Source organism: Pseudonaja textilis, chromosome Z (assembly GCF_049901715.1).
Source record: "Pseudonaja textilis isolate UNSWEBS1 chromosome Z, rPseTex1.2, whole genome shotgun sequence".
NCBI classification, from domain to species: domain Eukaryota; kingdom Metazoa; phylum Chordata; class Lepidosauria; order Squamata; family Elapidae; genus Pseudonaja; species Pseudonaja textilis.
In genome coordinates, this window is record NC_142008.1 from 1,764,553 (window position 1) to 1,836,016 (window position 71,464).

Consider the following 71,464-nt stretch of genomic DNA (forward strand, 5'->3'; position numbering starts at 1 on the left):
AATTTCTTCTTCTAATTCGACTTCTAATAAAGAATTATAAAATTTTGTTATTTTTTTTTTTGTCTGATCCTAATAAAATTTTATCTAATTGCTGGAGTTTATTGTTGAGTCCGAATTCTTTCTTGTCCTGTTTATATCTACTTTGAATTTGAAGGTATGCCCACTGATCAATTTTTTGTCCTTGAAGTTCTTGCCGCGATTTCAAATTTCCTTGTGTTGGATAGGTCCTTATATTTAATCATTTTAGTGATATCCAGATTATTTGGGTGGATCATCGCCTCCATTGTTGAAATCCAGATTGGTACTTTTAAATAGTGTTTTTTCCGTATTTTCTTCCAATTAGTTAATAATGAATCTCTGATAAGATGTCTGTGGAAATATTTCTGACTGGTTTTCCCTACATCCCATAAAAAAGCGTGCCACCCCCTCTGCGAATCGTGGCCTTCTAAAAATAATATTCTCTTGTTAGTTAAATTCACCCATTCCTTCAACCATACTAAAGAGGCAGCGATATAATACAACTCCCAATCTGGAAATGCCAGTCCTCCCCTGCTCTTCATATCCTGCATTGCCTTTAAATTTATTCTAGGTTTTTTCCCTTGCCAAATAAATTTAAGTTATTTCGTTGAGTTCTTCAAAAAAAATTTTTGTCTACTTTAATTGGGATCATCTGAAATAGATATAGAAATTTTGGAAGAATATTCATTTTAATGGCAGCGATCCTGCCTAATAATGAAAGTTGCAGCTTACCCCATGTTTCTAAATCCTTCTTTACCTGTTGCATCAATTTATCATAATTATTTTCCTTGGGTGTCTTACAATGTGCTGTCAACCATATTCCTAAGTATTTAGCTTTCTTTATCACTTTTATTTCCATAACTTCTTCTAACTCTATTTTCTGTTTTTTGTTTAAATTTTTAGTCATTAATTTAGTTTTCTTCTTATTAATTTTGAGTCCTGCTGCTGCTCCAAATTGTTCTAATTCATTCATCAATTTTTGTCCTCTTTCTATTGGTTCCTCAATGAAAAAAATCATATCATCCGCGAACGCTTGCAACTTATATTCTTCTTTCTTAACCTTTAATCCTTTTATATCTGGGTGCTGTCTAATTCGCATTAATAATGTTTCTAATGATAATATGAAGAGCAGGGGTGAGAGTGGGCAGCTCTGTCTGACTCCTTTTTCTATTTTTATTGGGCGGGTATATTATATTCCCCGTTTATTATAATATCAGCTTGTTGTATATCATAAATAGTTGTTATAATATTTTCAAATTTGGTGCCTAAATTCATATTATAAATTTTTTGGATTAAAAATTGCCAATTTAAATTGTCGAAGGCCTTCTCTGCGTCTAAAAACATAAGTGCAATTTGTTTTTTGGGGTGAACTTCATAAAATTCTAAGACATCTAGTACTATTCTTAAATTGTTCCTAATTTGTCTGGTCGGGAGAAATCCATTTTGGTCTTCATGTATATGCGCGTTTAGCATTCTTTTTAGTCTGCTTGCTATAATAGAAGTAAATATTTTGTAGTCGGTGTTTAACAGTGAAATCGGCCTATAATTGTTTATATATCGGGGATCCGAATCCTCCTTCGGGATCAGTGAAATCAATGCCCCCCCTCCATGAGTCCGGCATCCTGGCTGCCAATAAAACATCATTAAAAACTTCCACCATAATTCTGGGCTTGTGGATTCTGGGAGTTGAAGTCAACCCCTCTTAAAGCACGGCTGGCTGGGGGATTCTGGGAGTTGAAGTCAACCCCTCTTAAAGCACGGCTGGCTGGGGGATTCTGGGAATTGAAGTCAACCCCTCTTAAAGCATCCTGGCTGGGGGATTCTGGGAGTTGACATTCTCCCCTCTTCAAGTTTCCAAAATAGAGACACACTGATACAGACACTTCCAATATTCTTCAGATCAGTTTTGACAAATGTATGTCAACCTCCCTCTCTAAAGTTATATCCTCATATTGCTCTTTATTCTATAAACCGAAAAATTGCTGTAAAATTGGCAAATAACTCCCAATACATCAATTCCACCCCCTAATTTTCTGTACAGCCTCTCCGTTAATCATCAGAATACAGATTCAACATTGATGGATGGTGTCAGATTACACTTGCAGTGGTCTAGTTAATAATTATTAATTGTAAATAATATCGGTATTCATCTCACCTGCCTACCTTCCTTTAATACAGCCCACTTTTGTATATATGCAGTGCAGGTAGTCCTCGACTTACAACAGTTCATTTAGTGACCGTTCAAAGTTACAAAAGGGACTTACAACCATTTTTCACACTTACAACTGTTGCAGGATCTCCATAGTCATATGATCCAAATTCAGATGTTTGGCAATTGCCTCATATTTATGACGGTTGCAGTGTCCCAGGGACATGGGATCCCCTTTTGCAACCATCTGACAACAAAATTGATATGGAAACCAGATTCCCTTAACAATTGCACTGATTCATTTAATGACTATGGCAGGAAAGATTGTAAAATGGGGCAGAATTCACTGGACAACTGTTTTGCTTAGGAACAGAGGTTTTGGGCTGAATTGTGTTCATAAGTCAAGGACAACCTGTAAACATCATGTCTAGTTATCAAGGATGCCTGAATTTCCCCATTTCTATTTTTTTGGGGGGGGAATACACCAATTTAAGATGGTTTATTATGACTTTTATTTTTATTTTTTCTTCCAAAAAAGAAATGCTATTATACTATAAGGAAGGCACCTGGGTGTATGATACTTCTCAAGGCCCCATTTTCATTTCATTTTTATTTGCACACAAGAACTTTTTTTTTTTCCAGAAAAAATTGCTCTTAATATAAAGCCTGTTTATACAGAATTTCTATTTCTGTCTGAAATTTTCCTGGTATACATTTCTAATTGGTTAGCAAATGAGGAAACACGGAAAATTGTGTGTAATAACAACAACATTTCAGGTCTTTTGTAAGCAAGAAATGACAGAGATTTTTATTTATTTAAGAACTGTGGAAATTTACAGTCTCAAGCTATTTTAAAAATCTGGCTCGGTGTTCCTTAACCTTGAAAATCGAAGACTTCTGGACCTTAACACCCAGAATTCCCCAGCTAGCCTTTTGCTAGACGTTTTCTCGGGGTCTAGAAATTGGATACAAGCAGCCGTTGACTTAGAATCATCCGTCCAAAATTACGACTGGCCTGAGAAAAAAGTGAGTGGTCCTTGCACTTATGACCATTGCAGCATCTCCGTGGTCATGTGATCAAAATTCGGAAGCTTGGCAACTGACTCGTATTTATGACAGTTGCAGTCTCCCAGGGTCACGCGATTCCCTTTTGAGACATCCCCACCAGCTTTCCACAAGCAGAGTCAATGAGGAAAGCTGGATTCATTTAATGACCACATGGATCGTGATTTGCTTAACAACCATGGCAAAAAAGATCGTAAAATCAGTCGTAGCTCACTTCACTACCACCTTGTTTAGTGACGGAGGTTCAGGTCCCAGTTGTGCTCGTAAGTTGAGTACTACCTTTTATCTCCAGAACAGGTTTAATCACTGTGATGGCTGAATGCCAATCTTCTCTCTTACAGATTCTTTTTTAAGCCAAAAATGGAAAAGAGATGGCAAAATAATTTTCCCTAGCTCAATTCAGCCTCTGACTAAATTCATTAAATTTCTGGATGACCCACAGGAGAGAGAGAGAGAGAGAAGGAAGGAGGGAGGGAGAGAGAGAGAGAAAGAGTAAAAGAAAAAGAGGGTGAAAGAGAAATATATAGGGAGAGAGAGAAAGCAAAAGATAGAAACAAAGAAAGAGGAAGACAAAAAGAGAGAGAGAGACAGAGGAAGAGAGAGAGAGAGACAGACAGAGGAAGAGAAAAAAGGAAGAGATGACGAGAGAGACAGGAGAAAGAAAGAGAAACGAAATGGAACAGAGAGGAAAAGAGAGAATCACAGAAAGGGAGAGAGAGAGAGAAAAGAGATAGCAAGAGAGAGAGAAAGAAAGAGAGGAAGCAAAAGAGATAAAGGAAGGGACAATGAGAAAGAGAGAGAAGTAGCTAGAGAAAGAGAGAGAAAGAAAGAAAGGAAAGAGCAAGAGAGGCAGAGAGAAAAAGAGAGAGAGACAAAGAGAGAAAAAGAAAAGAGAATGAGAAAGAGAGAGAGAGAGGAAGCAAAAGAGAGAAAGAAAGGGAAAGAGAGAAAGAGAAGCAGATAGACAGAAAGAAAAAGAGAGGGAAAGAAAAGAGAGAATGAGAAAGAGAGAGAGAGAGAGAGAAAGAAAGAGAGGAAGCAAAAGAAAGAGAGATAAAGGAAGGGACAATGAGAAAGAGAGAGAAGGAGAGAGAGAGAGAGAGAGAGAGAGAGAGAAAAGAGAGATGGAAATGAGACAGAGAAAGAGAGAGAGAGAGAGAAAGTTGCTTCCAAATTCCCACCAATATTGTCTGAAACGGATTGCTGACTTTTTAATTTATTATTCCAAAATGCAGGCCAACACAAACGTTTCCTTCCTTTCAAGCGAGCTGAAAATCTGTAATATACCTCGGAATCCGATGCCGCTCGGACCACATCAATGAACGGCCCGAAAAATTACGCAAAGCTCCATCAAAAACCCACCATAATAAAATAAAAAGAGCAGCCCGCTTTGGCATTGCCATGGTGAACGACCTGGCAGGCAGGGAAGGAAATGGGAGCGTTGGATTTTCCCCTGGATGGATTCCAGAACGGCCTCCGCAGGTGAGCCATTCACAAAAAGGATCTTCTTTTTTTCCCGAAAAGCATTTTAATTCCTGGATGGCCATTTATGAAACCCTGGCAGAGTCCAAGGACGCCACACCCGACTTGGAAGCAACAGGTTGTGGTTTGGGTTAGATATTTTAATTGGAATAGGATCCCACACAGAGCCTCTGCCATTTAGCAAGTTGAAGACAGGAGGACTTCCATTCCCAGAATTCCATGCCGGCGGGGGGATTGTGGGAGTTGAAGTCCATTGATGCTGGCTGGAGGATTCTGGGAGTTGAGGGCCGAAATGCTGCCTGGGGAATTCATTCATTCCTTTAGGGACCATTCAAAGTTACAATGGCACTGAAAAGAGTGATGCATAACCGTTGTTCACACTTCTAGCATCAAAATTCATGATCAAAATTCATACGTTTGACAACTGACTCATACTTAGGACGGTTGCAGTGTCTCAGGGTTACATGGTCCCTTTTAGTGAACTTCTGAACTGCCGCCCTGCTTAACAACAATAATGCAGATCCCAATAGGGGTCGTAAAATGAGAACTACCCTGTGTGCCAGGAAATCAGAAACCACCGAAACTCAAAACTAATTTGAAAAGGAATTTTCCCCCTCGCCACTGAATCTGAATTACTGAAACTCAGAATCAGAGATCTGGAATTGCTGGATTCCAATTTCCAACTATCCTTTTAAAAAAATATATATTATTTTTTGCATCAATCTGTAGCAGGCTATTATTATTGTTGTTGTGGTTGTGGTTGTTGTTGTTATAGTTTTGAAGATGAAAAGGTGATCCAGCCATCCGATCTCCCTCGTTCTGGGCTTTCCAGATTTGTGGTGATCTCCTTGTGGTCCCCTTTCCTTTTCCATCCGAGATGCCCAAAAAGGGCCCAATTTTGGCAGTGCTTAAAGAGGGGGGGCGGGATCCCTGCCTCCCCAAAAAGGGGTTTTGGGGGCTGAATGCAAAATGAAAAGTCCACAAAAGGCAAAGGCTTTTCAGGGACCAAACTCTACAGGGGGTGAGGGGGGAAACATTTTAACCCAGAATACATGAATTCAGGAATGGGACGAACTCTTCTGCATTTCGGGGTGACGCCCGGTGGAAAAACGGGGTAGGTGGGGGGCGGGCAGGCTTCTAAATTGCAACCGGAGGTTGTTCTCCAGGGTTATTTTGACTGGGAAGTTTTGTCTGACACAGTTTTTTTTGGACCTCAATGATTCTCCCATAAATTGGGCTTATTTCTGGCACGGCCAGATGGTCTGGCTGCCTCTGTCAAAGGAACTGTCTGGCTTGGCGATCTGGGGGTGTGGTGGTGCCAAATCCTGCCGCGAAATTTTCTCTTCTCCGCTGCGACATTATTTAATTAAGTGGGGCCGCTTTGATTTTATGACCTTTCCGGGGCCAGAAGCATGGCGGACTTCGCTGCAGCTGTTAAGTGAATCATGCGGTCGTTAAGCAAATCCAGCTGGGAGGGTCCCCCAAGGGAGATCCTGTGATCCCACAGGACCCTGAAACTGTCGTAAAGACGTTCTGTTTCCCAAGGCAGGGATTTAGATCAAGCAAGGGTTGTAAATGCGAAGATCACAAATTCCCTTTTTTTCTGTGCTGTCGTCATGTCAAACCGGTCACTAAACCGAACGGTCGTAAGTCAAGCACAATGGGGATGGTTACTCTTGGTAGTGGTCAGCTCTCATTTAGCGACCGTTCAAAGTTACAATGGACCTGGGAAAAAAAGGGACTTGTGACTGTTTTTCACACTTATGACCGTTGCAGCCATCCCCAGGGTCATGTGGTCAAAATGCATATGCTTGGCAGCTGACTTGTACTTACAACGGTTGCAGTGTCACAGGGTCACGTGATTCTCCTTTTGCAGCCTTCTGACTAGCAAAGTCGATGGAGAAGCCGGATTCACTTAACAACTGTGTGACTAACTTAACAACTGCAGCGATTCCCTTAACAACAGTGGTAAGAAAGGTCGTAAAATGGGGCAAAACTCACTTAACAGATGTCTCACTTGGAAACGGAAATTTTGGGCTTAGTTGCGGTCGTAAGTCGAGGACTCCCTGCATAGAATCATAGGGCTGGGAGGGACCTAAGGGGTCTGCTAGTCCACCAATCCAACCCCCTGCTCAAGGCAGTAAACCTTGTGCCATCCTGGTTATTTCGATCCTGGTAGTCCTCAACTTACGGCCACCCTTGCTGTGAACCTCCATTGTGGTCGTTAAGTAAATCACGCACGATTTTACGACTTTTACTGCCACGCTTGCAAAACAAATCACAGCACCTACTAAGTGAATCATGCGGTCATTAAAGCGAATCCAATTTCCATGTGACTGCGGAGATGTGCGACGGTTGTAAATGCGAGGAGCCGGTTGCAAGCCCCCACTTCTTTTCCAGCACTCTTGCAACTTCAAACTGTCACTAAACCGACAGTCATAAGCCTGAGGACCCCTTGCAAGCCCCCTTTTTTTCCCCCGCTAAGGCGGCCGTCGTAAATCGAGGACTCCGTGGACAGCTGCTATTCCGATCGTTGAAGGGGGAAACAGTTGGAAGGAGTTTTCCTTCTCTGAATTTGCAAAAAATACCCCAAAGCATGCCTTGTTCCTCTCGAAGAGGGTTTTCCACACATGCACAATTAAAATGATTTGTTTTTTTAAAAAATAAATAAATAAAATTAATTTTAAAAAATTAAAATCGATTTTCACAGGTATCTGCTTTCCATTACTGGAACACGACCTCCCCCCGCACTTCTTGTGAAGTGGTACAATCCAAGCTGGGCTTAACCACTTCTTTTGATCTGCAGGGGTCGGTTGCGGGGGGGAGGGAGACACCAAGATGGCCCCAGCCTCGCAATCCAATCCCCGCCATCAATTGAACCCACAAGGGTGAATTATTCATTCAGTTTCCAAAAGTTTCCAAAATAGAACACAGTCCAGAAGAAAGAAAAAATAATAAAAAGGAGGAGGGGCGGGAAGGGATAGAAGGCAAGAAAAATGCATTTGGAAGCAGAAAAATCAGGCCAAGGGATCCTAGTCTATAATTATCCTCAAAGTGCTGAAATATCTTGGGGCTATTTTGAAAAAAAGCCTCAAATACACACTGTTTTTCCCCCCCCGCCCCCTCCAGAACGCCTAAAGGTTATAAAAATATAAAAGATGAAGCAGGAGTAAAAAACAGCAAATGGTCAGTTTGGGTGTGTTTAGTTTTCTTCTTTCCTGACACCCCCCCTCCCCCCACCATTCGGTATTCATTGTGGACTAGGAACCTTGACGAAACGCTGTGAATTAAAAACCTGGAGGCTTTAACGGAGACCTGTTTTTGTGACCTTCCCGGCTTCTGACAAGCCAAGTCAATGGGGAAGCCAGGTTGGCTGAATAACCATAGGATTTGCTTAACGTCATAAAATCAAAGGTGATTCATTTAACAACTACATTGCTTAGTTGGCACTGATGATGTTCCCTAGTTGGGTCATGAGACGCCTGAAAGGAAACCACCCAGCTCAGAGAGCACCAAGGAGCCCACAATCATTTTCCTTCTCTCCTCCTCCTCCTCCTCCGTTCTACAAACCCCACTCCCTTCTAGCACTGATTATGTTCCCTAGTTGGGTCATGAGACGTCTGCAAGGAAACCACCCAGCTCAGAGAGCACCAAGGAGCCCACAGACATTTTCCTTCTCTCCTCCTCCTCCTCCTCCGTTCTACAAACCCCACTCCCTTCTAGCTCTGATGATGTTCCCTAGTTGGGTCATGAGACGCCTGCAAGGAAACCACCCAGCTCAGAGAGCACCAAGGACCCCACAGTCATTTTCCTTCTCTCCTCCTCCTCCTCCTCCGTTCTACAAACCCCACTCCCTTCTAGCTCTGATGATGTTCCCTAGTTGGGTCATGAGACGCCTGCAAGGAAACCACCCAGCTCAGAGAGCACCAGGGACCCCACAGTCATTTCCCTCCTCCTCCTCCTCCTCCTCCCTCCTCTCCTCTTGGATGACCTATACAGAATTATTATTTGTTAAAATTTTGCCCAGTATTGTGTTATGTCTCTGCTGGTGAAGTTTCTCTCAATGCAGGCATATTTTCCTTACACAAAAAAAGGGGCTAATTCCTCCCCTGATGATATGCAGAGATTATGCTTGATGGGATTCCAATTAATTTGAGACTTCCTGCCTCATTTTTCTCCCATTGTCTGATCTATTTTTAAAGAATTCTTTGCAAGGGCCTTGGTCTTCCAGTCCTTGGCAGACTTGATGTCCGAAGGGTAATTTACATCTGGTGTGGAAGCCACAAGTTTTTGTTGTCTCGGCTGGTTTATGGGTGACACGAGGCAGCTTGCTGTTCATTTCAAATACGTGGCTGGTGGAGAATTTTCCAGGTTGCTGTTGGGACAGCTCAGGTCGACGCTCTAGGCTTTACTCTATGGTTTTGGATTTTTTAGGCTGGAGGAGGAATTGGACAACCTGTGGCCTGTTGGGCCATCCTTGCAGAGATCTTTTCTTCCCTAAAGAGAAAAACAAAATCCTAGATAGGCAAAAATGGAGGGCGAGTGGGAATCACTTTTGACTTCCTGCTGGCTTTCCCATTGACTTTCTGTGTAGGATGTTGGCCGGGAATTTCAGAAAGCTTCCTTCCTTCCTTCCTTCCTTCCTTCCTTCCTTCCTTCCTTCCTTCCTTCCTTCCTTCCTTCCTTCCCTCCCTCCTCCTTCCTTCCTTCCTCCCTCCTTCCCTCCCTCCTTTTGAGAATACAATATGCCTACGGAGATGGATTGGGGAAGATTTCTAGAATGAAACCAAGGAACTATAATCTGGTTATCCATATATTAGCCAGAAGTCCAGCCTGACTTGATGGCACCCACAAGATATGCAATGAAGCCATGAAAAGACATTGATGGGATCAAGAAATCTTAGGGCACAATTTGTTTATGGAGAAGGTTAGAAGGAAATCACGGAAAATAAGACCGAGGAACTGGTTGTCCATACTTGACCAGAATTCCAACAAGCAACACTATCATGAAAAGTCACTTATGGGACCAAGAAATTTTGAGGAGGAGGATGTTTACAGAGACGGATACGAGAAGAAATTAAGGAAGATAAGAAGAAGGAACTGTGATCTGGTTGTCCATATGTTAGTCAGAAGTCCAGCCGGACTTGATGTCACCCACAAGCTGTGCAATGAAAGATCACCTATTGAATCAAGAAACTTTAAGACACAGGATGTTTATGGAGATGGACACGAGAAAATCTCTGGAAAGAAGAGAAGGAAAATAACCACCAAGAAGAGAAGGTCCAACCACCAAGGAAGTGGTTGACCAGCATTTGACCAGAAGTTCAGCCTGACTTAATGATATCTACGAGATGTGCAACACAATCATGAAAAGTTACTTATGAGACCAAGAAATTTTAGGACACAAGATGTTTATAGCTATAGATAAGAGAAGATCTCCAGAAGGAAATTAAAGAAGATAAGACCAAGGAACTCTGATTTGGTTGTCCATATGTTAGTCAGAAGTCCAGCCTGGCTCGATAACATCCACAAGTAATCAAACAAAGTAATTAAAAGTCACTTATGAGACCAACAAAGTTTGTGACACAGGATGTTTATAGAGATGGATATGGGAAGATCTCCAGAAGGAAACCAGAGAAGATAAGACCAGGGAACTCTGATCTTTATCCCAGCTATTTAGAAGCTGGAGGAAAGGAATGCAGAGAAATTTGTTTTCTGCCCCATAAAAGTCAGATCCCCGAAGAAGAGGTCGTGGCCTTCACCGTTGACCGATTTCAGAGCTTCCAGGTTAGGATTAACTTGGCCAGATGAACTTCAGGAAGAATGGAGTGGTGAACCAAGAGGCAGAGGAATTGGCCCTGAAAGTCCACGCCGGATGTGTGGTCACCCCCTACGAGCTAATTCTTGACCATTTGGTGAGGAGGGAAGTTAACCATTGCAAAAGACCTCGGCTGAGTGCTTCCCGCCCTGGCGAAAGTCCAGAGGTTGTAGAGAAGGACAATATGAGAAGGCCATGCACGCTCAGCAGGACGTTGGGTGAACTGGCGGTCAAGCATCTCTGAGGCCCAGGGCTTTCTTCCCTGGTTGTTCTCATTTTTTTTCAGGGGACAGATCTGCAATTGTAGGTTGGGTGGAAGCCCCACCAGGGAGTTGGGTTGAGGAACAGGAGAAGGAGGGGCGTACAGGTCCATTTTAGGTAGGTATCCACGTTTCCTAGTGTTGTGTGCAATTCAACAGATGTAACAGAATAAGAGTTTTGGAAGGCCTTGTTGGTCTTCTGCCCAAGAGACTTCGTACTGTTGTCTCCAATTCGGGTCTGAGCCTGGTGCCCAAGCCAACGATGAACGCCAGACACGCGGTGCAGTTTTTCTGATTGCTTTTTATTGGAATATACTCCAAGGAAAAGGGCTCCTACTCAAAATGCCAAGAACCTAGAAAAAAAGGATTGAGCAAGTTTTATACATTTTTCACTAAAGGAAAATTGAATTGTGATTGTAGGTTGAGGATTAACCTTAGGGCATTAAGTAACGGGTGTAAGGTTTTTAAAAAGAAATAATTCGCAAAGGCCCAGGATAAAACATCTGGTTGTGATCCATGGCAGCAAATTGTTTCCAATGTGATATATAGAAAGAAAAACAAAGATGTATTCTCTGGGGGAGTTCTCCACTTACAACCGTTCATTTAGTGATTTTCCAAAGTTACAAGAAGACTGAAGAAAGTGACTTATGACTGGTACAGCCACTTACAACCATCGCGTTGTCCCTAGGTCGTGTGATCAAAATTCAGGCGCTTGTCTACTGGCATGTATTTAGAAATCACTCAGTCATAATCATAATATCAGGGAGTCAAAAACAGAACCATAAAATTAAATAAATCATAGATGCATAGAGTCATAGAAAAGACTTGCAGAATCATAGAATCAAAAAATTATAGAATCAGAAACAAAGAATCACAGAATCATAGAATCACAGAGTCAGAATCATAGAATCATAAAGTTACAGACTCATAAAGTTGTAGAGTCATTCTATGAATCGTAAAGAGCCATATAATCATCATATTCATAGAGTGATAAAATTATAGAATCATAAATAGGCTCACAGAATCATAGAATAAAATCACAAATCAGAATCACAGAATAATTAAGTAATTCTCTGCACTCAGCGAATCATAGTGAGAATCATGGAATCGCAGAATCATAAAATCATAAAATTGAAGAATCATAGAGTCGGATCATAAAATTATATAGACTTATAAGGCTGGAAAGGCCTAGTCCAACCCCGCTGCCCAAAGTGATCCACTCCAAAATTCGCACTTCCTGTACCTTTTTGATGTAAGGTTTTTTGGGGAGGGAGAACTACCACGAACGTCTGAATTTGGGCCCTTAAGGCAAGGACTTGCCCCTTTAATGCTGTTTCAGGCGATGCTGGCTCTCTATGGCCTCCAACTCCCTAAAAACTGAATATTATCCTTTGTGAAACTGATGTGCAAGATTTATATCCTTCCCCCGCCAAGGCTGCAATTTGTCTAACAACTACTCCATGGAAGTCCGCTGACAATCGCAGGGAAAAAGTACTTGAGAAACTTTCACCTTCATTACATGCAACAGCTGATCACAAAATCCTCATTTAAACCTCCCAGTTGGGTTGGATAATGCGGTTCGCTCGTCATTATCCAAAACAAGCAAAAACAAAAAAAAAACCAAAACCACCACGTTTTTACCCAATTTGGAGTAATTTATCCAGGTTTGGTAATTGCTGTACCAGGGCATTGTGTCTGCCTGAGATCTCTGATATTTTCGAGCAAATTGTAATAATGTTTTTCTTAACAGATTTGAAATTGAGCCCTGTAGGGGTTAGTCCTCGACATATGGCCATAATCCGGACCAGACTTTCCATTGCTAAGCCAGACAGTTGTTAAATGAGAGTTTTGCCCCACTTTATGACCTTTCTTGCCACCGTTGGTAAGCAAATCATTGCAGTTGTTAAGTGAGTCCCATAGTCGTAAAGTGAATCTGGATTCCCCATTGACTTTGCTCCTCGGAAGGTTGCAAAAGGGGATCATGTGACCTTGGGACATTGTAACTGTCATAAATGTGAGTCAGTGGCCAAGTGTATGGATATTGATCACATGACCTTGGGGATATCTGCAATGGTCGTTAAGTGTGAAAAATGGTCATGTTCCCCATTTCAGGGCTGTTGTAACTGTGAACAGCTGCTAAACAATTGGTCGTAACTCAAGGACGTGTTACAGGCATTTAGTCAACAAACCAGGATTCTGAATGTCCGAAACGGATCGAAGGGTGAAGAGGAGATTGTCTCAGCTACAAAATAAAGAACTAAAAGAAGAAGAAAAAAAACAGATCATGCCACACAAGGTGGCACTGCAACGTTGTCAGATGAAGTTTCAGCCTTACGGCCAGAGGCTAAAAATAGCTAGATGCCAGGAGATAAGCCGTAAATTGAATTTCCGTGCCTCCAGAATAGAAGGAGCAAAACTTCCTTGCATTCCCCAGCCAGCCATGCTTTGAGAGGGGAGGACTCCAACTCCCAGAATTCTCTAGGTGATCCACGCTGGCTGGGGAATTCTGGGAGTTGAAGTCTTCTCCTCATAAAGATCCCAAGTGTGATAAACACCGTTTTAGGCATCTTATTCAGAGAAAGGTCGGCACTCTTGGTCAAGCTCAGGGCCTTAGGTCCCCCAAGATCTGTCCACTTTCCTTTGATGAGAGACCCTCCAACTCTAAAACCCCCCCACCTCAAAAACTTTAGCGTGGCTAGAAGAGCGCATTTGGCTTTTTTCCTGAAATTTCCCCGAAAAGCGAAGTTCGAGTTCTGTTTCTGTTCTGCCACCGGACTTTCTCTTTAAGCCTCTCTTTATTTACAAGCAGTCTTCGACTTGCAAGAGTTCATTTAGTGACCGTTCAAGGTTACAAGGGCACTGAGAAAAGGGACTGACGACTGCTTTTCACACTTACGTCGGTGGCAGCCTCCCCTCCCCGTTTTGATCTTGGTCACAAGATCCAAATTCGGACACTCAGCTATTGACTCGCATTTACGACGGCCGCAATGTCTTGGGAGAGGTCACATGATCCCCTTAGGGGATCTTCTGAACAGCAGAATCAAACAGAACCCAGATTCACTTAATGACCCTGTGACTCATTTAACAGCTGCGATGACTTTGCTTAACCGCAGCAAAACGGTCGTAAAATGATGCAAAACACACTGAACAAGTGTTTCTCTTAGCGACGGAAATGTTGAGCTCAATTGTGGCCCTAGGTCAAAAAGGGTGCCTGTAGTCTTTCTTTCTTTCTTTCTTTCTTTCTTTCTTTCTTTCTTTCTTTCTTTCTTTCTTTCTTTCCTTCCTTCCTTCCTTCCTTCCTTCCTTCCTTTAAATTTAGTTTTCTTCCTTTTATTTGTTTATTTTTTTCTACTTGCTTTGGCTTTTCAGTTGTTTTCCCACTGAGGGCTCAGCAGAACCGTGAATTTATGTTTATAAATAGCTTCATCTGGCTGCAATCAGGGATCCATCCTGACCTCAGCCGGGCCTTGAAGCAATTAGGCTGCCACGGTTGGGGAGTGTCCCAGAGTTTGCCCCGTTCCCCCTCCTCCTTTGCTGTTCTCCTCCTCCCTTCCTTCTTTCTCTAGGTTCTCTTCTCTCCCCCCTCTTTCTTTCTTTCTTTCTTTCTTTCTTTCTTTCTTTCTTTCTTTCTTTCTTTCTTTCTTTCTTTCTTTCTCTCTTTCTTACTTTCTCTCTTTCTTACTTCTTTTTCTTCCCCCTCTCCCTCCCTCCTCTCCTTCCTTCCTTCTCTTTTCTTCTCTCCCTCCCCTTTCTCTCTTTCTTACTTCTATCTCTTCTTCCCATTCTCCATCCCTCCTTCTCTCCTTCCTTCTCTTTTCTTCTCTCCCCCTTTCTCTCTTTCTTACTTCTCTTTTCTTCCCATTCTCCCTCCCTCCTTCTCTTCTTCCTTCCTTCTCTTTTCTTCTCTCCCTCCCCTTTCTCTCTTTCTTACTTCTATCTCTTCTTCCCATTCTCCATCCCTCTTCTTCCTTCCTTCTTCCTCTTTTCCCTTTTCTCTTTATTTCCGTCCTCTTCTTCCTTCCTCCTTTTCTCTCTCTTTCTCTTTCTGCCCTTTTCCTCCCTCCTTCTCTCCTCTCCCTCCTTCTCCTTCTCCTCCGCCCCCCCACCGCAATGTGGCACAATCCCCCTGCATGCCAGATTTTTTGGAAAGGAAACGCCGAGCTGCACATTCTTCTCCTGCAGATCTCGAGTCTTCAATCCAAAACAGCCGGTGGAAAAGAAAAACATTACAAAAACAGCCCAGAAAGGGGCGTGGCTTGTTTGTTTCTCGTGTCTGTCATTACAGAATCCTTACTTACTGTGTGCAAGCTTGGAGCACGGATGCCTCCGAGGTGTATTATTTTTTGGCGTTTTGTTTCACAGCCGTCCCTCAGAGTTGGCTTCGCGCAACGTCACCAAAAGAAACCCAGCGCCGGCTCTGAGTAAGGGCACAAAAGCTACAAAATACGATATCAACGGAGGACAGAACTGGAGGATCAGATACTAGAGGTCTCTTTCTGCTGATCCAGCTGGTAACCTTGGTGCAAAGCTAAGATGCAGGCAGCCCTCTAGTTATGACCGCAATAGAGCCCAAAATTTATGCTGCTAAGAGAGACAGTTGTTAAGTGACATTTGCACCGTTTTACGACGTTTCTGGCCACGTTGTTAATCACCACAGTTGTTGAGTCACTGCAGTTGTTGAATTAGGACACAGTTGTTAAGGAAAACTGGCTTCCACCTTAACTTTGCTCAAGTCCCGACAGGTCATTTAGAACGGAGTGGGATGGAATAGAATAGAATAGAATAGAATAGAATAGAATAGAATAGAATAGAATAGAATAGAATAGAATAGAATAGAATAGAATAGAATAGAATGAAGAAGAGGAATGGAATGGTATGGAATAGAATAGAATAGAATAGAGTAGAATAGAATGAAGAAGAGGAATGGAATGGTATGGAATAGAATAGAATAGAATAGAATAGAATAGAATAGAATGAAGAAGAGGAATGGAATGGTATGGAATAGAATAGAATATAATAGAATGAAGAAGAGGAATGGTATGGAATAGAATAGAATAGAATAGAATAGAATAGAATAGAATAGAATAGAATAGAATAGAATGAAGAAGAGGAATAGAATGGTATGGAATAGAATAGAATAGAATAGAGTAGAATAGAATGAAGAAGAGGAATGGAATGGTATGGAATGGAATAGAATAGAATAGAATAGAATAGAATAGAATAGAATAGAATAGAACAGAATAGAATGAAGAAGAGGAATGGAATGGTATGGAATAGAATAGAATATAATAGAATGAAGAAGGAATGGTATGGAATAGAATAGAATAGAATAGAATAGAATAGAATAGAATAGAATAGAATAGAATAGAATAGAATAGAATAGAATAGAATGAAGAAGAGGAATGGAATGGTATGGAATAGAATAGAATAGAATAGAATGAAGAAGAGGAATGGTATGGAATAGAATAGAATAGAATAGAATAGAATAGAATAGAATAGAATAGAATGAAGAAGAGGAATGGAATGGTATGGAATAGAATAGAATAGAATAGAATAGAATGAAGAAGAGGAATGGTATGGAATAGAATAGAATAGAATAGAATAGAATAGAATAGAATGAAGAAGAGGAATGGAATGGAATAGAATAGAATAGAATAGAATGAAGAGGAATGGAATGGAATGGAATGGAATAGAGTAGAATAGAATAGAATAGAATAAGGAATAAGAATGGAATAGAATAGAATAGAATAGAATAGAATAGAATAGAATAGTTATTGGAATGAAAAATAAAATAGAAATTAGAATAGAATTTAAATGGAATAGAATGGGATAGAACAGAACTTGGAAGGGACCTTTGAGGTCTTCTAGTCTAACCCCAAAACCTACACCACTAAATGGTCACCACCAAATGATTATCCAGCCTCTTCTTAAAATCTTCCAGTGGTGGAACATTCAGGACTTCTGGAGGCAGACAGTTCCACTGACGAATTGTCAGGAAATTCCTCCTTAGTTCTAAGTTGCTTCTCTCCTGGATGAGTTTCCATCCGTTGCTTCTTCTCCCGCCTTCCAGTGCTTTGGAGCAGTGGCCGCCAACCAGTGGGCCAGGGACCACTGGTGATAAATGAGAAAATGTTGGTGGTCCACAGAGAAATGTCACCCCCAAAGCACCCCTCAAGGCAATTAATCCAGGCTGTGTGGGAACACAAGGCTTGCGTTGCTTGCATTGCGAATATCACGAGGTAGTGAGGGGAGGGGGGAAATGGCGGAGGAAGGGAACTTGCCCCACGCGCCCCACGCGCCTGGCCTGGTCACCGGGCTGCTGCTTTCCGCTTCTTTCTTCTTCTGCTTTTGGCTGCACACAAGGAAAGCAGCAGAAGTCTCTCTTTCTCTCCCGCAAACTCTGCCAGAAATGAATCTTGGGGACCCTGCGAGGCCTCCTGCTCCAAGAGGCTGAGCTGGCAAAGACTCATTTCTGGTGGAGTTTGGGGGAGAGAAAGAAAGACTTTTGCGGCTTCTGCTGCTTTCCTTGCATGAAGCCAAAAGTCTCTCTCTCTCTCTTTCTCTCCCCCTGAGAACGGAGCTGGAGACGGTATCCTGCGATCCCAAATAAAGAACGATCGATCGGTAGGAAAACGGGGTGGGGAATTCTCCTGCAGAATCTTTGGGGGATTTCCCCAGGGTCTCTGGTCCGCGGGATTTAAAATGATGGGTTTGGTGGTCCCTGAAGTCCAAAAGGTTGGTGAACCCTGGGCTGGAGAATAGCTTGATTCCATTGTCTTTGGGGCAGCCCCTCAGATATCGGAATGCTGCTATCATGTCCCCCCCATTTAGTGACTATTCGAAGTTATAATGGCACCGAAAAAAGTTACTTATGACCCTTTTTCGCACTTATGACCATTGCCGCATCCCCACAGTCACATGATCAAAATTCAGAGGCTTGGAAACTGACTCCTATTTATGACAGTTGCAGTGTCCCTCGGGGTCACGTATGCCCTTTTGCGACCTTCTGACAAGCCAAGTCTAATTGGGGAAGCCGGATTCACTTAATGACCATATGACTTCTATAAGAGTGCTGAAAGCCTGGACAAGTAGATTTAAACATAGCTTTTGCCCAAGTGCTGTGATCAGGTTAAATGCAGAGTTATGAATCTGGTGGTCTTAACATATAAATATATATATCCTGGTTGTACAGTTTTTAACTGTTATTTGTTTTAATTTGTTTTACATTGTTATTTGTATATGTCTTTGGTTGTTGTTCAGTTGTATGTTGTGAAAGAGCACCTTATTTCGTTGTTCTCAGGTTTCCGAGTACAATGACAATAAATTTATCTATCTATCTATAACAATAAGCCTGTCTAGTTAACAAACACAAAATCAAAGCTTTATATATGTGTGTGTGTATGAATATATTACATATATACATACACACACACACACACACACACACACACACACATACAGTATATATGCAAGCTCAAAACAATTGAGAAGCAATTTCAGAACAGAAACAAGGTTTGATATAAGAATCCATTTAGCCATCTCTGCTTCTCTTCGCTGTAGGGAGTTATTGTTTACAGAAACGGCTTGTACGCACTGTTATATAAAAGCAAAAAGTTGTGGTTGTAATGTTATTATCTTCTACTGTGCTAAAGAGAGCGGGAAGTTGGCGTCTTTTTTCTTTCCTTTTCTCTCTTCACACTATATTTCTTTTCTTCTCTCTCCCCCTCTTCTCAGTTTTCTTTTTTGTATTTTATATTTTGAAAAACCAATGAAAATCATTTTTAAAAACTGCTACTAATTTAACAACTGCGGTGATTCACTTAACAGCTGTGGCCAGAAAGTTCGTAAAATGGAGCAAAAAAACCCACCTTAACGGCCATCTTGCTCAGAGACAGAAATGTTGGGCTCATTTATGGTCGTAATTCTAGAAATACCTGTAGACTAAATAAAAAATATTTACTGAAAGCTAGGATTGTATTGCTGCAGTCTGAGATAGTACAAAGGCTATTCACGATTTCTCATCTCAGCCTAAATTGACCCAAAATATCCTTTTTTTTAAAAGCGAGAAACGCCCAGCTGTGAATTTTCTGCCACCTACGGTTTTCAAAAGCATGTTTATTTTCTGATCTCGGAATTTTTGTTCTTTTTAACAAAAAAAAGGCCCTGTTTTGCCTTCAATGTTGCTAAGACCCCCTGGGGATCTGCAATTGGGAGGCGGGGGGGGGGGAGGAAAAGGACCACAGACCCATTTTTTGATGGGAATGTTTGTTCCATCTGGAAATTGCAAATGAGATGCTTCTTTCCGCTTTTAGCAAAACTGAGAACAGGGTGGTTTATATTCCTAATAAAAAGGGAACATATTTTTAAAGAAATCAACATGATCGGAATGGTCCAAACAAATGTTCTTCTCTGAGCTACTATAACATTCCATTGTGCTTTAATTAGGCTGGACTATGATTTAATTAGTGCCTCTCCCCACCCCACTGAATGCAGCGGTAAATTATATATATATATATTCAAATCCAGCATGCCAACCAGAGCTGGATGGTTTCCTTTTGTTCTCCTTTTTTTTTAAATGAAACAAAAAAGAGTTTGAAAACTTATGATTTACTCATTTTATTATTCTGTCGATTTTATTTAGTGATTAATAGTTATTTCAAATAAACTATTGTGGAAAGGGAACTTCATGAGGACAGTGATGACACCCAAGCAGGAAAAGCCCAAAGGGAACACCAGGCCAGCCATAAAACAAACTTGCATAGGAAAAGAGATTTAATAAAAGATATTGAAAGAAGCCCCCTAGACAAAAGCCAAGTAATTAAGAAAGCTAGGGAAACAAGAAAAAGAAATCCCTTACAAACAAAAGGTCATGCCAAATCAGCAAAACAAATAGACAAAAGATACGAAATAAATTCCATAGAAGACAGGAGATTGCCACCAAACAAATATAAGAAAACATTAGGACGAAACTGATAATCCAATCAAACCACCCCGCAGAGTTTACCCTCTGGCGGAAATGAAGACAACCCCCTGACAGGATTTAAAACATTAAGAAATACAAACACAAGCACTCACACACAAAAGGAGAAAAGGTATAAAAATCAGGAGTTTAATATACAAAGTTGGCTAGCCCCAGGAATGCAGACTTCTTGCTATCTCTTGCCTTCCTGAAAATTAAAGGAACCTGCTTCCAAGTAGTTGTCTCTGTCTGTGTCCTTGTACTGGAGCACTCCCAGCAGGAAAACCGAATCCTCAAAAGAAAGGCATTTACCAGCCTTTCAACACTATTATTTTAATAAATTTGTTTATTTATTATTTATTATGCATGATCTTGCTACGGCACCAGTCCTTCTTCTCGTTGTAGCAGAGAGATTCCTCGACTTACTAACCACTTGTTTAGTGACCAAACTTACAACAGCATTGAAAAAAGTGACTTGTAACTAGTTTTCACACTTGGGACCGTTGCAGGATCCGCACAATAAAAATTCAGATGCTTGGCAACTGACTCATGCTTATGATTGTTGCAGTGTCCTGGGGTCACGTATTTCTCCTTTTGCAACCTCCTGACATGCAAAGTCGACGCAAAAGGCGGATTCGTTTAACGATTATTCTCCAAATTCTCCAAAGCGCCTGAAGGCAGGACAAGAAATAATGGATGGAAACCACCCAAGGAGAGAAGCAATCTGGAATTAAGGAGAAACTTCCTAATAGGGAGGACTGTTTGCCAGTGGAACAGCTGGCCACCAGAAATTGTGGGTGCTTCATATCGCTGGAGGTTTTGAAGAAGAGTCTGGACAGTCACTTACCTGAAATAGTATATAGGTTCCCCAAATCTCCAAGCTTCCAACTTCTATTTTATTCTATAATACATTACTAACTTAACAACTGCAGGGATTCACTTAACAACTGTGGCGAGAGATTGTAAAATGGGGCAAAACCCACTTAACAAATGTCTCGCTTAGCAACAGAAATTTTGGTGGTAAGTCGAGGGCAACCTGAATTGCAAAAATATTATAGAACGTTATAATTATAAACAGATAATCAATAATCAATGATTACCAATAGTAATAATAATAACGTTATGTAATATTCATACAGGCCTGGGAATTCTGGGAGCACAAGTCCATTCATGTTGGCTGGAGAATTCTGGGACTTGAAGTCCATTCATGTTGGCTGGAGAATTCTGGGACTTGAAGTCCATTCATGTTGGCTGGAGAATTCTGGGACTTGAAGTCCATTCATGTTGGCTGGAGAATTCTGGGACTTGAAGTCCATTGATGTTGGCTGGAGAATTCTGGGACTTGAAGTCCATTCATGCTGGCTGAAGAATTCTGGGACTTGAAGTCCATTCATGCAGACCTGGGAATGCTGGGAGTCAAAGTCCACCCTTATGAAAGCTGCCAAGCTTAAAAAACACTGTCTTTCAGGGGCTTAAATGCAATTTTGCAACCTGCCCGCCGTTTCCCAAGGATAAATATTTGCATTTTTCTGGACCGTGACGTCCTATTTCTTTTTTTTAAAAAAAAAGCTATTTCCTGCAATCTCATTAAGAACGGACTCTGCCTTCATTAAGGGTTTTATCTCTGCTCTCTGTAGCTCTTTATGCCTCCAACAGGCTCTGGGTGTGAATGGCGGCCTTGATTCCAGAATAATCTGGAAGCTAAATAAACAGTTGCGCCTTTGCCCAGCGGTGCCACCGATCTAATTAAACCTTGGCAGGGCGAACACTATGCGCTCTTCATTAGCCGCTGGTTTTATATTTTTATAAAACAACCCCGGACGATTGAAAGCTTCTATTTATGAGCGGCGTTTGCAATGAGGTCAAAATTCTCCACAGCCACTAAATGTGGCTTTACGCTATGTTTCTCAGCGCCCGGCCAAGAAAGTCAATGGGCGGGGTGGCGTTTTCTGAAATAAATTCCTCTTTCTGAAGATGCCTATCAGAGGGTCTCTCCCAAGGGTTTGTTTTGGCGTTTAAATGTAGTTTTCCAACAACAATTGCTCTCCCTCGCTCCCCGGGAGGGAGTGTGCAGCTGTTTCACTTGATTGTTGGGCAATTGGATAACCAAACCTTGGAGAGATTTTCAGCTTATTCTATTCTATTTTTTCAATTTATCCAGGTGGACGAAGAGTAGATTTTCTTTAAGATCTCAAATTTTATTTGAAGACAGTAGGAACTGAACAGAGTATTTATTACAAACTTGTATTACATTATCACCTTCCTTCTCTTCCTTCATTCCTCTCTCTGCCCCTCTTCCCTCCTTTTACTTCCTTCCTTCTCTCCCTGCCCTTCCTTCTTCCTTGTTCCACCTTCCCTACCCCCTTCCTTCCCTTCCCTTCCCCTCCCTTCCTCCCTTCCCTTCTCACCCTTTCCTTCGCTCCCTTCCTCTCCCTTCCCTTTGCTTCCAACTTGCAGGTAAGTGACTACTGCAGGGTGACAGACAGAGCAAGGCAGTGGTGGGATTCAAATTTTTTTTACTACTGGTTCTGTGGGTGTGGCTTGGTGGGTGTGGCATGGCTGGTGGGCGTGGCAGTGAAGGGATACTGCAAAATCCCCATTCCCTCCCCACCCCGCTAGCCTGCTTTCCAGCTCTTTTCTTCTATGCATGGCAACCAAAGAAGACCCAGCCAATCAGCTGGGACTCAGGAGGCAGAGAATAGATGGGGGTGGGGCCTGTCAGAGGTGGTATTTGCCGGTTCTCCAAACTACTCAAAATTTCCACTACCGGTTCTCCAGAACGGTTTAGAACCTGCTGAATACAACATCTAGAGCAAGGTATTGCTAGACTGCCTGGGAAACTGTCATTGAAAGTGAAGATCAAGTGATTACAACAGCAGCAAGCAATTGCCCTGAACCAGCTACAATTTTTCCAAATTCATTAGTTTAGGAGTCTTGGGTCCTGGATCTTGAGAACATTCCCTAAGTTGCTTCATTTGAAGTACGTTGGTTCAAATAATTTTGCTGTATGATCAGGGGTGGGATTCTACCAGTTCGCACCTATTCGCTAGAACCGGTTGTTAACATTCTAAGCAGTTTGGAGAACCAGTTGTTAGAAGGAATTACTGGCCTAATCCTGTAAGGAAGGCAGGAAGGAAACATTCTGGTGTTGCTTACACAAACTGCCGCTCCATTAACCCTTATTACATTCTTGGCAGGATTAGACTTCCTGTCTCAGGAACCTCTCTGGAGTTTTTTCCCCCTCCTTTGCTGGTACTTTGCTTGTGTGGAGTGACTATTCCAAGTTACAATGGTACTGAAAAAAGTGACTTATGGCCATTTTTCACACTTACGACTGTTGCAGCATCCCCACAGTCATGAGAGGCCAGGCGAGGAGATGCATGCCTCGATGTGAGTGATAGTGAGTTGGCCACGCCCAGCCAGTCACATGACCACCAAGCCACGCCCACCAACTTAGCCCTGCCCAGAGAACCGGTTGTTAAAAAATTTGAATCCCACCCCTGTGTATGATGCGCCACTTCCCCCAGTTAAACCTCATGAGAACAAGAGTTTTAAAAGTATCTAGATATAAACATTTCTACTAAAAACTATATTATGTACAAATTATAATGTAAGGCATGCGTGATATAAAAATCATTTTTCATTGCTTTCCTTTCCCTCGGCCGCGATCCTATTTGGATGAAAAGTGATTTTTCACCACTTTAAATATATAAACGCAGTGGCCCCCTTTGAATGAAACGTGGCATTGAAGCTACTTTAAATAGCCGATTCCTTAACCTGCAGTTCCCAGTCTGAAAGGCACCAGGTTATAAATCGCTAAATGTAAATAACGACACCGTGATCTCAGCTTGGAAAAAAGGAGAGGCTGCCAACTTTAAAAATTGATGCTACTCCCCAATGATCAGTTTTGAGATTCTGGACCTTGAACCTTTCAAGGAACTGAAGAAAATTTCAAATCCAGTCCTTGCACTGAGTTGTTGTTGTTTTTTTCAATACCTGCCTGGAAGCTTCAAAATTTGATTTTTAAATCAAATAGAAAGCTGCTTGTCCTTCTTTCCAGGAAAAATATAATAATTTCTTTTTTTAAAAGAAAAAAAAAATCTATTGAATAATAAGAATTATCCTTGGTGAGGTTCAAGATGGAAAGCTTGAGCACGGGGTTGGACTAGATGACCTCCAAGGTCCCTTCCAATTCTGTTATTCTTTTAGAATAGAATAGAATACTTTATTGGCCAAGTGTGACTTTAAATCAAAGCTTGGTTGGACAAACCAGAGCTTGCTCCAAATAAAAGTGAAAGGGAACTCAACTCATGTAGGTCATCTATTTTGGCCTCTTTGTAGTGATGTCCTCATTCCTTGTTTTCATTTTGTTCCAAGCAGGCCAAAGAGATTTGATTGAGTTTTAGCCTTCTTCTCACACTGATCCTTCCCACAAACCACAATTGATGATCACAAGCTGGCTGGGTGAATAAGCTGGGGAGAAATGACCCAAAATTAGCCAAGGGACCTCCATGAATCTTTCGTGTTCCTCCTCTCAACTAAAGAGAAGAGAAAAAGATTAAATGAACCAGTCGCTCTCTTGGAATCGAAGGCTTTTAATGGGGAAAGGGATCTAAGAGAGCAGTTAGTATAATCGTTCTCAAAATTGGAACCTTGAAGAGGTGTGGAGGTTGATTCCCAGAATTCCCCAGTCAACATGGTTTCATTTGGGTAGACTCCAATTCCCAGAATCCCCCAGACTGCACGTTTTAAGGTGGGTGGACTTCAATGCACTTCAGCTTCCAAAACTCCCTGACCAGCACGCTCAAACTTCAATTCCCAAAACTGGTCTTGCTGGCTCGGTAATTCTGGCAGTTGAAGTCCACATAACTTAAAGCATGCCGGCTGGGGAATTCTGGGAACTGAAGTCCATACATGCTAGCTGGGGAATTTTGAGAGCTGAAGTCCACTTTTCTTAAAGCATAAATAAAAAATACAAAAATAAAATAATTTTAAAAATATAAATAAATAAATAAATGATAATATAAAACTAAAATAAAAATAAAGAATTTAATGTAAATAAAAATAAACAAATAAAAAACAATAAAGTAAATATCTATCTATCTATCATCCATCTCTCTCTGTGTGTGTGTGTGTGTGTGTGTATGGCATTCAGGTTTGTTCGGGTATTTTCCCACGTCATTATAGTTGTGCTTTTAAAGTTGTAGCACAACTATAATGCACAACTACAAAGCACAACTATAATGACGTGGGGAAATACCCAAACAAAGCTGAATGCCATACATGTAAGTACCCGCGAAAACTTAAGAAAACAAATATCTATCTATCTATCTATCTATCTATCTATCTATCTATCTATCTATCTACACAAAAGCAAAATACTACTCACACATCATCACAAAATCTCCCGAACCGTAAAGCCTACAAACTTGAAATTAGGCCCAGATGTTCCTCTTGGCTTCTAGGTGCTCACTAAGAAAGGATTTTTCGAAATGACCACCAGAGCATTAGTATTTCAGTAGTATTTCTTCTACAGCAATTAACACGCTCTGATGCTAAGGAGTTCGACTCCCCCTCCACACCTGAAAAGAAATCTGTTCCAACTGCCAGTTGCCTCCCATTCCATTACCTTAGCAACTCCACAGCCATTTGCACCACTCAGGTGACCCGAGGACACAGACAAACCTCCAAGTTGCCTCAAACTAGAAGAGGAAGCTACTTTGCCATCAAAGGTTGTAGTATTTTTGATACACCATCCAGTCAGAGCTGAAGAAGCTCCTCGGATGAGAAGCAAAACATCTTCAACGAAAAACCAGGAAGTCCAGTTGTCTCTGAAAAAAAAACATCTTTGGACCAACAGTTGGAGGATTGTATTTTATAACACTTTTGCTGAATAGATAGATAGGGAGAGAGAGGGAGGGAGGGAGGGAGGGGGGAGAGAGAGAGAGAGAGAGAGGTGGGGGGGTATTCAGTAGGTTCTGACCTGTTCTGGAGAACCAGTAGTAGAAATTTTGAGTAGTTCAGAGAACCGGCAAATCCCACCTCTGACTGGAGATTTTACAGTATCTTTCTCCTGCCACGCCCACCAAGCCACACCCACAGAACCCGTAGTAAAAAAATTTGAATCCCACCACTGGATGGATGGATGGATAGATAGATGGTGGATAGATGGAAAGGAATGGAAAGGAGAAAGGAAAGGAAAGGAGGAAGGGAAAGGAGGAAAGAAGGAAAAGAAAGGAAGGGAAAGGAGGAAAGGAGGAAGAGAAGGGAAAGGAAAGGAAAGCCTTATGTGTTTCAGTCACCAACCACCACTGAGCCAAGAGTTAGTGAACCGAATTTCTCCTGCATAGCCCGACCACATGGATTTGTTGTGAAGCACGGGTATACAGCTAGTAATATTAAAATATATGAAATAAAAATAAAATAATAAAGTAAAAAATAGACAATAATAATAATGTCAATAATAAAAATAATGTAAATAATAAATAATAATAATGTACAACAATCGAATTAAATATAAAATAAAATAATAAAATAAAATAGAAATATCTCCACCCAGGCTGAGCCCTAAACCAACTCTGACCCTTTCTCAGTGGGAGTTGAACTCCAGGTAAGGGAAGCCAGGTGGAACTATTAAACAGGCAGAAAAAACTCACCACACCACCTCTCCAGTCCGTAGAAGCTTGCTAGGACCGAAATAGCCTCATATTTGTGTGTACGTGTGGTTTTTTTTTAAACCTTCTCCCACGGATCCAGCTGTGCAAACATCTGGGAGTCCTTGGGGAGTTTCAGGCAAGTGAAAAAAAACCTGGGGGCTTGGGGGATAGACAAGGCAAAACACTTCTTTTCAGGTAAACTTCCCCCCCGCCCCATCATCCGCCCATTGTGGCTTTTTAAACCCAAATACCAATTTCTCAAAATAAAAACCTCCGTGGTTATTGAGAGATGCCCAATTAATCCTGGTTTGAATTTCCACCTCAGGCATGGAAAAATTACCTCCAGCCGGGAGGTTTTATTTGGAACTATCCAACATAGAAAACAAATTATTGGGTGGGTTTGGAAAGCAGAGTCCGGGGGCACCAACAGCTGGAGGTTTGTCTTCAACTATTCATATTCCATATGAATAATTATTATTGGTTATTAAAAACAATCAAAAATCAAATACTACCAATAAATGGGATGGTAATATTATTGTGTAAGTATTATATACTATTATTAACATAATTATTTATAATCCTTATTATAAATTATGTTTAAATAGTAATATTAAAATTTATATATATTATATAATATAAAATATCTAATCATACCTACAGGTGGTCCTCCACAATGGAGCCCAAGATTTATGAAGTCAAGTGAGCCATTTGTTAGGTGAGTGTTGCCCAATTTTACGACCTTTTTTTGACACAGTTGTTAAGAGAATCATGGCAGTTAAGTTAGTAACACGGTCATTAAGCGAATCTGGCTTCCCCACTGGCTTTGCTTATCAGACGGTCCCAAAAGAGGAATCACGTATTGAGATTGTAAAATGGGACAAAGCTCACTTAACAAATGTCTCACTTAGCAACAGAAAGTTTGGGGTCAATTGCAGTTGTACGTTGAGGAATATCTCTATTTAATGACATATTTTTGAGCTCCGAGTTTTAAGATCAGCTTCCTTTGCCAGTCTCGGCTGGATGATTCCAAAAACATATTTTTTATTTTTTATTTTGAAATTTTGCTCCGCAAGCTACTGCAGAACTAATCTCATTAAATATATCTCCGAATAAGGAAATACAAGATTGAGTCTCTTTGGTGAGTTAGGGGGTATGCGGCTTCCTTTTTTCCCCCCCTCCCATTAAAAAAATAAAATTCAATAGCTACATCCCTTTTTGATCTGAGCTAATCTGTTTATCCAGTGTTATCAGCCCGTTGGAGCAGATTGATCTGGTGTCTCACTGGGAACTTTTTAGAAAGCAAACTTAAAAGACAAGTTGCATTTTAATCCTGAATTATGTCCAGACGGCCAGGGGTTTGGGGGCAGCTGGGTTGAGACCTCCTAGGGCTCACTAAAAGAAATCTGGAGAGGGAAGGAGGGAGGAGAAAAACGAGAGAGAGAATATATATATATATATATTTGAGAAAACAAATATATATATATATATATTTTCATGATTTATGCAGAAAAAGATGTTTCTCTCTCCAATGCTGCTTAAGACAGCCAGCTTCAAGTTTGCAATAATGAAATGGTTTGATCAGAATACAGCTAGTCCTCAACTTACGACCAAAGGTGGCATTTAGCCGGTTCTGACTGGTCCTGGAGAATCGTTCATCGTTCATCGCAACGGCCCTCTGTCCATCGGTCCAAAGATGCTGTACAACATTTGATATTTTTTTCCTCTCTCCACACGGGTGTTCCTTTTTCTTAAGATTTTCTTTTCTTCTTAATCCAGAAAATAACCGGACAAAATGAAATTTTTGCGGCAAGGGGCAATGGTCTCCCAATGGTCTTTATGGTCCACGAATCCTGGGCTGTTCCAACTTGACAAAGCTGCTAAACCATGTTCAGCTCCAAACCGTGGTCACTGAAACCTGGGATGTAAACATTCCATAGTGAGCCATTTATTAATACGATATCTTTTTAAAATAAAAATTAGCCTGCTGTTTTAGGCTGGACGGCAGCTATTTGGGAAAGGGCTGGAAGTTGGCTTGGTCTCTGCTAAGAAGCCACCAAGCGGAGAACGTAGAATCTTAGGTCTGGAAGGGACCTTGGAGATCCTCTAATCTGACCCCCTGCTCAAGGCAGGAGAACTTATTCTATCCTGGTCAAATGGTTGTCTGATCTATTTTGGAAAACTCAGGCAACAGAGGGGCGCCAGGAAGCATGTTTTTTTTTTAATTTTTATTTGTTCTCTCAGTCAGGACATCTCTCCTTAGTTCTAGATTGATTCTGTCCATTAGTTTCCGTTGTGTGTCTTTTCCTTCCTTCCTTCCTTCCTTCCTTCCTTCCTTCCTTCCTTCCTTCCTTCCTTCCTCTCATTTAGTATTTGCTCACAGTGATGAAAAGTCACTTTGCAACCAGTTCTTTGCATTGTCCATTTTTACAGTTCTATAAAACAAAGGAAAGTTGAAGGAAGATCAAAGCAAAGCCATGATTTCATTTGGCTTCTGTTTCACTTAACAACTGAGCTGCCAATGAATTGGTCACTAAATGAGAATTATCTTTATTTTCCAATTTCTTCTTCTTTCTCACTTCCTCCTCCTCCTCCTCTTCTCCTTCTTCTTACCTCCTCCTCCTCCTCCACCATCTTCTTCTCTCTTCCTCCTCCTCTTCTTCTTCCTCCTCCTCCTCCTCCACCTTTTCTCCTTCCTCCTCCTTCTCTTCCTGCAGTCAGAAGAAAGCCAAGTTTACTAATCCCAGTGAAAAAAATGACCATGTTACTGGCGGCCATCTTGGCTATTCTGACCATTAACCAGGGTTTGTCTCAATTTCCCCTTTTGGGTGGCAAGTCGGAGCGATTTAATTCATGGGTCAATTGTGTTTCTGATTTCACAACTTTCCAGTTTGTTGTTCAATTCAAAACATCTCCGAGGCAGTTTGCAATTAGGCGTTTATAAAAATTAATTAAGAAGAGATGGTAAAGCATGCCTTTAAAAAAAATAGTAAACCATGAGCCGCAAACTGCCACGAAAACAAAACACGGCATTTTTTTCCCCAATGAAAAACTATCAACTCTAAATTCCATGATTATTGTTTCTTAAAAACCCGGAGTTGTCAGCCAAATCAGTCAAACTCAAATATTTTCCACTGTGTTTATCAACCAGTTTAGCCTACAGCCCTGTACAGACAGATCTAAAATAAAAACTCGGTTCATGCTTCTAGTCCTCATTGGTCCAGACTGTAGAAACGTGGCAGAGAGCAACATTTGTGTCCGTGTGTATGTGTATGTGCGTGAGTCCAAAAAATTCAAAAGACGGTTTGGTCTAGTGGTTACGCTTTGCCCCATTTTACAACGTTTCTTGCTGCAGTTGTTAAGTGAATCGCGGCAGTTGTTAGGTTAGGAACAGGATTATTAAGCGAATCTGTCTTCCCCATTGAGTTTGCTGGTCAGAAGGCCGTGAAAGGGGATCCCGTGACCCCAGGACACTGCGACCGTCATAAATATGAGTCAATGGTGCTGCAAAGGCCCTGAAAGTATGAAAAATGATCATATCTCACTTTTTTTCAGTGCCATTGTAATTGTGAACTGACAAATGTTTGTCAGTTGAGGCCTACCTGTCATAAAGGCGGAACGAAAAACAAATACATTAAATGAAATATGGATATACATATATATTTTTGTTCTTTTGGTTGGGTTGAGTATTTCATCTAGAACACAAACATAGTCTGGACATTTTTTTTTTTTAATGCGAAGCCATGTTTCTCCACATGAACAGCTATAAGCTGGGGAGGGGGACTTCAACTCCCATAATCCCCCAGCCAGTTTGTTGGTTGAGGGATTCTGGGAGTTGAAGTCCTCCCCTCTTTAAAGCATGGCTGTCAGGGGATTCTGGGAGTAGAAGTCCTCCCTTCTGAAAGCAGGTGTCTCCAATCTTAGCAACTTTAAGGCTTGTGGACTTCAACTCCCAGAATTCCTCAGCCAGCTTGGCTGGGGAATTCTGGGGGTGGAAGACCTCCTCTCTTTAAACCATACCGGCTGGGGGATTCTGGGAGCCCCCATTGCAGCCAAGTAGAGGCTGACGTGTCATTTATCTAGCTAGCAGGCTTGGTGAAGGTTTTCAGCCCATGGGTGGGGGGGGATTGGGCTAGTTGACCTCAAGGGGACCCTCTGAATTCCAGGATTCCCCAGACTAATTTTTGACCTCGGGATTATGGGATGGGGGTGACGTGGGGGGCTCTTTCCTGTCAGGGCACCCGAAGCAGAGAAAAAGAAAGGAGGGCAAAGTATTCACGAAAAAAATAAGGTTTGGGGTCAAAACTGGGTTGATGGAAACTGGGACAGCATAAAAACCCTTTGCAAAAATGACTTTTAAATTTGGATTCTCTTGGCCGGACTGCTCTTCTTCCCTCCTGCTTTCCATCTGGCAGCAATCAAGAATTCTGAAGGCCAGTGGGGAAGCATTTTATTTTTTCACTTCCTTTTTCGCCAATCCCTGCATATTCTTGGGGAAAAAAAGTTTTTTTTTTTTTTTAATCCAAGATAACTCTGACTGAGAAGTCCGGCTGTCCGTTGCCGCTCCTGGTTTTTGTTTTTTTTTTCAAAAAGGTGACAAAGAGAAGAAAAAGATCGTGAGACTCGGAGACTGTAGAGGAGTGGCAAAAGGTCAAAAAAATCAAAATGGCGACCACAGCCGTATATGAGCACTGCATTTCTATTTTTTATATGTGGGGATTTGCTGAGTGTCTGAATGTCGACCCCATCTTGGGGAGGACTCCAGGGAGTCCTCGACATACGCCCAGATTCAGGGACGGAATTTCCATGCTGAGGAAAGTGGTTGCTAAGTGAGTCAGACAAATTTTTCGACCTTTGTTTTTTTTGTTAAGTGAATCACGTGGTCGTTAACTGATTCTGGCTTCCCTGTTGACTTTGCTGGGAGAACTTTATGACCACTTAACAGCCGTGTGACTATTTGAACGATTGCAGTGATTTACTTAATCGCTGTGGTAAGACGGGCCATCCCATGAGGCAAAGCTCACCGAGCGATTGTCTCGCTTAGCAAAAGAAATTTGCGTCTCAATTATGGCCATAAGTCAAGGACTAACTTTATAATATGAGCTTCCCTTCCCTTCCCTTCCTTCCCTTCCTTTCCTTTCCTTCCCTTCCCTTCCCTTCCCTTCCTTTCCTTTTCTTTCCTTTCCTTTCCTTCCTTTCCTTTCCTTTCCTTTCCTCCCTCTTTCCTTTCCTTTCCTTTCCTTTCCTTTCTCTTTCCTTTCCTTTCCTTTCCTTTCTCCTTCCTTCCTTCCTTCCTTCCTTCCTTCCTTCCTTCTTTCTTTCTTTCTTTCTTTCTTTCTTTCTTCCACCCTCCCTCCCTGTTCCTTCCCTTCCTCCCCTCCCTCCTCCTTCCCTATTCTTTCTCTCCCTCCCTCCCTATTCTTTTCCTCCCTCCCATTCCCCCCTCCTTCCTTCTCTTCCTCCCTGCCTATTCCTTCCTTTCTCCCACCCTCCCATTCTCCTCCTTCCTCCTTTCCCTCCTTGCTTATTCCTTCCCTCCCTCCCTTCCTTTCCTTTTCTTTCCTTTCCTTTCCCTTCCCTTCCCTTCCTTTCCTTCAATTTCCTTCCCTTCCTTTCCTTTCCTTTCCTTTCCCTTCCTTCCCTTCCCTTTCCTTCAATTTCCTTCCTTCCTTTCCTTTCCTTTCCTTTCCCTTCCCTTCCCTTCCTTTCCTTCAATTTCCCTTCCCTTCCTTTCCTTTCCTTTCCTTTCCTTTCCTTTCCTTTCCTTTCCTCCCTCTTTCCTTTCCTTTCCTTTCCTTTCCTTTCCTTTCCTTTCCTTTCCTTTCCTCCCTCTTTCCTTTCCTTTCCTTTCCTTTCCTTTCCTTTCTTTCCCTTTCCTTTCCTTTCCTTTCCTTTCCTTTCCTTTCCTTTCCTTTCCTTTCCTTTCCATTCCTTTCCTTTCCTTTCCTTCCCTTTTCTTAAAGAGCCCCTGTTCCATTCTGGGATATTTCGGCAGCCTTGAATTCGCTGCCTCTGGCTAGGGAGGCTCGCTGTCTCTCAACCTTTGGGTCGACCTCCCTCCACAGCTCTTTCCCCCAGGGGCACCCAAGGAGGTCAAATGCCTTTTTAAAGTCCTGCTTTGCTGCCCAGACTCCAAACGCGTCCTATGAGGTCACACCTGCGCTGGGACTCTGCGGCCCAAAATACACCCCGTTTTCTACTGGCTGAAACGTTACCCAGCCTGGAAATCCGACCCAATTGTTAGCTTCCCAGAGAAGGCAGAACAATGCTTGTCCGGTGACGTCTCCAAGAGAGCGATACACTCTGTGCTCCCAAAAGAATCCTTACAACAGGGGGTTCTCCTCTTACAACCGTTCGTTTAGTGGCCGTCTGCAATGGCGTCGAAATTTTACGTATCTATTTATTTGGTTCTTCATCAAAATGCCCATGAGTTCCAGTTCTCCTCCTCTTCCTCCTCCCCACACCTTTCTATACTGGTGTTCCTCGACTTAAAACCATTCGTTTAGTGACCGTTTGGTTACAAATGGTATTGAAAAAACGGATTTATGACCCTTTTTCGCCCTTATGGCCATCACAGCCTTCCCGTGGTCACACAATCAAAATTCAAGCATTTGGCAGCTGTCTCGTGTCTATGACAGCTGCAGGGTCCCCCGGGTCACGTGACCCACTTTGCGACCTTCTGGTGAATGAAGTCCATGGGGAACCCTAGATTCACTTAATGACTGTGCAACTCACTTAACAGCTATGGCGATTCACTTAACAACAGTTGCAAGAAAGGCTGTAAAATGGGGCAGAAGTCAACAACTGCCTCGCTTAGCCATGGAAATTTTGGGTTCCACTGTGGGTCATAAGTCAAGGACTCTGTAAAGTCCACTTTTCTGCACCAGTTGGACTGCTGACTTCCTCTTTAAAGCTCCACACAATCGCTCCTCACAATTCTACAATGGCTGATTAATGGTGAGTTGCTTTCACAATCAGCGTTCTCTGGTGTAACCTTGCTGGCTGCTGCAGATAGTTCTCAACTTACAACCGTTCACTTAGTGGCCGTTCGAAGTCACCGCGGCACTGAAAAAAAGGGACAGGACCACTTTTCCACACTTACGACTGCTGCAACATCCCCATGTGATCACGTGGTTAAAATTGGAATGCTGGATAAATGATTCGTATTTGTGACCGTCGCAGTGCCCTGTGTGTGTGTGTGTGTGTGTGTGTGTGTGTGTGAGACGTGGTCCTCTCTTTCGACCTTCCGACAAACAAAGCGAACAGGGAAGCCCAGATTCGCTTAACGACTGCGTGGCTAAAACGTAAACCCCTCTTGGCTGGAACGTTCGTAAAACGCGGCACAATTCTCGCGTCGAGGCAGCAGAGTTTTGGGGCTCCGTTGGTGGTTGTAAGTCGGGGACTACCTCTAAACGCCTGAAATAAAATACCCAGGCCTAAAGTTAGAAGAAGCACTGGAAAAAAAAAAAAAAGCAGCGGGATTGGCTGTAGTTTCTCCTCAGCCTTGGGAACAAGGCCCTTCCAGCCCCATTGCTCAAGGCATTGAGGGAGGGGGGGGGTCTTCAACTGCCCCCACTCCTCTGTTTCTGATTCATGCTTGCATTGTCTTCCCGGACCAATTTGGGTGCCCTTATCCGAAATAGCCGAGCCGTCTGCCTTTCCCTTTTATAGCCAGGTTGCTATTGTGCGACCTGGTATGTGCGATGCTTCGGGTAGGGTAGGGGCCGGAAGCCAACTGACACCTGCTGTGACATTCAGGGGCCGGGAGGCGAATAAAGACCCTCCTGCAGGGGACTCTCAGCTGCTCTGCCTTCTGCCCCTCCGACGTGACCAGCTTTGCCTGCCTGTGGCCCCCCGTCCCCCCGTCTCCGCCACGATGCCCCCCAAAAAACCTGAGCCGAAAAAACCTGAGCCCAAAAAGGAAGAACCCAAGGCCGCCCCGAAACCAGCCCCTCCACCACCTGAGCCAGAACGCAAAGAAGTGGAGTTTAACCCAGCCAACGTCAAAGTAAGGGGCTTTAAAGAAAAAAGGAAAGAAATAGGAAAACTGGTTTAGTTGGGGACGGGAAGGGTGGGGGGTGCTTGGTTTTTAAGGGATGGATTGATTCAGGGGGTTGGACAAGGTCTCTGCCTTCGGGGCGCTTCAGTTCAGGAGCCTGCCAAGCAGGCATCAGCGGGTTGGGATGCATGATCTCGAGGGAACCCATCCGGCTCTTAAGATGCTTTGCTAAAAGACGCGACCGAACTACAAAGCAGCTTCCGGCATGGTTTCGCCTCTGCTGAGATTTTCTGGGCAGGAGTGACAGAGCAGCCATTGTCAATGTCTGTCTGTCTGTCTGTCTGTCATCATTCTCTGTATTTGTCTCTTTCTCTCTCTCTGTTATCTGTCTGTGTCTCTCTGTTTCTCTGTCTGTCTGTCTATATATATCTTTATCCATATATCTATATCTATCTATCTTTCTATCTCTATCATGTATTCATGTATCTGTGTCTTTTATCTACCTACCTACCTACCTACCTATCTATCTTACCGTGTCTATCTAGCTCTATCCTCTATTATCTATTATGTATCTGTCATTATCTGTCCATCAGTTTGTCTGTCCATCCATCCATCCATCCATCCATCTCTATCGTTATCATCTAGCTGTCTGTTTTATATCTACCTATCCTGTCTATCATCTATCACGTATCCATGTATCTGTCTTATATCTCTATCTATCTATCTATCTATCTATCTATCTATCTATCTATCTATCTATCTATCTATCTATCTATCTATCTATCTATCTATTTCTATCCTGTCTACCATCTATCATGTATCCATGTATCTGTCTTCTCTCTCTCTCTCTCTTTCTCTATCATCTCTGTCAGAAGTTTTGGCCGTAAGTTGAAGACTACCTCTTAAATATTCTTTGAGCAGACGGACCAGTGAGTCTATTTCGAATTCCGCATCCGATCAGGATTTGAACGCAGTTCTCCTTCCTCCTATTCACCCCCTATGGCTTTCTCAACCCCTCCCATTGACCAAGAGAGAGACAATGGGGTGCAGCAGTTAAAGCCCTGAGCTTAAAAACGAGCTCCGCCTCCTTATTCTTTCCGGAGTCTGATTGGGTGCCACGGCCCAGCCTACCTCGCAGGAGTGTTAAGGGGATGAAATGAGGGCAGTGTAATAGGCAACAAACCTTTTTTTTATTTCAATTGCTTTTCATTGGTCACATTTATTTCGGGCGGCAGGAGGAAAACATTAAGGATGGTGGATATAATCACAATTTCTTTCTTGTTTCTTTCTTTTTTTTTTCAAACCAACCAGAGCACAGAAGCGGGATATTTGCAGGAAATGTGGTCACAACTCCATAATCTCAGCCCCCGGCCGCCATTTTGACTTTTTTGAGTCCCTGTCAGTCAATCTGCAGGGAGGAATGGCAGCTATTTGGCACAGACTCTTAATAGCCGACAACTGCTGGAGGGCGAGGGGCGGGGGAGAGGTGGCATTGTCTTCCAGATTACCTGATGCCTCTTGACTTACCTTGGCCTTTGTCACTGTCCAAAATAGAACCATGGTTTATTAAGAGAACTGTCACAGAATTTTCTCCATCACTGACCCTCCCTCCTCCCTCCCGGAACGTCTCTTATTTCCCCCTTGCAGCTGTGCTGTCTTTGTCTTAATAAAAAAGGTCGAGGGGGAGGAGAGTTGGTTTTATGGGGAAAGGGAAGATGGAGGAGGAGGAGGATGGGAGAGGCTTGAGTAGAGGGTTGGACTAGAAGACCTCCAAAGTCCCTCCCAGCTCTGTTGTGAGGAGGAGGAGGAGGAGGAGAGGAGAAGGCGAAAACGAGAACAAAAAGAAGGAAAAGGAGAAAGGAGAAGATAGACAAGGAGGAGGAGGAGGAGAAGAAAGAGACGATAAAAAAGGAAGAGGAAAAGGTGAACAGGGAAAGAAGGAGTAGGAGGAGAAGGAGCAGATAGGTAAGGAGGAGGAGAAGAACATAGACAAGGAGAAGAAGACAAGAAGAAGAAGGAAAAGATGAGAAGGAGGAGGAGAAGAAAACAGGAGGAAAAAGAGAAGGAGGGAGAAGGAGGTGAAGGAAAAGGAAGAGAAGAAGAAGGAAAAGATGAGGAGGAGGAGGAGGAGAAGAAAACAGGAGGAAAAAGAGAAGGAGGGAGAAGGAGGTGAAGGAAAAGGAAGAGAAGAAGAAGGAAAAGATGAGGAGGAGGAGGAGAAGAAAACAGGAGGAAAAAGAGAAGGAGGGAGAAGGAGGTGAAGGAAAAGGAAGAGAAGAAGAAGGAAAGATGAGAAGGAGGAGGAGGAGAAAACAGGAGGAAAAAGAGAAGGAGGTGAAGGAAAAGGAAGAGAAGAAGAAGGAAAGATGAGAAGGAGGAGGAGAAGAACATAGACAAGGAGAAGAAGACAAGAAGGAGAAGGAAATGGGGCGGAGAAGGAGAAAATAGAGGAGGAAGAGGAAGAAATGGAAAAATGGGGGAAAGAAGGAAGGAAGGAAGGAAGGAAGGAAGGAAGGAAGGAAGGAAGGAAGGAAGAAAGAAGAAAGGGAGGGAAGGAAAGAAGTCCTTGGGAGTCCATCTCAGCAAAGATCTCATCTGGAAAAACAACACAACCCAGGTGTCCAGAAGAGCCCAACAGAAACTCCGCTACTTCCTCAGGGTCTGGCTCAAAAACAAGGTGGAACAACGGATGACCTCCTTCTACAATAGCAAGTGTCCTCACGTGTTGCTTCATGGAGTAGTATGCTGGCTTGACAGCCGTGGATAGAAAGACACTATAGACTAGAGGGTGTTGAGCACCGCACAAAACACCGTAGGCTGTCCCGTGAAACCACTAGCGCAGGGGACTCCAACCACGGCAACTTTAAGACTTGTGGACTTCAGCGCCCAGAGTTCCTCAGCCAGCTTTGTTGAAGTCCACAAGTCTTAAAGTTGCCGTGGTTGGAGTCCCCGGCGCTAGGCGACATCCTTTGCGAGGGTTCTCCGCCTTAGGAGAGCGAGGAAACTCCTCAGGGACGACTCACACTCTGGTCAGCCTTCTTCACTCTCCTACCACCGGGAAGAGGCTGAAGAACAGTTTCTGCCTGTGGGCTGTCAGGCTCCTGAATGCAAAATAACCACCTCATACGACAGACAATGTGCAACATGTTCCACACTGGTGCAACAGGGCGGTGTGTTCGTTAGTAGGATTCACCGGGTTAGGGGTTTTCTCTCTTCACTGTGAGTTGTATTGTGTCAGGGTGGGGCTGGTGCACAAAGGAGGCTCAGCCAATCTCATTGTACACATGTTGTGCACTGACAATAAAGTTTGGAATGGAATGGAAGGAAGGAAGGACACCCCCCTCTTCAATCTCCCAATTATGTATTCCAACCCCCGTGGAAAATATTTGCTGGACTTTTGCATTGTGTGTTCCTCGGGTGAATGTGAAGGTATGTATCTAAAGGACACGAAGCAGGCAGAACTAGAACTCACTGCCACCCTGTCTCTAAATTCCCCCAAATCTTCACACAGGGATAAATAATGAATCAAGGTTAGTCAAACTTTTTTTTTTTAAAAAAACTTGTTTGACCTTCTTCCTACTTCACCTCGCAGGAAACCCCTCCTTGTTGTGGTTGTCGTTGTGTAGAAATTTTGCTGGCACCTGGAAAAAACAAAACAACAGCCACTGAGTCAGATTAAAAACTCATTCGGTTTAGATAAACATGACTGCCCTGTAATTATTGCTCCATTTAAAGCCCAAACTAGCCACCATCAGCTCTTTTGGAGCACAACAACCTGGTTTGCAAACATCGATCTGGTTTCCCTTTTATTGAGTGTGTAACTCTAATTAAACCTGAGCGCATAATGTCATAGAATAATGCGTATTTTTATTTAGTGCGCTATTCGAGCTTTGTGCAATAAATGACCTCATTTTCTCCAGTGTGCTGAAAAAAGAAAATTCTTCATAACTTTTCCAACTTATTAATTTAATTTCCACATGAAAAAAAAAAATCCAGGTAGACTGCTCCTGCAGCATTTTAGGGATCCCCCAGGTTGCGTTGGGCCCTTTGGCTGGCCCTGGCTGGCCCGTGTGAGATTTCCCAAAAATTTTAAATTTAATGTAATAAGTTTACGTCATTTAAGCAATATACAACTGTGTTCCTTCTGGAAATAGTCCTAGATTTAAAACCACAATGGAACACCCAAATTTCTGTTGCTAAGCGAGTCTTGATGCATTTTACCACCTTTCTTGACACAGTCATTAAGTGAATCGCCGCAGTTGTTAAGTTAATCACATGGTGGTTAAGTGAATCTGTCTTTCCTATGGACTTTGCTTGTCAAAAGGGGATCTCATGACCCCTAGATGCTGCGACCGTGATAAATATGAGTCAAGTTATGTCAAGCCTAACTTGGAACGGTCACTAAATGAATGGTTGTACTTGTAAGTCGAAGAGTAGCTATGTTTGTTTTGCTAAATTTGACTTACCTGCAGGGGTCCCCCCTTTGGGAAGGGACTCCTGCAACCCGTCCAGATTTAGGAAAATTTACATGCCTGGAGTCAAAGATGAAAATAAATTAGCTGTTAAATAAATTAACGGACACTGCGCAGATCAAAATCCTGTTTTTCTCGGAGCCCTGCTATTTTTATGACACTCTTACTCTACGTTGGATGGATTTCTTTATTAAATGTCGATTCTTGGAAAAACCCACAAGACAGAAAGGATGGAGACAATTCATGGATAATTTAATTTTATCCTGTTTTAAGGCGTGACTAATTGAGTTGGCCTCTTCTTCCATTCTTGAGTTTGCAGTTAATTCAGAGAGAATTTCGACGACAATTATGTAGCCGAGGAAGGCTGGAGACTTGACTTTAAAAAACCCAAACCAAACAAAAATGGAAAGCAACGATTGGAGAGGCCCAATTTGCAAATCAGTTAAGTCTGGAGGAGTCAGTTAAACTAGCGTGGCAACTTTAAGAAGTTGGACTTCAATTCCCAGAATTCCATAGCTATTATTATGTGCAGTGTAGACTTCAATTGTCTGTATTTCTCTTTCTCTCCTCCTCGCTTTCTCTCCCCTTGTCTCTCTCTCATTCTTTCTTTCTCCCTCACTCTCTCCTTCTCTTTTTCTTTTCTTCTCTCTTTCTTTCTCATTTTGTTTTTTCCTCTTTCTTCCTTTCTCTTTCTCCCCTTTCTCACTCTTTTCTCACTTTCTCTCTTCTCACTTTCTCTCTTCTCACTTTCTCTCTTTCACTTTTTTCTCCACCTCTCGTTCTTTCTTTCTCTTCCCCCTTTCCTTTCTCTCTCTTTCCCTTCTCCCTTTCCCTCTCTATTTCTCCTTTTTTTTTTCTCTCCTTCTCTCTCTTTTTCTCCCTTTCTATCTCTCTCTCTCTCATTTTCTCTCTTTTCGCTTTCTCTATTTCTTTTTCTGTCTTTCACTTTTCCCCCCTCTCCCTTTCTCTTTTTTCTTTTTTTTCTTTCCTTCTCCCTTTCTCATTTTTCTTTTTTTGCCCTTTCTCTCACTCCTTTTCTCCCTTTTTCTCTTCACACCCTCTCATTCTTAATTCTCTTTCTCCCTTTCTCTCTCTCTTTCTTTTTCTCCCTCTTTCTCTCTTTCTTTGTTCTGAGCAGGGGAAGGGACAACCTCATGCTTAAGGCAAGGGCTAATTTTAACTCAGGGCAGGTGGCCCACCCCTGACTCCAGGCATATAAATTTAAAAAATGCTTAAGGGGGGGAGCAAATCCATTTTTGAGACCGCGAAGGAACTTATTTAGCCAACATCATTATTGAAAATACACACATACACACACACGCATACAACTAAGTTGGAGTTGTGTTTCTGCGGAGAAAAAGAAAATGAAAAGCAGAGATAGCCATCTGCTCGGGAGGAATCTAAAACAGATTTTTGAGCTGCATTAGCAAATAATCCCCAGCCGCTTTGTCTAATCATAGTTCGCATTTCTCAGCAGGGTTGTACAGTAGTCCGCGAGTTACGACCACAATTGAGCCCCCAATTTCTGCTGCTAAGCGAGGCAGTTGTTAAGCGAGTTTTGCCCTATTTTACTACCTTTTTTGTCACAGTTGTTAAATGAATCACAGATGTTAAGTGAGTCACATGGTTGTTAAGCGAACCCGGGCTTCCCCATTGACTTCACTCGTCAGAAGGTCGCAAAAGGGGATCACGTGACCCCGGGAGACACTGTGACTGTTGTAAGTACGAGTCAGTTGCCAAGCACCTGAATTCTGATCATTTGACTATGGGGATGCTGCAATGGTCGTAAATGTGAAAAACGGGCATAAGTCACTTTTTTCAGTGCCATCATAACTTTGAAGTGGTCACTAAATGAATTGTTGTAAGTCGAGGACTATCTGTAATTTTCCTTTCTTGCTCCTTAATGTAATTTTCCAAAGCCATAGAACAGGGTGGTGAATTTATTCTTCTTACAATTTATTTTTCTTTCTTTCTTTCTTTCTTTCTTTCTTTCTTTCTTTCTATCTTTCTTTCTTTCTTTCTTTCTACCTCTTTGTCTCATTCTTTTATTCTCTTCTTTCTTTCTTTCCCCTCCCTTCCTTTCTCTTCCTTTCTTTTTCTTTTTCTTTTTCTCTTTCTCTTTCTTTTTCTTTTTCCTTTCTCTCTCTCTCTCTCTCTCTTCCTTCCTTTCTTCATTTATTAATGAAATTTATTTGCCATCTATATCATATCCAACAATGTTTTAAAGACATTAAAAAATTAAAGGCCTTAAAATCTATAGAAAAATTTAAGAGCACCAGGCTTGCAAACACTGAGAATAATATTGACTTATGACCATTCGTTTAGTTACAACACTGAAAAAAGGTACTTAGGACCGTTTTTCACACTTACGACCATTGCAGCATCTCCATGGCCACATGATCAAAATTTAAATGCTTAGCAACTGATTCATATTTATGACGGTTGCAGTGTCCCGGGTCATTTGATCCCCTTTTACAACCATCTGACAAGTGGAATCAACGGGGAAGCCAGATTCACAACTCAGGGGTGGGATTCAAATTTCTTAACTGGTTCTGTGGGTGTGGCCTAATTTGTGGGTGTGGCTTGCTGACTGGGCATGGCTTGGTAGCCATGTGACTGGCTGGGCATGGCTTGTATGTAAATATTATAAATATTTATGCAAATATAGAATTTTGTATTTAAAAAAAGAGCAACTTTTACCCAGAACCAGGCAAAGCAGGCAGGCAGATTGAGTTGCTCTCAGAATCACAGATTCACTCAGAAATCTACCTTTCTGCAATCTGCTGCCCGAGTCTGCACTGAAAAATAGAAGTTTCAGTCCTAAGAAAGGTCCAGCTCTGCTTTTAGATTAGCTAGAAAGCAAGAAATGCAACGATTTCCTGCTTTCTAGCTAATCTAAATCTCCTGGCAGAGCAGAACAGTTGATGGTTGGGAAGACAAAAAAGGAAAAGTAGCAACTTACTAAAGGCAGGCAAGTTGGATGGCATACATACCAGGTAAAGAGTGAGTAGACAGGGAAGCGAGGGGCCAGCCATTGGAGCGATTTGCAAGTTATCTGAACTGCGCAGAATCATAACAACCGGTTCTATAGAACTGATCTGAGCCGGTAGAATACCATCCCTGACTTAACCACAGCGTGACTAACAACTTCAATGATTCACTTAACAACAGTTGTAAAACGAGGGAAAATTCAGGGAACAAATTTGCGGCTTAGCCACAGAAATGTAGGGCTCGATGAAGTGTCGTAAGTCAAGGACTACCTATATATAACGCACCAGTGTTTAAATGTACCCAAGAAGTCCTCCACGTATGACCACAATGGAAGACAAAATTTCTGTTGCTAAGCTGGATGGTTTTTAAGTGAGTTTTGCCCCCATTTTATGGCCACAATTGTTGGAACGGTCACTAAAAGAACCTTGCACCTTGTCATGAAAAGGTTACATTTGGGTTTCCCATTTGATGGCAAGTATGAATAATAATCGACTTTTTCTCCCCTTCCCTTTCAGCTGGAGTTCAATAATGATCAAATTGAAGGTAAGAGGCACAATCAACGGGTTTCCCTAATTAATTAATTGCTAATTACTTCCAGTAGTTCAGCCTCAGGGGGCTCTTGGCACCAGCATCCTTCACTAACAAAAGGGGGGGAAAAGACTGAAAAGGGAGAATAATCCTCAAGTTATGACCGCTGGGAAGGAGGTAAATGGCGATCATGTGACTGTGAGGATGCTGCAACGGTCGTAAGTATGAGAACCAGTTGTAACTTAATGTTACTCAGTGAAGGCAAGTTCTGGGACTTGGAATCTACCCCTGTTAAATCATGGCCGCCAGGGAATTCTGGGAATTGAAGTCCTCCTCTCTTAAAGCCTTCTGGCTGGGGGATTATGGGAGTTGGAGTCCACCCATCATAAGGCTGTGAAGATTAAGTCTTTCTCTCTGCTCTGAGCGCTTCTCGATGCGTCTTCATTTTCCACATCGCAAAGCCCTTTCCAACTTTCACTGGAGGCATCCTTATTTTGACTCCACCGCTAGACTCCTTTCGATCGAACCCTCCCGGCTTCTCCTGGTCTATTTCAAGCGCCCACCCACCCCAAAACCCATCGGCAGCCGTGACTTGCTTGGCGGTATTGGAAATTGAGGCAGGCGTAGAAGCTGGGAGCGAATTGATCCGCGGATGAGCAGCGCAGAATGTAAATCAATAGGCTGAGATGAACAATAGCAGGAAGGGGTCATTTTGAATTCATGTACTTCGTTTTATTTTGCTCGCTTGACAAAAGTGGTTTGATAGCAAAACACAATTAGATGGAAGGGACCCTGGAGGTCATCTAGCCCAGCCCCCTGCTCAAGCATGAGGAGACCCTACAATCAGTACTCAACTTAACCAGCACAAATGAGCCCAAAATTTCCATGGCTTCAGTAAGACAACTGTTAAGCGAGCTTTGACCCATTTTGTGACCTTCCTTGCCATCGTTGTTAAGTGAATCACTGCAGCTGTTAAGTTTGTAACACGGTCGTCAAATGAATCTGGCTTCTCCGTTGACTTTGCTTGTCAGAAGTCGCAAAAGGGGATCGTGTGACACTGCAACGGTTGGAAATATGAAACAGTTGCCAAGGGTCCAAATTTTGATCATGTGACCATGGGGGAATACTGCAACGGTCATAACTGTGAAATATGGTAATAAGTGCGTTCCTTCCTTCCTCCTTCCTTTCTTCCTCTTTTCTTCCTTCCTTCCTTCCTTCCTTCCTTCCTCCTTCCTTTCTTCCTCTTTTCTTCCTTCCTTCCTTCCTCCTTCCTTCCTTCCTTCCTTTCTTTTTCTTTCCCTTTTTTTCTCATTCTCTCTCTTTCTTTTTCTCATTCCTTTCTTCTTTCCTCGCTCCCTCCCACCCTCCCAGCCTTAACTTTTCTTCTTCCTTCCTTTCCCTTTCTTCTTTCTCATTCCTTTCTTCCTTTCCCTCCTCCTTCCCTCACACCTCCCTCCCTCTTCCTCCTTCCTCCTTCCTCCCTCTTCTCTTCTCTCTCTCTCTCTCTTTTTTCTTTCTTTCTTTTTCTCTCGCATAGCTGGATAACCGATGCCTGCCATGCGGTGCCCTTCATCTAATTATCAAGTTCTCTCCCCGCTTTATTTCTTTACGGCTTCTGAGTGCCGTGATATTTCAAATATGGCCCCGGGGAGATTCATCTGCAAAGCGAAGACTCCACAGAGCCACTTCTGTTGTTGGGAGATGCTCCACCTGGGACAAAATCATTTTGTAATTTTATTTAGTGCGATTCAGTCCTGTAACCTACTGAGAATCTGTTGCGCATGTGAATGTCAAAAACAAGAGCAAAGTGATTAACGGAATGAAGAAGAATGAAGGAAAGTAACCAGCCGGCAACGTCTGGGTGAAAATTATACATGCAATTAATCCTCAACTTACAACCATTCCTTTACTGACTACTTGAAGTTACGATGGGTAAGCAAAGTCAACGGGTTAGCTGGATTCACTTAACGACCAAGTTCCCAACTTAACAACTGCAGCGACCCGCTTAACAGCAATGGCAAGACAGGTTGTAAAATGGGGCAAATCTCATGGACTATCAGTCATCCAATTCTCGACAATAACCGGGGAATTTAAAACTTTCGAAAGGCTCCTGAACTTTGAAATGCTTAAATACGCCAAATTTCATGTTTTTCTGCCTCTGAGATTTGCAGAGGTCGGCGGCCCCGCTTTAAGCTAATTAAGAAGATGGGTTGTCGCTGTTGTTTTTTCCTGTTGGAGTCCCACATTCTTGGGTTGGTCTTATTATCATAAACTTTTTTTCCTTTTCTTTCTTTCAATCGTAACTGTCCCCCTGGGGACATCGAAATGCGCTGGAATGAAAACAGAGCCGATAATGAGACCAACAGCAAAGTTTTTCAAACTTTTAAAAAGCAAACCAACTCAGAGAAAATTCAGAGGAGTTGTAAATGAAGAATTATTATGTTTAAATAACTCCTTGTTTACTTATTTATTTACATTTCCTATTTCATAATCGCCATCTCCCTCGGTGGGGAGGGTAGTGCCCACGAATAAGATGAAATTGAGGAAGGTCTTCAACTTACAATCATTCGTTTAGTGATCATTCACTAAAGTTACAACGGCGCTGAAAAAATGGACTTATGACTGTTTTTCACACTCACGACCGTTGCAGCATTTCCCGTGGTCACGTGATCAAAATTCAGACGCCTTGGCAACTGGTTCCTATTTATGACGGTGGCATCATCCTGTAGTCACCTGCTACCCCTTTGCGACCTTCCGACAAGCAAATTCATTGAATTTGCCATTACTAACTTAACAACTGCGGGTATTCACTTAACAAACGTAGCAAGGAAGGTCGTAAAACGGGGCAAAATTCACTTAACAGCTGCCTCAACAGAAATTTGAGGGTCAGTTGTGGTTGTAAGTCAAGGACTATCTGTGTATCAGAATAACAGAATTGGAACAGAGTTAAAAGAATGTGGAGGTCATCTAGTCCAGCCCACTGTTCGTATAGGGGACCCCCATACTGGATGAACGGCTATCCAATTTCTTCTTAAAAACGTTCAGTGTTGGAGCATTCACAACTTCCAAAGGCAACTTCTGTTTCACTAATTTATTGTCCTGACTGTCAAGAAATTTCTCCTAAGTTCCAAGTTGCTTCTCGCCTTGATGAGTTTCCACCCGTTGCTTCTTCTCCTGCCTTCAGGTGCTTTGGAGAATAGCTTGACAGCTTCTTCTTTGGGGCAGCCCCTCAGATACTGGATCAACGCCATCATGTCCCCCCTTTTTTCATTAAAGCGGACACCCCCAATCCCTGCAACTGTTCTCCATATGTTTAGCCTCCATTCTTCATACATTTTAGTATGCGCCAGCCATCTGGTGCAGTTACCCCAAAAAAGCCAATGCAATGCTAGGCTGCATTAACCAAGGGTTAAAATCCAGATCACGTGAAATGTTAATACCACTTTATAAGGCCTTGGTGAGACCACAGTTGGAATTCTGCATCCAATGTTGGTCACCATGATGTAAGAAAAGAGGTTGAGACTCTGGAAAGAGGGCAGAGAAGAGCAACAGAGAGGATTAGGGGACTGGAGACTAAAACATGTGAAGAACGGTTGCAGGAACTGGGTATGTCTAGTCTAATGAAAAGAAGGACCAGGGGAGACATGATAGCACTATTCCAATATCTCAGGGGCTGCCCCAAAGAAGAGGGAGTCAAGCTATTCTCCAAAGCACCTGAGGGCAGAACAAAAGGCAACGGATAGAAACCAATCAAGGAGAGAAGCAACTTAGAACTAAGGAGAAATTTCCAGACAGTGAGAACAATTAACCAGTGGAACAACTGGCCTCTAGAAGTTGTAAATGCTCCAACGCTGGAAGTTTTTAAGAAGAGGCTGGACAGCCATTTATCTGGAATGATACAGGATCTCCTGCTTGGGCAGGGGGTTGGACTAGTTGACCTCCAGGGCGCCTTCCAGCTCTATTATTCAGTATCCTACTTTGCAAACAATTTCGCACAATTTTTCCTGTGGTGTTGTTTCTCTCGCCGTCTTCAGAATTCAGGGAGGTCTTTGAACTCTTCGACCGGACTCAAAAGGGCGAACTGAAAATCACTTACGGGCAATGTGGAGATGTCTTGAGGTCCTGCGGCCAGAACCCCACCCAGGCAGAAGTCCACAAAGTCCTCGGACGCCCGAAACCAGACGGTCAGTCTCTGCGGCTCAATGGCCTTGAGCGATAAGCAATTTTGCACGTTGAGTGGGTTTTTCCATCCCAAACGGGCCAAAATAATTTTATTGGAAGGAAGTCCTCACTTAATGACCACTCCCTTAGAGACTTCTTGGAAGTTACGGTGGATTTTCCCAGAGCTTCTTATGACCTGGGTTCAAAATTCCGATAGTCGCCCCTCTCCCACGCACTCACGCGACAGTCCCATTTTGGGGTGCTCAGCCCGTATTACGGCTGTTTTGATGTATCCTGTGGTTACACAATCATCTTTTGCGGTGTTTTTTGGGGTGGCTTCTGGCAAAAGATGCCGCTGGGGAAAAGGGGTTCGTTTAACAACGGCAGCGTTCGCTTAGTAATTGCAGCATTTGCTTAACGACTGAGGCGTTTACATAGTGACTGCAGTGTTTTCTTAACAACTGCAATGTTTGCTTAATAACTGCAGCATTCATTTAATGTGCAGCATTCACTTAACAATTGCAGTGTTCGCTTAATGACTGCAATGTTTGCTTAATGACTGCAGCGTTCACTTAACGACTGCAATGTTTGATTAATAACTGCAGTGTTCGCTTAACAACTGCAGTGTTTGCTTAATGACTGCAGTGTTTGCTTAACGACTGCAGTGTTCACATAACTTTAGCATTCGCTTAATGACTGCAATGTTTGTTTAATAACTCAAACATTCACTTAATGACTGCAATGTTCGCTTAATAACTGCAGCGTTCACTTAATGATTGCAGTGCTTGCTTAATGACTGTGGTGTTCGCTTAATGACTGCAGTGTTCGCATAACTTCAGTGTTCCCTTAATGACTGCAGTGTTTGTTTAATAACTCAAACATTCACTTAATGACTGCAGTGTTTAATAACTCAAACATTCACTTAATGACTGCAGTGTTTGCTTAATAACTCAGCGTTCGTTTAATGACTGTGGTGTTTGCTTAATAACTCAGCGTTCGCTTTATGACTGCAGTGTTTGCATAATAACTCAGCGTTCGCTTAATGACTGCAGTGTTTGCTTAATGACTGGGGTGGTTTGCTTAACAACTGCAGTGTTCGCATAATAACTTCAGCGTTCACTTAATGACTGCAGTGTTTCTTTAATAACTGCCGGTAGAACATTCACTTAACGACTGCAGTGTTTGCCTAACGACTGCCGCCTTCATTTCACGGCTGCCGTGTTTGCTTAACGACGGCAGCAGCTTGCTTCCCAAAGCTGCGGGTGTCTCCATCCCTGGAGTTTCCCAAGAAGAGACCGGACAGCCCTTTTGTCCAAGATTGCCTCTCCTGCTCGAGCGGGGGGGTGGCGGGGTCAGACTAGAGGACCTCCAAGATGTGTCCCCCCCGTCGTTCTCTCTTTGCAATGTGGCGGGTGAAACTTTTCCCCTCTCTTTGGGCAGAGATGAACAGCAAGATGCTGGACTTCGACACGTTCCTGCCCATGCTCCAGCACATCGCCAAGACCAAAGACACGGGCACCTTCGAGGACTTTGTGGAGGGCTTGCGCGTCTTCGACAAGGAAGGGAACGGCACCGTGATGGGAGCGGAGCTGCGCCACGTCCTGGCGACCCTCGGTAAGGCTGGCCCCGCGGAGGGGAAGGGAGCGAAACGGAGGGAGGCTTTTGTCGCGGCATCGCTTTCCCACACCTCGACTCGAAATGCGAAGAGGAAGTCCTCCACTTACGGGACCAGGATCCCCGTTGCTAAGCAAGGCTTAGGGAGGTTCGGGGGGGCCAGCTCGATTACATAACCCCCCCCCTTTTTTAAAAATAACCAGGGTTTTATCAATAACAACAGCCCTTAGACTCTATCCCGCTTCGCGGGGCTTTTGCAGCCGCTTCTAAGCGGTTTACACAGAGTCAGCATTTTACCCCACCAACAATCTGGGTCCTTGTTGAACTGACTTCGGAAGGATGGAAGGCAGAGTCAATCTTGAGCCTGCTGAGATTCGAACTCTTGCCAGCGGGCAGAGCTACTCTGCTGCATTCTAAACACTGCACGCCATGGAAGGCAGTGGTGGGATTCAAATTTTTTGACTCCCGGTTCTGTGGCCGTGGTTTGGTGGGCGTGGCAGGGGAAGGAGGCTGCAAAATCCCCCTTCCCTCCCCACCCCACTAGCCTGCTTTCCAGCTCTGTTCTCCTGTGCAGGGCAACCAAAGGAGACCCAGCCGATCAGCTGGGACTCAATGGGAGGCAGAGAATGGAAGGGGGCAGGGCCAGTCAGAGGCGGGATTTGCTGGTTTTCCAAACTATTCAAACTTTCCACTACTGGTTCTCCAGAACTGGTCAGAACCTGCTGAATACCACCTCTGATGGATGGAAGGAAGGAAGGAAGGAAGGAAGGAAGGAAGGAAGGAAGGAAGGAAGGGAAGGAGGGAAGGAAGGAAGGGAAGGAGGGAAGGAAGGAAAGAAGGAAGGAAGGAAGGAAGGAAGGAAGGAAGGAAGGAAGGGAAGGAGGGAAGGAAGGAAGGAGGGAAGGAAGGAAGGAAGGGAAGGAGGAAGGAAGGAAGGGAAGGAGGAAGGAAGGAAAGAAGGAAGGAAGGAAGGAAGGAAGGAAGGAAGGAAGGAAGGAAGGAAGGAAGGAAGGAAGGAAGGGCAATAGCACTTAGACTTTTATACCGCTTCACAGTACTTTACAGTCCCCTCTAAGCGGTTTACGGAGTCAGCATTTTGCAAAACAGAGCAAAGCTCACTTAACAACTGTCTTGCTTAGCAGCATACATTTTGAACTCCACTATGGTCATTAAGTCGAGGACAACCTGTGTTTGCGACGACTGGCCGCCAGTCCCTTTTTTTGAGCACCGTTGTAACTTCCAACGGTCACTACGTGAACAATAGTAAGCCGAGCGCTGCCGCCCAAAGTTTAAACCTCCGATTCTGCTCTTCCCTATTTGAATAGTAAAAGATAAGTCCCGTTCAAGAGAGACTTCTGAAGACTTCAGAAGAACCCGCGAGCATTCCTCAAATGTTGAATTATTTTCTCTTTTCCTCCATTGTTTTTCTTCTTTTCAGGAGAAAGATTAACCGAGGACGAAGTTGATAAATTGATGGCCGGTCAAGAGGACTCCAATGGGTGTATCAATTATGAAGGTGAGATGGTTCTTCAGGAGGTGACCTTTTTCTACGGTTGGGGGTTGGGGGTCGATGTTCTCCTTGGGATTTGACCTTCTTGAGAAACGAGGGGGGTGGTCAGTGGGGGCAGGTTGTAAATCACTTTTATGAGGAAGATCAATAGAGAGAATGGAATAAATGATGGCTCGCCAGTTCCTGCCCAGACGAAGGGACCAGAAAAAACGGCCCAGTGGGATATAAATTATTCAGGACATCTAAGTGATTTTTAAAGTCCAGGTTAGCTGGGAGGGGTGGGCTGGGTGTGTGTGTGTGTCACACCTTCGGGCTCGTTGTGCCTCTTAGATGAAAAACAGCGCCCGCAAAATGTAAAGCTTGGGTGGGAGATAATACCTACCATGCAACGGCATTACGAAGTCTTTTCGAAGGATGAGATTTTCGGGACAATTAGAAGAACCGAGAGCGCTAAAAGAAAAGCCGCGAGTTTGTTGTCACTTTTGGCTGGGAGAAATGGTGCATCGTTGTACTTCTTGAACGGAGATACCACATAGGAGTGATTGACAGGATGGGCCCGAAGTCTGGAAGCCCAGGGGACCAGGAAAAAAAAAAAGAAAGGAAGAAATTTTGGGAAGGTGTGGCTGCTTTAAGGCTACTCACCACTGCTGGGCTTCTAGGTCACGTGACCTTCACTTGCAACATTCCGTGACAGTTTCCCAGTCAGTCTAGCAATCCCTCACTCCCTTCCCCAACCTAGCAGCAGCTACTTACCTGTCTGCTAGGAAGGGAAGTTAGGGATGGAGGGAGGAAAAGAGGAAGGGAGGGGGGAAAAGGAGGAGAGGAAAGGAAGGACAGCTGAGAAAGGGAGAGAGGGGGAACGAAGAGGCAGAAAGAAGGAAGAATTGGACGGATGGAAAGAAAAGAGGAAAACAGGAATAGGGAAGGAGGGACAGAAGGAAGGAAAAGAGGAAGGGAGGAAGGGGAAAGGAAAGAAGGAAGGAAAGAAAAGAGGGAGCCAGGGAGGGAACAGAAAGGAAAGAAGGATGGACAAATGGAAGGGAAAAAGGAAGAGGAGGGTAGAGAGGAAGGGAAGGGAAGATTTAGGTAGAGAGGAAGGGAAGGAAAGCCATTGGAGGAGCCAGTAGGAAGCCAGAGGTCGCTCTCAGTCATTCTATTTCTCTGCTTAGTTAAGCAAATATCTCCAAAACAATGACCCAGTGCGGAACAACATGTTTCCTAGGGATGGTATAAGAAATTTGGGAGGGATCTGGGATATTTGGGGATTTTTAATGTGTGGAAGAGTGACTTTCTTGCAAACATTTCACCCTCCCTTTCCCCCCCCCCCTTAATTGTTTTAGCCTTTGTGAAACACATCATGGCAAGTTAAAATGGCAGGTAAGAGGATCGTTATCTTAATTCTCCTACGATTGATTCCCTTTTGCGACTCTTGTATACGTTTTCTGAGAGCTGATCGAGGCTGAGATAACGCAGCTCATTCCACTCTTTATAGCTCAGAAACAAACCGTGTTTGTTGCTGCCGTTTCTTTCTCCGTCAAACCGAAGGAAATGCAGGAGGTCCTCGACTTACAACAGTTCGTTTAGTGGCTGTTCAAAGTTACAGCGGCACCGAAAAATGTGATTTACGGCTGTTTTTCACACAACCGCTGCAGCATCCCCATGGTTACATGACAAGAACTGAGGCACCTGGTGACTGACTCACATTTACGACAGTGGCAGTGTGCCCGGGGTCATGTGATCCCCTTTTGCGACCTTCTGACAAGCAGAGTCAATGGAGGAAGCCAGACTCGCTTAACAACCACGTTACTAACTTAACAACCGCAGGGATTCACTTAACAACGGTTTGGAAGGAAGGTGGTAAAATGGGGCAAAACTCACTTAACCAATGTCTTGCTTAACAACAGAAATCTTGGTCTCCATTGTGGTTGTAAGTCGAGGACTGCCTGGGTTCTCATTTTTCATCGTTGCAGCTACAACAAGCGCAAATTTAAATCCTAAAAGTGGAGCTGAAGCCAAATGAATAATTTGGGATAATTCAGAGAAATCCTGAAGTAATTTGAATCCAAGACTGGAATCATATACAGGCTGTCCTTGACTTACGACCACAACTGAGCCCAAAACTTCCATTGCTAAATGAGTTTTGCCTCATTTTACGACCTTTCTTGCCACAGTTGTTAGGCGAATCAGTGCGTTTGTTAAGTGAGTCACATGGTTGTTAAGTGACTCGTGCTTTCCCTATTTACTTCACTCATCAGAAGGTTGCAAAAGGGGATCGCGTGACATACACCCCGGACACTGCGACCGTCATAAATGTGAGTCAGTTTCCAAGCGCCTGAATTTTGATGAACATGGGGATGCCACAACGGTTGTAAGTGTGAAAAGTGGTCATAAGTCCCCTTCTTTAGTGCCATTGTAACTGAAACTTTGAACGGTCACTAAATGAACTGTTGTAAGTTGAGGACTACCCGCATTGCACAATAACAGGCCTTTGGGTGAGATGCCCCCAACACAATTTACATCCCTGGATTCAAAACAACGATGTGGGCACAGGCTAGTCTCAAGTTACAGGCCACAATCCAGGGCCCAAAGGTCTGTCATTAAGCAAGGCAGTTGCTAAGTGAGTCACGTCTGATTTTGTGCCTTTTTTTGGCCACGGGTGTTGCATGAATCACTGAGGTTGTTGAGAGAAACCCACGGTCGTTCAAAAATTGAAGACGGAGAGAGAACTTTTGCAACCAAAAATCTTCCTTATTGACAATTGCTGCGTTCTTCTATCACAAACGCTAAAGATGGATTTTGTGTTATTTTTCCCCACACACTTTTTTTATTTTTGCGAGTCAACAACCAGCAAACTCTTTGCCCCAGTCTTGAGATGACTCATAATCTGTGCTGATATACATTTATTTTTTTTCCCCCTCTTGGGAAATGTTTGACCAGCGTTTTTTCCCTGCAAAAATGAAAATGTGTGGGTTACATTCCCCAGATAAAAAAAAAAAAACGAGAGAAAACAGCCCAACTTTATCGGTTCCGGTTGTTTGTCTGCTCTGGCTTATTTATCACCTCCAAGTTCCTGGTCTTGTTTGCTTAGTCAAATCTGGAATGGCTCAAGTTATGACGGGCTCAGATTGGTGGGCCGGGGTTGTTATTTCTTTTTACTGGGGTCCTTATCTGTCCTCCCAAAGTCCCAGGGAATGAAGGAATGAAGTGAACCACCAGCCAGACACTTTATTGGCTGCGAAATGCAGGGTTAAATCTTCCTTCTTTCCCTCCTCCTCTTTCTTTTTTTCCTTCTTTTTTTTTTTTTCTTCCTCCCTTCCCTTCTTTCCCCCCTCCCTCCCTCCTTTCTTCTTTTTTCTCTTTTCTTCCCTTCCCTTCTCCATCCCGTTTCTTCCGTCACTCTTTCTTTCTTCCTTCCTCCCTTCCTCCTTTCCCTGTTCTTCTTTCTCCTCTTTTCAACTTTCCTCCACTCTTTTCCTCCTTCCCTCCCTCCTTTCCTTCCTTCCCTTCCTCTTTCCTTCCTGTGTCCCCCCCCTCCTTCCTTCTTCTGTTCCTTCTTCCTCCTTTCTTTCCCTTTTCTTTCTTCTGCCTTCTCTTCTTCCCTGTTCGCTTCCTTCCCCTCCTTTTCTTCCTCCCTTCCTCCTTCCCTCTCTCCCTTCCTTCTTTTCCTTTGTTCCCTCCCTCCTTCCTTCTTTTCCTTCTCTTCCCTCCTGTTTCCTTTTCGCTTTCTTTTTCCCTCTCTCCTCCTTCCTTTCATCCCTCCTCCTTTCTCTGTCGTTCTCTCTCTTTTCTCCCTTCTTCCCACCTGTCTTTCCGGTCCCCCTTTCTTCCTCCTCCTCTCTTTTCCTTCCTTCTTTCCTTCCACCCTTCCCTCCCCTTTCCTGAAACCATGCAACTGAAGCCCACCCCCCTATCCCCTCCCCATTTCACACGAGAAACGTTTTTAATTTCCTCTGGGTGACTTTTTGCCCTGCGGACCCTGCGGACCCTGTGAAAACCCAGCACTAAAGGGCATGAAATTAAGTCTGGGGGGGCGGTTGGAGTGGTGGGGGCTGGCTGGACTTAGGGCTCTCCTCTGCCTTGAACCCACAGCCGTCCTGTCCTTTCTGCGCCAGCTACGCTTGGCAAAGACCTGTGGTTGTGCTTTCGGTTTGCGGGTCCGTGTTGGGTCTTCGCCAAAAGCTCCGGGATGCTCAGCCCACCCACACGCTCCGCTTTTCTGCGCAGGTCACAACAACCAGATTAGAGGCAACAATTTGCTTTTTCCACACAACCCCCCCGTATTTATTTTCGGGACACCACCCACTCTCCTCCCCCCCCAGTCAAGCTCCGTGCTTGGAAAGGCGCCAGGCAAGAAATTGGCCATTTTCCCAGGTTTTAAGTGTTTTCAAGTACTGACTGGGAGCAATTTTGAGAAAATGTACCTTTACTGTTTTCCTCGTCTCTCTCGCCATCATCTATCTTCTTTCCTTCCCTTCTTCCATTTCTATTCCTTCCTTCCCTTCATCCTTCCCTCCCTCTCTCTCTTTCATTCCTTCCTTCCTTCTGTTTCTTTCCTTTCCTTCTTTTCTCTTCTTTCTTCCTTTGCTTCTTTCCCCACTCACTCTTCCCTCCCTCCCTTTCTTCCTTTCCTCTCTCCTTCCTTCTCCTTCCTCCTTCCCTTCTTTTCTTTCCTTGAACCTTCTCCCCTCCTCTTTTCTGGCCAGGGAATTCTGGGAGTTGAAGTTCATCCATCTTCAACACGCCAAAGTTGAGAAATACTGATTTTTGTTCTTCAACTTCAGTCACAATTAGGGCCAGAATATCAGCTGCTCAGTGAGTTGCACCTACAACTTTTTCCACCACGGTTGATTAGGAAATACCTGGTGGTATTCAGCCGGTTCACACCGGATCTGGCGAATCGGTAGCAAGAATTGGGCGTGGGTCACAGAACCAGTAGTAAAAGTTTTTGAATCCCACCACTGCCTGGAAGTGAGTGGTGGAACTCTGGGGAATGGAATAAACAAGGAGTAGGGAAAGTGAGGAAAGTGGAGTAAACACGAATTGCAGAGTATGGAGTAGACGTGGAACAGAGTCGACTTGGTGCATGTTGGCTAACTCTTTCTCTTTTGGCTTTCAGGATTGTTTTCTTCCATAAGTGACGGAGGTTTTGGATGTCTTCGGATGGACTTCCGTCCTTCTGGAACCAAATTTTAAACTCCACCTAGTTACTCCTCACTCCAACCCTACTATCTTTTCCTGTCCTCCCTGCCTGCCTCTGAGGAAGACTTCCGCTACTCTTCGTGGGGACTTTGCAACATCTAAGTTCTCTGCAGGACACAATTTGCAATTACATTGCCTGTACTACCTGTAGTAGTGAATGAGTTGTTTACTACTCTGAAAATTGGTCCTTGCAACGATTAAAAGTGCTGAATATGACCCTCTCGTGTATCTATTAAGTCTACCTGTTAGTAGCAAAAGAACACTTTATTACTATAAACAATCTCTCCGTTGTATCTATCTGGCCTATTTTACATGGTCTACCTGTATCAGTAAATGAATGTACTCTGTGTAATTAGTCTTGTAATTAGGGACAATAGTAACAGTCTACCTATATCTATTACATCTACTGCCCGTAGCACTAAATGAATAGCTTACTACTATGACTAACATTTCTTCTATTAATAATTTCAACCATATTCCATCTATCTATTACATTTACTACTGTAATAATACATGATTACATTACCACTATAGGAAATAATCCTGGTAACTTAGTAGTTTTAACTATGATCCACCCATACCCCTATAATATCTTCCTGTAGCAATAAATGAGTAGCTTAGTACTAGGAATAATAAACTTTATAACTATTAATGGTTTTAGCTACAATACATTGATTATATCTACCACCAGCAGTAATAATGAGTACTTTACTAGTATGAGCAATAACCCTAATAGCTTCAATTCAAATACAACTATATATTTACATCTACCACCAATAGTAGTAAATGACTACTGTTTTGAGTAATAACCCTTGTAACTATTAATGGTTTCAACTGCAATACACTTACAATACACTTATTGTGGATTGCATCTCCTGGCCATAGTAATGAATGAGTAGTTTATTGCTATGAGTAATAATCCTTGTAAGTAACTATTACCATATCTTTGGTGAGGGGATTAGAGTTTATTTCCCCTTTTTTCAAATCTTCTTTTGGAAAAGCTGAGCAAATGTGGTGTAAATGCTGGAGGATGTGAAGTTTTGTGTACCTTGGTTTGTGTGTGTATGTGTAAGTGTGTGTGCATGTGTGTCTCTGTGTGTCGGTGTGCAAGACAATCAATAAGGTGATGGAAGGAGTGTTGTGGTTGCAAGTATTCAAAAGTGGCACCGCTCATATCACAAAACTCAATTTGCACCTTGGCTTCTCCAGAATAAGTAGTCCTTGATTTACGACGGGTCACTTAGCGGCCGTTCGAAGTTACGCCTGACCTAAAAAAGGGGACTTACAACCTGGCTTTTTTCTGACTGGTCACAAACACCCTCACTTCCCGGAACTAGTCAATGATGTGTTCCCACTTACAACTGCCGTGTTCGCTTAATGACCACTGCAAAAAGTCATTAAAAATTGAAGTCAGTTTTATCGCTGACCTGTTTTATGGCTGTCACGACTTATGACTGTGATGGGCAGGCTCCGTTATGGTCGCATGGCAAGGGCTACTGGAGGAATTGACAGACAAAGAAAGGAATAAAGAAAGAAGAAGAAAGATTGACCGGCAGGCAGACAAAGAAAGAAAGAGAGAGAGAGGACAGAGAAAGAGAAGCAACACCCCCCCCCGCCTTAAGAATTCCCCAAGGGATACCTCCCCCTCCTCTTTCCCTCATTCTACATCTTGGCAGCCCCTCCAAATTCTTCTCCCCTCCCTCCTTTGTCCTGGGACCCTCGCATTCCAGTAACCCGACACCCCTCCCGCGAACTCAAACCAGCCTCCACCAGGCTCCCCTCCCGAGTTATTTCGGGACGCTCGGCTCTGCCCCCACCTCCCCTCCCCAAGGCCCTTGACCTACGAGCCCCCTTCCAAAATATCTTCCCCCCTCCCCATCACAACCCCTTCTGGGCCGCCGTCTCCGCCCACTTAAGGCGTCAATGCAACGATTGTCCCATCTGCGCGTCCCCGTCGGGCCGATATCCCGAGCTCCGGAGTGATGGGCACAGCAGGCGGATGCCCTGGCGGTAGAGTTCACGCCTCCCTACGCAACCCCGCCCTCCCCCCGCCAGTGTGTCTTGTGTCCGAGGGGCCTTTGTCCTCCGAAGGGGCTAAAAATAAGCTGAAAGGTTGGACATCCGCGTTGCCTCTATTTGAAGGCGCCTCCCTGGGTTTTCCCAGGGACGATGAAGCGGTCATCACGATGTCCTTCTTCTATTGTCCTGCTGTCACTCATCTTCCCTGCCCCGCCTCCTTCCAAACACTCCTGGCTCTGCAGCCACTCACCCCCAATTAAGCCCTCCTCCTCCACAATGTTACATACAGTCCTCGACCTTTGACCACAACTGAGCCCAACATTTCTTCTTGCCACCGTCGTTAAGCAAATCCCTGCAGTTTTGACAGGTCGCCAAAAGGGGGTTGCATGCATGACCCTGGGGCGCTGCAGTCGTAAATACGAGTCAAGCATCCGAATATAAATCACCCGCATCCATGGGGGATTGGCGACCGCTCGTTTAGCAAAGCAAAGGTGCAAAGGCACCGAAAAGGTGACTTTTGACCCGTCCTCACACTTATGACCGTCGCAGCATTCCCCAGGGTCACCTGATCAGAATTCAGGTGCTTGGAGAAACTGGCATGGATTTAGGACAGTTGCAACGGGTTGGAAGGATTTGTCCTTCTGGGTTCAGTTCCAAGTGGGGGAAAAAGACGCTGGAAACATGGAGGCTGTTTGGAAAGATGGTTTAATGGTGGACAGGAGGACCTCGTGGCCTGGAGCTCCAGAGTGAAAAGGAAAGATGATCACATGCTCCAAGGTGAAGGAAGAGATCAAGAAAAGGGGCTGAGGTGCTGAGAGTGCCTGGGTTTTATACCCTCTGTTGGGATTTGAATTGGAGCTTGTCTTCTGATTGGTTGTCAGACTCCTGTGGGGCCACGCAGGGGCAACTCTGAAGGCTGTCCTGAGTTCCAGGCTTGGCTGAGCCTGGCTGGATGATGATGTACTGAAAAGGGCTTTGGGCAATTGCTATAGTTTTTTACATGGAGATCTTTGTTATGTAAAGTATTCTGGCCCAGGCCTTAATGGCCCACCCATTAACAAAGGTATAGGTGAGCTCCTACTTCCGAGGTGAGTTTCTGGTTCTGAGTTTCTGTTCTTTTTAGGGGAAATATTCTGCCTTTTTAATATTTCCCAGGATATTTCAATTTTCTAGGACAGGGGTGGGTGCTAACTTCCTGTAGCAACGTCCCGGGGGTGGGGGCTCATGAGACCTCTTGCTTTATGACCATCATAACTTACAACCATTATGGTCGTAAGTTGAGGACTACCTGTAGTGGCACTCGAAGAGGGTCAGAGGGCTGCAGGAAAGGATGTCCTTGAATAATGTTTCGGTCAAGGAATCAGGAAGAAAAAAAAAGGGATTTTTTTTTCAATACAGGTAGTTCTCGACTGAAAGTCATTTGTTTAGTGACCGTTCAAAGTGGCACTGAAAAAAAGTGACCTAGGACCGTTTTTCACCTGATCGTTAGCGCGTCCCCATGGTCACAGGATCAAACTTCACACACTCAGCAGCCGATTCGTAGTTACGATGGTTGCAGTGTCCCAGTGCGGGGTGGGGGCGTCACACAATCCCCTTTTGCGACCTTCTGTCAAGGAAAGTCCATAGGGAAGCCCGGATTCACTTAACAACTGTGTGGCTCATTTAACAACTGCAGTGATTCACTTAACAACTGTGGGAAGCAAGGTCGTAAAATGGCGGGAAACTCTCTTAAGGACTGTCTCATTTAGTGATGGAAATGTTTGGCTCAGTTGTGGTTGTAAGCCGAGGACTACCTGTCAACCTTGCTTATTCTTTCTTTTATTGTTTCTTTCTTTCTTTCTTTCTTTCTTTCTTTCTTACTTCCTTCCCCTCTTTCTTTGCTGTTTGTTTGACTGTGTCAATCTTTCTTGTTCTTTATTTCTGTCTGTCAATATCTCTTTGTCTATCTGTCTGTCAATCTTTTTCTTTCTTACTTATTTCTTTCTTTTCCTTCCTTCCTTCCTTCCTTCCTTCCTTCCTTCCTTCCTTCCTTCTTTTTCTTTCCTTTTCTCTCGTATCTATTTCTCTTTTTCTCTCTCCCTTTCTCTTTCTTTCTTTCTTTCTTTCTTTCTTTCTTTCTTTCTTTCTTTCTTTCTTTCTTTCTTTTTCTTTCTTTCTTTCCTGTTTGTCTGTCTGTGTCAATCTTTCTTGTTCTTTCTATCTGTCAACCTTTCTTTTCCTTCCTTCCTTTGTTTCTCCTCCTCTTCCTTGTCCATTTCCTCATTATCCTTCCTCCTCCTCCTCCTCCTCCCCCCTCCTCCTCCTCCTCCTCCTCCTCCCACTCCTCCTCCTCCTCCTCCTCCTCCTCCTCCTCCTCCCTCCTCTTTGTGGACCCTGAATCTGGGGTGGGATTCCTTCCTCCTCTCTATCTCCTTCCCCTCCTTGTCTGTCTTCTCCTCTTCCTCCTGCCAGTCCTCCAAAGGTCATCTAGAAGGAGACTTATGGACTTGCTTGGGCAGTTCAGGGGGCCCTAATAAAAGAGACCTCTGAGCTAGATGGTCCAGTTGGTCAGTAAAGCAGGATACTGCTTGCATGGTTTTCCTTTTTGTAGACCCTGAATCAGTGGTGGGATTCAAACATTTTACTACCGGTTCTGTGCGCGTGGTTTTGTGGGCGTGGCTTGGTGGGCGTGGCAGGGGAAGGTTACCGCAAAATCCCATTCCCTCCCCACCCCACTAACCTGCTTTCCAGCTCCGTTCTCCTGTGCAGGGCAACCAAAGAAGGCCCAACCGATCAGCTGGGACTCAGTGGGAGGCAGAGAAGAGATTGGGGGCAGTCAGGGGTGATATTTGCCGGTTCTCCAAAAACTATTCAAAATCTCCACTACCGCTTCTCCACAACCGGTCAGAACCACATAATTGCATCCAACCCCAAAGGCACGACGGACTCCATTGCTTGAAAAAAGGAGAAAGGACATTCTTCTAGCAAAGCGTGGATGACTGGAAGCCAGGAGCATTCCCCGAAACCACGTTCACAGGGATGGTCGGCCTCCCACGGAGCCTGACCTCTCTCCTTCTCCCTCCTGATGGCATCCATCCCTTCTGGAGCGCTGGTGGGAAGGAAACGCCAGGGCAGACCCTCAAGCGAAGCCAAGGGAAGCTGACGTCAGATATTATCCATAAAGTTCCTTGGGGACTGGACCGGGCAAGGCACGTTGACCTCTCTTGGTAGGCTAGATGTCATCTCAACAGCTTGTGGTCCACTCCGTGGCCTCCAAGCTAGAAACTTCCGGAGTGGAACGTCTCCATGAGTGGCCTTCAAGGTTACCAAAATAGCTTTGGAAGAAAGGATGTGACAAGTGACAGATCTATCTCTCTGGCCTGAAGGATAGCATCTGTTCATCCAGTCACAATCCTTCTCCAGCTAATTTTTTCTCTATCCATAAAAAAATAATGAATGAATGAATGGAAGGGAAGAAGAAGAAGAAGAAGAAGAAGAAGAAGAAGAAGAAGAAGAAGAAGAAGAAGAAGAAGAAGAAGAAGAGAAGAGGAGGAGGAGGAGGAGGAGGAGGAGGAGGAGGAGGAGGGAGGAGGAGGAGGAGGAGGAGGAGGAGGAGGAGGAGGAATGGAAGGCAGAAAGCAAAAAGGAAGGAAGGAAAGGAAGAAGAAGAAGAGGAAGAAGAGGAAGAGGACGAGGAAGAGGAGGAGGAATGGATGGGAGAAAGAAAAAAGGAAGGAAAGAAAGGAAGAAGAAGCAGAGGAAGAAGAAGAGGAGGGGAGGAAAGGGAGGAAGAAAAAAAAAAGGAAGGACGGAAAGGAAGAAGTGGAAGAGGGAGAAGAGGAGGAAAAATGGAAGGAAGAAAGAAAAAAGGAAGGAAAGGAAGAAGAAGAAGAAGAGGAAGGAGAGGAAGAGGAGGAATGGTAGGGAAAAAGAAAAGGAAGGAAGGAGAGGAAGAGAAGGTGGAGGAATGGAAGGAAGAAAGAAAAAAGGAAGGAAGGAAGGAAAAAGGAAGAAGAAGAAGGAAGAGGAAGAAGAAGAAGAAGAAGAAGAAGAAGAAGAAGAAGAAGAAGAAGAAGAAGAAGAAGAAGAAGAAGAAGAAGAAGAAGAGAGGAGGAGGAGGAGGAGGAGGAGGAGGAGGAGGAGGAGGAGGAGGAGGAGGAGGAGGAGGAGGGAGGAATGGAAGGCAGAAAGCAAAAAGGAAGGAAGGAAAGGAAGAAGAAGAAGGAGAGAGGAAGAGGAAGAAGAAGAAGAAGAAGGAAGGAAAGAAAGAAGTCAACATAGATTTCTCTTTCAATCATTGTCAATCCAAGTTCTTACAGTTTGTTCTCCTCTTACAACCACAACGGAGCCCAAAATTTTTGTGGCTAAACGAAACTGTGGTTACATAAATTCTGCCCCGTTTTACAACATTTCTGGCCACTGTGGTGAAGTGAATCCCTACAGTTACTAAGTTAGTCACACGGTCGTTAAGTAAATCTGGCTTCCCCCTGGGTTTGTTATCAAGAGGTCGCAAAGGGGGATCACGTGACCCCTGGACTCTGCAGCAGTCATAAATACGAGTCAGTTGCCAGTTTTGATCCCTTGACTCCTGGGGATGCTGCGATGGTCGTAAGTGTGGCTCCTAAGTATCTTTTTTCAGTGCCGTTGTAACTTCGAGCGCTCACTAAACAAATCACTGGACGTCAAGCACTACCTATATTTGTTGTTGTCGTTGTTTTAATCTTTGCATTTGTAAACTTTAACGATCTTATACTCAGAAGGAAAAATAAAAGAGGGAGCATTTTCTGTGCAGTCTCTTTATCTGAATATTGTAAACTGCGGGCAACATCCGCCCCTAATTTGTCGCGTGCTTCGCTTTGGGCAACGATTGTCATTTTGCTGTTCAAAAAGGCGTAAAATTGCTGTTCTGTTTAAGAAGATATGAACTTCTCTTTTCGTGGTGCGAGAGATGCAAACATTTTCTCCAAGGGCCCCGAAGGCAGGAGAAGAAGCAACGGAGGTAAAAGAATCAAGAAGGGAAGAAACTTAGAAATTGGGAGGAATTTCCTGACAGTTAGAACAATTAATCCGTGGAACACTGGAGGTTGTTAAGAAGAGATTAGCCAAATGTCTGAAACGGTAGAGGGTCTCCCGTTTGAGCAGGGGGGTGGACTAGATGACCTCTGAGGTCCTTTCTGACTCTGCTTTTATGTTAAGGTCAACTGGGATCAGCCCCAAAAAAGGTTGCCACCGGACTTTAACAAAATATCCATTGTGTACATTAACTTACTGATTGAGAAGTTTATTTATTTGTATCCCACTTTTATTTTTTTAGAAATCACTCAAAGCGGAAGATTCACCGGCTCCTGGTGATTGGCCCAAAGTCACCCAGCTGCCTTTCATGCATAAGGCGGGACTAGAACTCCGGGTCTTCTCGTGATTGGCCCATAGTCACCCAGCTGCCTTTCATGCCTAAGGCGGGACTAGAACTCTGGGTCTTCTCATGATTGGCCCAAAGTCACCCAGCTGCCTTTTATGCTTAAGGTGGGACTAGAACTCACCTTTCCTGGTGATTGGCCCAAAGTCACTCAGCTGTTTTTCATGCCTAAGGTGGGGCTAGAACTCCCCGTCTCCTGGTGATTGGCCCAAAGTCACCCAGATTCCTTTCAGGTCTAAGGCGGGACTAGAACTCCGGGTCTTCTCGTGATTGGCCCAAAGTCACCCAGCTGCCTTTCCTGCCTAAGGTGGGACTATAACTCTCCGACTCCTGGTGATTGGCCCAAAGTCACCCAGTTGGCTTCCATGCCTAAGGCGGGACTAGAACTCCCCGTCTCCTGGTGATTGGCCCAAAGTCACCCAGCTGCCTTTCATGCCTAAGGCTGGACTAGAACTCCCAGTCCCCTGGGGATTGGCCGATTTCAGCCTGTTTTTGTGCCCAGTTTGGTCCCTTTTGGGGGCTGTTTTGGCCTCATTCTTCAGCCCTTTTTGGCCTCTTTCGGGCCCATCTTTCGGCCTGGTTTTGGCAGGCAGCCTGCTGCAGGAGTCCATGGAGGGTGAAAACAGGGGCTTGAGGGGGCCGCATGCGGCTGTTTTAGCTGCCAGAGGCACTGTGGGCCGGTCCTTTGGTATTTCCAGGCCAGGCCCCCTTGCGGGCCAGATTGAAGCCCCTTGCGGGCCAGATCTGACCCCCCTCAGGCCTTGAGTTTGACCCCTCCCCGGGCTAACCTACCAGAACCCGGTCGTGGCTAAGCCATTTTTCCCGTTTTTGCTTAGCTTGGTCCAGAACATCAGCCGAACTCTTCCGGTTCCCCTTGTGGCTTCTTTACCTAGGAGTGAAAATTGCTTTATTCCGACTATTCTCCGATCTCAGAGGGTGACTGGGAAACCAGCCACAGGTCCACGTTCCCATCACCTCACAATTTCTCGCAACACTTTCCCTATTTATACAGGTCTTTGGAAGAAGCGAATGTCTCACGTCGGATCATCCTCTTCAAAAGATTTCTAGGAATGATTTGCAAGGAGCGGGGGAAAAAAACGCCCCAAATAATTCTCTTTTTCTATCCCCCAAATTAGCTTCCTTCTTTCGCAGGACTTGCTCCAGGGCTAATTTACCCTTTTAAATAAATAGTTGGATTATTAAAATAGGCACATCTTGGTCAAAGAACAGGCACACAGGTTGTCCTGGGCTTGTTACGATTCGCTTAGCGACCGTTCGAAGTTACAACAGCACTGAAACACGGGGCTACATCGATTCATTTAACAATGGTGGCCAAAAGAGATCATGAAATACTTACCGGTCTTGTCTATTACCTTGTTTTGGCCACCGTTGTTAAGCGAATCGATGCAGCTTTTAAGTGGTTATTAAGTGAATCTCGCTTCCTCTATTGAGTTTGCTTGTTGGAATCCACGAGATCACAAGTGGTGATATAGGAAGTCCTCAACTTATGGCAGCCCATTTAGTGACCGATTGAAGTTCCAAAAAGGGACTTGTGACCGCTTTTCACACTTATGACCGTTGCAGCCTCCCCGTGGTCACATAGTCCAAATAATTCAGACACTTGGCAATTGATTCATATTTATGACGGTCGCAGTGTCCAAGGATCACATGATCCCCTTTTGTGATCTTCTGATGAGCAAAGTCAATGGGGGAAAGCCCGATTCACTTAACAACCATGTTACTCACTTAACAACTGAAGTAATTTGCTTAACAACTGGACAAATGGGACAAGGTAAAATGGGGCAATGCTCACTTGACAATTGTCTCAATTAGTGATATAAATTTGGGGCTCAATTGTGTTCATAAGTCGAGGACTAACTGTGTATGACCACAGGACACTGCAACCGTTGTAAATAAATGCAAAGTGGCCAAATTTTGACCCTGGAACCATACTTCCGTGGTAAGTGCGAGGACTGGTTGCAACTTCCCTTTTTTCAATGCTGTCGTAACTTCGAAAGGTCACTAAATGAATGGTTGGAAGTCAAGGACTACATGTAATCCCATGGTTGCTTGCACAAGCATTGGTCATTTCGGGTGTCTTTTTCTGAAAATAATTCCCAATGCAGGCTGCTCCGTCTCAGAATATTTGAAATTTTGCAAATTCCTCCTTTAATCCCTCAAACAGAAACGTCTTAAAATAGAAGCCGTACAAAAGCCATGTTCTTGGCCGCGTGGATTTCTAAATCGAGAATAGGCAGGAGAGATTGCAAAGCCAGCAAAAACCAGACGAAAACTTGGAACTGGCATCCGAAGTCAGCCAAGTCCCCCCGAAAAAGAAAAGGAAAAACAGAAAGTCAAATTCACCAGGATGGCCGTTCAAACCTTTTTCCAGCCGTTTCACGCAGGCCAGGACTTTTTTGCTTTTAACTAAAATACATATTTGGGATTAATTACGGAGGCCGTGGACGGGGGAAATGGATACGGATATTGTGGAATTTGGGGCTCCTTGCCAACTTGAAAATCTAAAAGCATAAGAAACTGCTTTGTATTAAGGCAGATTTTTATCTGTTTACATTTACCAGAAAACATTTTTGCATTGTTTAGCCTAGGAATGCAGGGAGTCCTCGATTTACGACCACAAAGGGGGGGGGGGAGGGCCCTGAATTTCCATCGCTAAGCGAAGCGGTTGTTAAGGGAGCGTGATTTTACAGCCTTTGTTTGCCGTGGTTGTTCAGCAAATCACTGCGGTTGTTAAGTGAATCATTTGTTGAGGTCATTTGTTGAGTGAGCTTTGCCCCATTTTACGATCTGTCTTGCCACAGTTGTTAAGTGAGTCCCTGCTGTTGTTAAACGAGTCACGTGGTCATTAATTGAATCTGCCCTTCCCCCCCATTGACTTTGATCGACAGAAAGTCGCAAAAGGAGGTCACGTGATCTCCAGGACGCTGTCTGCGACCGTCGTAGATGTGAGTCAGTTGCCAAGCATGTGAATTTTGATCACGTCGACCACAGGGATGCTGCAATGGTCGCAAGCCTGAATAATGGTCGTAAGTCAAAACACCTGTATAGTTTGGAGAAACCAGGCTATCGATTGCCAAAAATAGTTCCTGGGAAAGGATTAAGATGGATCTTCTTGGTTTATAGAATCACTAATCTGGTTTCTCTCTCACACTCTTCTTACTTGACAGCGGTGATCAACGCTCTCGTCGTTTTTATCTAAAATATGTTTGGCTGATCTTTACGGGCTGGTTCTGTGATTTTCTCCCCCTTTTTTTCTCCTGCCATTGAGGGGTGGAGGGGTCCCATGAGGCCACTGGGCATGACCCACCGGCCTCGTCTCTGGCATAACATTCCCAGCCTGTGACGGGTTCGAGACCACGCCAGGGAATTTCAAGATTTGACAACTGGGAAGATTAAAAAACACCAACGAACAGCCAATGTGTGGTTCTTGGCTTAGATCAGGGTTTCCCAGCCTTGGCAGCTGGAAGGTGGAGGACTTCGACTCCCAGAATTCCCAAACCCCTCTTAAAGCATTCTGGCTGGAGGGTTATGGGAGTTGGAGTCCTCCCCTCTTAAACTATTCTGCCTGGGGATTATGGGAGTTGGAGTTTTCCCTCTTAAAGCATTCTGGCTGGGGGATTATGGGAATTGAAGTCCTCCTCTTAAAGCATTCTGGCTGGGGATTATGGGAGTTGGAGTCCTCCCCTCTTAAAGCATTCTGGCTGGGGGATTATGGGAATTGAAGTCCTCCCTCTTAAAGCATTCTGGCTGGGGGATTATGGGAGTTGGAGTTTTCCCCTCTTAAAGCATTCTGGCTGGGGATTATGGGAGTTGGAATCCTCCTTCTTAAACTATTCTGCCTGGGGGATTATGGGAGTTGAAGTCCTCCCCTCTTAAAGCATTCTGGCTGGGGGATTCTGGGAGTTGGAGTCCTCCTCTTAAAGCATTCTGCCTGGGGATTCTGGGAGTTGGAGTCCTCCCCTCTTAAAGCATTCTGCCTGGGGGGTTATGGGAGTTGGAGTTTTCCCCTCTTAAACTATTCTGCCTGGGGATTATGGGAGTTGGAGTTTTCCCCTCTTAAACTATTCTGCCTGGGGGATTATGGGAGTTGGAGTTTTCCCCTCTTAAACTATTCTGCCTGGGGGATTCTGGGAGTGGAAGTCCAGAAGTTTCTCTCTCTCACTCTCTCTCTCTCTCTCTCTCTCTCTCCACCTCTCCCTCCCTCCTTCCTTTTGATAAACTCATCCCCAAAACATTTAACTGGAGAATGCCCTTAACTCAGTTGCACCTGATAAAAAAAAAAAAGAAAAGAAAGCGCTGTTCATTATAACATCTATTAATCATGCCAAAAACCCGGAGTGTCTACGCTTAAGGAATGCTCATTTCCAATAAATGCATAAAGAGAGAATTACTCATTTGGAAACACTCCAAAATCTTTCAGGGTGCATGATGGATCGGCCGTTTAAAAGCCCCTCGATGTGAGCTCCACATAAAATCTCCACGTGAGATTTATCACCGAAAACAGCTACTAATTCCTTTCCCTGCAAGCTGTTTGTCTGAATTTGCCTCATGAGGGGGAAAAACACAATACATTAGCAATTCAGGGGAAAGAAATTAGGAATTTTAACACTGTGCCAGAATTGCAGTTTACTTTCCTTCCTGGCTTGCTTGCCAGAAAAAAAAGGATCGTCTTTGCAAATCTGAAACCAATACAGGTAATCCTCACCTTACAACGTTTCATTTAGTGGCCGTTCAAAGTTGCAACGGCACTGGAAAAAAACAACAACCCTCGCAACCATTTTTCAAACTTCTTACTTCTTGCAACATCCCCGTGGTCCCATGATCAAAACTCAAGCACTTGGCAACTGACTCGCGTTTATGACGGTCGCAGTGCCCCAGGGTCACGTGATCCCTTTTTGCGACCCTCTGACCAGCAAAGTCGGCAAGGGAAGCCCAGATTCACTTAACGACCGTGTGACCAATTTAACAACTGCAGTGATTCACTCAACAACGGTGGCAAGAAAGGTTGTAAAATGGAGCAAAAGTCATTTAACTGCCTTGCTCGGCAATGGAAATACTGTGCTCAGTTGTGGTCGTAAACCGAGGACTATTGCAATGTTCTTTTTAAAAGCTTGTACCAAGTTTTATAGATTGTCAGCACAAGACAAAGCTGCTCTCTGTATTTTCCACTCTCTAGCACAAAGATGTTGTTGGGTGGATGCGTTTTTGCTGATTTGCCGAATCAGATTTAGCTATTTTAAAGTCCAATTTCAATGGCCCACAAAACGTTATTTAATAAGTGACAATACACTGTTTGTGTTTGGTCATTGGTGCGCAGAAAATATTTGTGTTTTCCGCGAGTTGAAAAAACGATCTCTTTAGTTAATGAACTGTTGGATTTCTTTCCTGGACTCAACAGGCCAAAAGTAGTTGGTTAACACAGAGCAAACACAAACCAGGAATATTAGTTTATTATTTACACACATTCTTCCATCCTTCCATCATGATGGTTGGGTGCATTTAATGCATTTTTTTTTACTATCTTGTTCTAACGTTACGAAGCAGCTCCTAGGATGGTAGACCAGAAACAATCAAGATGAAAAAAAAAATATATTTTTAAAAGGTGGAAGGGAAAACCATACGCATAATTCTGGCATACATTTGACTTAAAGTTTTAACATAGAACATAAGTAAAATTAATGCAAGTGAATAGGGTCAAAGCTAACAAGAAGAAGCAAAATATTAACAAAAATAATTAAAACAAGCTGAAAGAAATTGCTTCTGAATTCCTCTGAGCAACTATTAAAACATTATAATTACAGGAAAAAAGCTAGCTTTTTTCTATTAACCTATATATCTCCCAAAGTAGACCATAATTATGAAAAAGGTAACTTTTTCTAAAGCTATTTACTCTCATCATCAAGACCAAACGTGATTAAGTTTTTGTTCTGTTTCCTGCAAAAAAGTCGGTGAGGCTTTTTCCTGTCCCATAAATGTTGAGTTTCTCTAATAAAAATACTGTATGTGTACATTTTGGAGGAAGGTTAAATTCTGATTCCCCCCCGTTCACACAGCTGTTGAGTGAGTTTTGCCCCATTTTACAATCTTTCTTGACCCCACCGTTAAGTGAACTGCTGCAGTCGTCAAGTTAACCACGCGGTTGTGAAGCGAATCCGGCTTCCTCATTGACGGTTTGTCAGATGGTCACAAAGGGGATCACGTGACACTGCGAGAGTCATAAATACGAGTCAGTTGCCAGAGCATTCGAATTTTGATCACGTGGCTGCAACGGACGTAAGTGTGAAAAACGTTCATAGGTCCCTTTTTTGGTCCGTGCCGTTGTCACTCCAGATGGTCACTAAGTGAATGGTCATAAATCGAGGACTGCCGCTATCTCTGTTAGAGTCTTTAACTTTTATTTTTTTCCCTTTGATTTTCTGGACATCTAGCTGTACCCATTGACTCTGCTGGCACAAAGCAGCCAAGAAGACAAGTAGTGGGTTAGGCTAGAGGATCTCAGGGGTGCCTTCCCTGCCTATGATTCTCTGTCCGGCCTTTCTGAGGATGGAGGCACCAGGGGAAGTTCTGTTTTAAGGCTGTTTCTGGCCCATCCAGGAAAGAAACAAAGGCCACCGGCTGCTGGTTGTAAAAATTAATAAAAATTAATGACTCAGAAAGATCATCCAGAATCATCCAGGTTTCCGGCATTCCCACCTCTGCTCAGTTGGATGGGATACACACATCATAGCAGGAGAAGGAGGAAGAGCAGGCACAGGGAGTCCTCATCTTACAACCACAAATGAGCCCAAAACCTCCATTGCTAAGCGAGACCATTGTTCAGTGAGGTTTTTTGCCTCATTTCTGGCCCCAGTCGTAAAGCGAATCCCTTCTGTTGTTAAGTGAACCCAGCTTCCCCACTGACTTTACTTGCCAGAAGGTCACAAAAGGGGATCACGTAATTCCCCTGCCCCCAGGACACTGCGACCGTCATAAATATGAATTGCTTGCTTCGGTTGTTAAGCGAATCATTGCCGCCGTTAAGCTAGTCCCACGGTCGTTATGCGAACCCAGCTTCCCTCTCGACTTTGCTTCTCAGAAGGTCGCAAAAGGAGATTACCCAACCCCAGGGACACTGCGACTGTCGTAAATATGAGTTGCTTGCTTCGGTTGTTAAGTGAATCATTGCTGTTGTTAAGCTAGTCCCGCTGGTCGTTAAGAGCGAACCCAGCTTCCTCTCGACTTTGCTTCTCAGAAGGTCGCAAAGGGGATTACCCAACCCCAGGGACACTGCGACCGTCGTAAATATGAGTTGCTTGCTTCGGTTGTTAAGCGAATCATTGCCGTTGTTAAGCTAGTCCCGCGGTCGTTAAGCGAACCCAACTTCCCTCTCGACTTTGCTTCTCAGAAGGTCGCGAAAGGGGATTACCCAACCCCAGGGACACTGCGACCGTCGTAAATACGAGTCGGTTGCCGAGCGCACGAATTCTGATCACGAGACCTGCCATGGCCGTAAGTATTTTAAAAAGTTCCTCGTTTCAGTTGTTGTGACTGTTGTAACGTCGAATAGTCACTAAAAAGACGGTTGTAAGTTGAGGGAGACCTGCAGTGATTCTTTTTTTATTCCTTTGCGCGCGCGCACAAACGCACACACACACACACACACAGAATCCACAAACCTTTTGACAAATTTCCCTCTTTCTCTCCCTGTATTCCTTTCACACACAAACTGTGATTATTTTTATTTATTTTTCCAGGAGTTGAGATTTCCAGTTATTTCGGTTCCTGGTCGGTTCTTTTCAGTGCCAGCCGCTATCCGAGCCGCTGGGAAAGCCACGGCAAGCCGACAGGAGGCACTTCAATGTCTCATTTGTTGTGTGTGCGTGTGTGTGTGTGTGTGTGTGTGTTTGCCTCTCTGTAAGGGGTGGGGAAGTGGAGGATGGGAACGGTGGTTAAATGGTTTGCACATGATTTTTGCAAAAGTTGGCTGGTGTGTTGCTGACCTGGGTAGATTTCCAGTTTGCTGTGGTTAAAGAGGGGAGGAACACAAAATGGCACACACACACACATCCACAACACGCACGCGGAGGCACAAGCGCCAAGATTATTTGGTGGGTGACATTTGTGGCTTGGGGAGGGTGGGGGGCACTAGAAATCCCAAACCGGGTTTCCTTACATGCTTGCCTTTCTATTCCTTTGCAAAAAAAAAAAAATCGTTGCTAATTTTGCCCAAATAGCATCCATGGGTTGAAGACGTCCACACACACGCACACGCGCGCACACACATACTGTGTCTCTCTCCCTCTCAGGAGTTTATAATCTGGGGGGTCGCTATAGATTAGCTGGAAAGATTAGATTAGTTAGAAAAAGGAGAATTTTGCTTTTCAGCCTGTTCCTGTTTTAAACGTGCGTAGGAAGTACAAGAAATGCATGGAAGAGAATCTCTGCAGCTCTGAGTTGAACTGGGAGGAGGGGGCTGGAGGTGGGGGTCTCTGAGCTTGGGGGTTTTCTTGAAGACCTTTCACGACCCAACTAGGGTACATCATCAATGCTAGAAAGGAGGAGGAGGAGGAGGAGGAGGACTATGGGAACCTTGGTGTTCTCTGAGCTTGGTGGCTTTCTTGCAGTTGTCTTATGACCCAACTAGGCAACTAAGGGAGGGTGGAGAGGAGGAGGAGGAGGAGGAGGAAGAGGAAGAGGAGGAGGAGGAGGAGGAGGAGAATGGGACAAGGAGCAGGATTGTGTGGTCGGTGCTGAGTTTGATGGTTTTCTTGCAGGCGTCTCATGACCCAACTAGGGAACATCCATCAGTGCTAGGAGGGAGGGATGTTGGCAAAGAGGGAGGGAGGAGGAGGAGGAGGAGGACTATGGAACCTCCTCTCCCTCTCCCTGCCCCTCCCCTCTCACAAATCCCACCCCCTTCTAGCCTTACCAGAAATGTCTTCAAGTAAAGCATCAAACTCTGAGAGCACCGAGGACCCCATAATCCTCCTGCTCTTCCTCCTTGCAAACCCCACTCCCTGCACTGATGATGTCAACTAGTTGGGTCATGAAATGTCTGCAAAAACCCCCACCAAGGTCAGGAAACATTGATCTCACAATCCTCTTCCTCCCACCCCGCCCCGCCACAAACCCCATTCCCTTTTAGCACTGATGATGTTCCCTACTTGGGTCG

The 71,464-nt window shown here is 43.9% G+C and overlaps 1 protein-coding gene across 1 annotated transcript; it reads left to right on the plus strand.

The window, feature by feature from the left end:
- Positions 1-34,082: 34,082 nt before the first annotated feature.
- Positions 34,083-55,094, plus strand: MYL3 (myosin light chain 3). The gene is made up of 7 exons (XM_026722595.2): positions 34,083-34,412; positions 42,382-42,409; positions 46,429-46,578; positions 47,996-48,169; positions 49,608-49,685; positions 51,020-51,056; positions 54,796-55,094. The coding sequence occupies exons 1-6, from the start codon at positions 34,101-34,103 to the stop codon at positions 51,046-51,048; spliced, it is 771 nt and encodes a 256-aa protein (XP_026578380.2). The 5' UTR covers positions 34,083-34,100; the 3' UTR covers positions 51,049-51,056; positions 54,796-55,094.
- Positions 55,095-71,464: the final 16,370 nt, after the last annotated feature.

Coding starts and splice junctions, on each gene's coding strand:
- MYL3 (XM_026722595.2), top strand. CDS start 34,101: ATGTGCGATGCTTCGGGTAGGGTAGGGGCCGGAAGCCAACTGACACCT. Junction 42,410..46,428: donor CAATAATGATCAAATTGAAG/GTAAGAGGCACA, acceptor CGCCGTCTTCAG/AATTCAGGGAGGTCTTTGAA. Junction 46,579..47,995: donor CGGACGCCCGAAACCAGACG/GTCAGTCTCTGC, acceptor CTCTTTGGGCAG/AGATGAACAGCAAGATGCTG.